This window comes from Quercus lobata, chromosome 4 (genome assembly GCF_001633185.2).
Source record: "Quercus lobata isolate SW786 chromosome 4, ValleyOak3.0 Primary Assembly, whole genome shotgun sequence".
In the NCBI taxonomy this organism is placed as follows: domain Eukaryota; kingdom Viridiplantae; phylum Streptophyta; class Magnoliopsida; order Fagales; family Fagaceae; genus Quercus; species Quercus lobata.
This window is the reverse complement of record NC_044907.1, coordinates 40924074-40996162: the sequence shown is the minus strand read 5'-3', so window position 1 is coordinate 40996162 and position 72089 is coordinate 40924074. Positions and strand designations below refer to the sequence as shown.

General features: G+C 33.8%; 4 protein-coding genes, 1 long non-coding RNA gene and 1 other non-coding gene across 7 annotated transcripts in view; 1 reads left to right on the top strand and 5 right to left on the bottom strand.

Moving 5' to 3' along the window:
- LOC115984000 (cytochrome P450 714C2-like) overlaps positions 1–2705 on the bottom strand; it is a 4061-nt gene extending 1356 nt beyond the window's left edge. The window contains exons 1-4 of the mRNA XM_031106876.1: positions 2356–2705; positions 2029–2255; positions 1559–1806; positions 952–1306 (exon numbers count right to left, since the gene is read on the bottom strand). Of these exons, the coding sequence (XP_030962736.1) occupies positions 952–1306; positions 1559–1806; positions 2029–2255; positions 2356–2647 (1122 nt within the window). The 5' untranslated portion in view covers positions 2648–2705. The remainder of the gene's footprint in view (positions 1–951; positions 1307–1558; positions 1807–2028; positions 2256–2355) is intronic.
- A 9698-nt stretch (positions 2706–12403) lies between these two features.
- On the bottom strand, positions 12404–18720 carry LOC115988167 (cytochrome P450 714C2-like). The gene is made up of 5 exons (XM_031111813.1): positions 17140–18720; positions 16805–17031; positions 16335–16582; positions 15768–16122; positions 12404–12968 (listed from the first exon to the last, which is right to left on the bottom strand). The coding sequence occupies exons 1-5, from the start codon at positions 17429–17431 to the stop codon at positions 12543–12545; spliced, it is 1548 nt and encodes a 515-aa protein (XP_030967673.1). The 5' UTR covers positions 17432–18720; the 3' UTR covers positions 12404–12542.
- Positions 18721–23803: 5083 nt separating this feature from the next.
- LOC115987582 lies at positions 23804–26984 on the bottom strand. 2 transcript variants are annotated; one of them, XR_004091148.1, is made up of 4 exons: positions 26693–26984; positions 26444–26570; positions 24391–24526; positions 23804–24014 (listed from the first exon to the last, which is right to left on the bottom strand). It is a non-coding gene; the product is annotated as an uncharacterized LOC115987582 (long non-coding RNA). The 2 variants fall into 2 exon arrangements; XR_004091147.1 differs by having other exon boundaries at positions 23805–24014; positions 26444–26574.
- A 10974-nt stretch (positions 26985–37958) lies between these two features.
- On the bottom strand, positions 37959–38606 carry LOC115985197. Its single transcript, XM_031108164.1, has one exon. It carries the CDS (start codon positions 38604–38606, stop codon positions 37959–37961), a length of 648 nt encoding a protein of 215 aa, XP_030964024.1.
- Positions 38607–44597: 5991 nt separating this feature from the next.
- On the top strand, positions 44598–44680 carry TRNAL-UAA. Its single transcript has one exon. It is a non-coding gene; the product is annotated as a tRNA-Leu (tRNA).
- Positions 44681–46445: 1765 nt separating this feature from the next.
- On the bottom strand, positions 46446–54545 carry LOC115983652 (glucomannan 4-beta-mannosyltransferase 9-like). The gene is made up of 9 exons (XM_031106390.1): positions 53635–54545; positions 52513–52611; positions 51697–51949; positions 50239–50349; positions 50026–50162; positions 48557–48670; positions 48181–48380; positions 47674–47868; positions 46446–46962 (listed from the first exon to the last, which is right to left on the bottom strand). The coding sequence occupies exons 1-9, from the start codon at positions 53962–53964 to the stop codon at positions 46800–46802; spliced, it is 1602 nt and encodes a 533-aa protein (XP_030962250.1). The 5' UTR covers positions 53965–54545; the 3' UTR covers positions 46446–46799.
- Between the last annotated feature and the right edge of the window lie 17544 nt (positions 54546–72089).

Here is a 72089-nt window from a genome sequence, read left to right as displayed (position 1 = left end):
TACAAAATTGAGTCTAATTAATATTCCATTTTCATCAAATTTAAGTCTAGGAAAACCTAAACTAACAAATTTAAACTAAATCCCAAACTATAAAATAAGCCAAACTAAAACTTTAAAATACATATATTTTTTAAGCTATTAATAGCTTGGGTTTGATTGGGTTACTTAAGTTGAAAATTTTGTCAACCCAAATCCTACCCAAACCAAGTTTCAAAATTAATTTAGAACCCAACATAATCCACATTGATCCTCGAAAAACCGATTTGAGACATTGGATTGGATTGTGTGGGGTTGATAGTTTGAATGCACAAGTGCTGGATAGAATTTAGAATTCTCCATTTTAGGTATGTATCAAATGATTATGGTAATGAACATGGCAATCTAGGCAATAAATCTTATTGGCATCCTATGTCACCAATTGCACTTATATGCTAGATACCAATTTAACACACAAGTTTAAATTGTTAGCTTTGATAATATCTTTTGCTATCAAATAAGGGACCTAAGTTTGAATTTTGTCTATATAAAAAATCAATTAATGTTTTGAAGTAATGATAAATGATGAATTATCATGGAGCATGCATGACAAAAAATTATATAATACTTTTTTTTTTTTGGTTACCTTTTAAATCTTAGAGTTTTTGGTATCTCTCAATTAAGCCATTTAATTTTAAAACGTTTTGTTTAAACCTTAAAGTTTTAAAAATATATCATTTAAACCTTGTAGTTTCATATGGTTTTATATAAACCTTTTTGGATAAATTTATTTTAAATCTCGGTGTTTGAAATAAATTTCATTTAAACCAATTAGCAGTCATGTTTTAATGGTAAAAAAAAAAACAAAGAGCGGCATAATATTTAAATGAAACATTTTAAAATTTTAAGGTTAAAATGAAATATATGAAAAACTTACTCATTATTTTTTTTCTTTCTGAAATATATAATACTCACCGTCTTCATCTTGCGAACCATGTCAGCATTAGGCATTTGATCAGCACAAATTTCGAGAACCTCAGAACGAACTCTTTGTTGCCACTCTGGATTTGAGGCCAACAACATCAAGGTCCATGTTGCAGACACTGCAGTTGTCTCATACCCTGCTAAGTATATGTTCTTGCAATTGTCAACAATGAATCTGTCAGTCTCATCTTGACCAAAATCACTATTGGTTGCACCTTCAATTATCATTTGCAGCAAATTATTCTGTGATGCTCCCTCCTTTCTTTCCTTCACTACCTTCATAATCAAAGAGCGGACCTCTTTTTGTAGCCTCCATGTTTCCCTATTGTTCTTAGTTGGAAGATATCTGAAAATTGTGACATGCAATCACTCTTTGTTTGATAATTTGTTTTTTTAGATACGATAGAATTTCAATATGTTAAGATACCAATCGATTTATTATATAAGTGTGGTTTAAAACCTATATTTGAGATTTTTTATTCAAAGACAAGAAATTTTACTGAAACCCACATTTGTCTAATTATTGGTAAGGTAATAATAATGACAATAAAAATTCTTATGTAGTACCCAAAAAAAAAAAAAAAAAAAAAAATCAAACCTTATTACTGGAATGCCACTTAAAAAAACTTTTTTTGACATTTGCTCTTGAAGTTCTCTAAGCTTTAAAAATATCTCTTCCCCTTCGGAGTAATTGCTGCCAAAACAAGCTCTTGAGATCACATCTCCAGAAAAGCTTCTCATGTATTCATCAACGTGAACATCTGCAACTCCACTCTCACTCTCAATCAGATTAGTCCATGAGTTCACTAGTGTAATTGAGGACTCCACCATTAAGTTCATCATATCCTACAAATTGCACCAGTATCCAATCACTAAAGGCATTTTTACTAATCAGAAAGCTGGGATTAGAAGGACTATTATTAAGACAACATGTATGAGCAAAACTTATATCTTGACTGAACAAATGTCATAATTGCTGTCATAATTGATAGACAGTCTTATCCCCTTGTTATGTTTGGAAAGGTTGATTCTCATACTAAAAAGATGTATAATTGATTTGAAGCATACCTTGACCTTTTCCATGTATAGTTCTGGAGCAAGGATTTTCCTTTGGTGAGCCCATGTTGCTCCATTTGAAGTCAGAATCCCATGGCCAAGTAGAGGACCTCGATCTTTGTGTTGATAGGAAGGCTTTCCCAAGTCTAAGGAAGTGCATATGCTTATTTCCTTTACCACATCAGGATGGTTCATGTGCAATATTTGTATGTTGCCAAGTGAGAACATGAACGTAGAACCTGTCAGAATTAGAATAACAAAAGCAGTTAAAAAATAAATTAATAACTTCAACCATGTGAGAATTTGAAGCTGAAGGACTAATAAGATTGATGTTCTTACCATATTCTTTGCTCCATAGCTCAAAGAATGGAAATAGCGCAGAAGAGCAATTGTGGGTTATTGCTTGCTTTCCTGGTGGAGTCTTTGAGGAATTGGCCTTCATCTTCTTCATGTCATTAATGTTTCCGAGCAAAAACGAGGGTGGAGGGCCTCTGATCCCTTGCCTTCGCAGTTTTGATCGAAGCCTTTCTGGCTTCAATATTAGAGTATCACATATCAGTATTAACTTGCTAACAAAGCCTACCAACGCAATTGTGAATGTAACCTTGAGAAGAAGCAATGGCAAATCCATGGCCTTTACTCTTTGTGTCTATGTTTGTGTTAAAACCTAAAAGTAGTGGCTTGCCTTGCCCTTCTTTATATACAGAAAGGATTAGGATTAGAGTTCTTTATATCAGTATTAACTTGCTAACAAAGCCTACCAACGCAATTGTGAACGTAACCTTGAGAAGAGCAATGACGTTGGGCTCGTATGTAAAGGGTCATAACAATATGATTTGTAGAGAGTGGGCTTGAAAGGTAGGACCTTGGGCACAGGTGAGTGGTGTAATCGAGGTTTCTAAGGAAGCTCTTATATGGGTAGACTTGGCTTGACTAGCTGAGTCTTCCATTAATGTGGGTTGTAGGATCTAAGTCCACGAACAGCGTCCGAGGAGCATTGTACCCTTCATTTCTCTATTTGTAGGATTTTTCCTCTTCTTGGGGAGCCCTTTCTCCTTCGCTTTCTTTCCCTTTTATACTAGTGTTCATTTTTCCCTTTTAGTGTCCACGTGTAAGTTTTACTTTCTGAGGTGCAGATTTGTCCTATTAATCCATACCTAGAGTGGTTGGGGGTCGTTGGAAAAGTTAAATGGCATGGTTTGGAGCATGGGCTTGTCAAATGCAGGATCCTGTATTACGATGTTGGCAGTTTTCTCCCTTGTCCTGCCCCTGTACTGAGTTTGCCCTTTTCTTCAAGCGTTTTGTGAGGTGCTGAGCATAAGATCGTCCTCGGCCATGTCCTCGTGCCCTTCTTGGGCTTTCATTATGCGTCCTCGGCAATAGCTCTCCTTGGCTTAGGCCTTGGGCCCAAACGTAGAATGGGCTTGGGCCACGAATTATCAGGCCCCACAATAGCCCCTCAAAATCCTGCTGCCCAACTTTTAGTTGGGGAGGAGGGTTTTGATGATGTTGAGCCCACATCATGACTCGCTCAGATTCAGTACTTTATTGATGTTTGTGCTTTTCCATTTGCATAGGAGATGCACCGAATTAAGAGGCATCCCTTTAGCTTTTAGTCACGCGGTGTCCTTTGGTGTTTTAGTGCTCGAGGTGCGCCTTCACGAGGATCTTTTAATCTTATGGTTGCAGATGGCGTTGGAAATCGAGCCGAAACCATCTTGTCCGTAGCGTTCCTTGGAACTCTGCGCAAATTAAATACCACCTCCTTGCGCTTTAAATAAGTAGGATAAGAGGTTATTCCCCTTACACATAAACCTTTCGGCTCCCTTCAAAATCATAATCCTTCAGCCATAATTACAGTCTCCATATCCAGTGCTATCCACCCTTAGTGCAATATGTTTGAGGCACAGGTAGGGGTGAAGGGACTACACCCGCCACAGAGGCACTGGACCCCTCCGAGACTCAAGGTGGTGCGGTCTGGACAGGGGAGACACAGACTCAAGATGATCTTCCATCTTGATAAGGTGGAGATGGTATCTCTACCTCTTTCAGTCAAAATTCGAAGCAGGTACTGGTCGTATCAGATTCTTGATGTGTCAGAAGTAAGGTTTTCCGCCATCAACGCTGTCTGCTCTATGGCAGGCGTGGTTAACATGGAGGCTCATCAACTTCCGGCTCCTTGCACTTTTTCTTCAACAGTGCTAGCCCCAAGTTGGGCTCTTTTGCTGCCTGAGTTATAGGCATGTAAAAGTATTGAGGAATGGTCTCCTTGGATAACATTTTGGAACGGTAGCATCCCTCTTCTCTGCACCTCTTCTTCGGCTTTTTCTTCACTCCCTTGTATCTTTTCTTTTCGCTTATGTAGTTAGTTTTTAGTATAAGCTTATTCAAGCTCTTTCATTGTACATTGTACTATTTCTTTATCCTAATAAAAGATGAATTTGTTTCCTTCTAAATACTTTTCTTTTCTGCGGCAATTACTTTGTGAATGGGTATGCTACATGTGTATTTTCCTTTAATGATACTTAGAGCAGGAAACCTTGAAACAGAATCCTACTAATTTGAATTTATCGACATTATCAAGTATAATAATGCTAACTCCCAGCAGATTAAACTCATGAAACTAACCGAGATAACAGCTGAGTGCTCCGTAGTGCATGCGAGGCGACCGTCCGAGAACGATAAACTCTAAATAAACCATCTGAGAGGGTTGCCGAGTAGTGAGGGATTTTGACCGTGTTTTTGATAACACCTGACCCTATAACAGTTGCATCAGTTCCCTTGATATTGAGGATTCGAGGGTAAATTGGGGATTCCATTCAGTCTAGGGATTAACCCAATTATCAATGGGTAACTCCTCTCCGGGGTAGATTTTAAAGGCCAAATAACGTCCAGGTTGTGTCCAAACCCTGTATTTTTCCTCTTAAGTAGACGGTTTCCCCATAGGTTTGAGTCCGAGGACCATACAAGGCCTTGTTTCTGTCCAAAACTTGTAGTTTTTCTTCTAAGTAGTTGGTTTCCCCAGAGGCTTGAGTTCGAGGACCATACAAGGCCTTGGTTCTGTCCAAAACTCGTAGTTTTTCTTCTAAGTAGTTGGTTTCCCCAGGGGCTTGAGTCCGAGGACCATACAAGGCCTTGGTTCTGTCCAAAACTCGTATTTTTTCTTCTAAGTAGTTGGTTTCCCCAGGGGCTTGAGTCTGAGGACCATACAAGGTCTTGGTTCTGTCCAAAACTTGTATTTTTTTTTCTAAGTAGTTGGTTTCCCTAGAGGCTTGAGTCCGAGGACCATACAAGGCCTTGGTTCTGTCCAAAACTTATATTCATTTATTTATTTATTTATTTTTCGAAGGTTAGCCCTTCAACCAAGGTGGGGGGAGTTAGCATGATGTTAGAAGCCCCTAGAATTGCCTGTGCCATTGGCACTACGAGGCATAGCCCCTAGCGGAAATTTATGTCGGAACAACGACAGCATGTCGCTGGAAATGGAGGAACCTTCGCAGACCTTTGCTTGATAGAGGCTCAATTCCACCGCCACCTGTGCCAACGCGCAAGCCTTTCCCATAGACGGTTCCAATTGTAGGGACACGATTTTTAACGACCCAAGAATGACGTTGGGCTCGTAGTAAAGGGCCTTAACAATATGATTTGTAGAGAGTGGGCTTGAAAGGCAGGACTTTGGGCACAGGTGAACGGTGTAATCGGGATTTCTAAGGAAGCTCTTATATGGGCAGACTTGGCTTGACTAGCTGAGTCTTCCATTAATGTGGGTCATAGGATCTAAGTCCACTGACAGCATCCGAGGAGCATTGTACCCTTCCTTTTCTCCCTTTGTAGGATTTTTCCTCCTCTTGGGGATCCCTTTCTCCTTCACTTTCTTTCCCTTTTATACTAGTGTTCATTTTCCCCATTTAGTGTCCACGTGTAAGTTTTACTTTCTGGGGTGCAGACTTGTCCTGTCAATCCATACCTAGAGTGGTTGGGGGTCGTTGGAAAAGTTAAATGGCATGGTTTGGAGCATGAGCTTGTCAGATGCAGGATCCTGTATTACGATGTTGGCAGCTTTCTCCCTTGTCCTACCCCTGTACTGAGTTTGCCCTTTTCTTCAGGCGTTTTGTGAGGTGTTGAGTATAAGATCGTCCTCGGCCATGTCCTCGTGCCCTTCTTGGGCTTTCATTATGCGTCCTCAACAATAGCTCTCCTCGGCTTAGGCCTTGGGCCCAAACGTAGAATGGGCCTGGGTCACAAATTATCAGGCCCCACAAGTAGTATACTAGTATTGTTATTTGCTTGTATTCAATTGATTTTTATGTTTAATGAGAAAGAAGCTTAATAAGAAGCAAGCAGAAAATTAATCAAAAACATTTATTCCCTCTCTCAAGTTCATGACATTAGTCATCTTGAATTGAACAGATGGTGTGGGGTACATTTTCTGAACTTGTTGCCTTGGAAATGAAAAAAAAAAAAAAAGCTGTGCAAATTTTGTTTTGTGTAGTGAACAAACGGCTTGTAATGGCGCTTGTCTTCTAGGACTAAAATTATTGCTTTTTAATTACCTTGAATGTGTTTGGTATTACCCCAAACTTCAGGCAGTTATCTAGAATTTACCTTATTATTTATTATTTATTTTTAGTTTTTTATTTTTATTTTTAAATTTCTGAATAAACTATTTAACTATTGGCTGGGTACATTCTTGTTTGCGAGGTATCTATTGGCTTAATTCCTATCCATATATAGACAAGGTTTTAAAAGTTAAAATTCTTTGCCGTGTATGGGTAAAGGATTTAAATATCTAATTTTCTGTCAAATAAAAATCGTTTTTTGGGTGTATCATAGGAAGGCATTCAAAATTTCATTAGAAAATTTTAGCTAGAAAGTGAGGAGTAAAATTTATTGGTTCAAATTCCACTTTCACGCGTGTAAATGTCATTTTCAAACTAATAAAAGTTTATTTATAAATCGATTTGGAGGAAAATTCCACCAATTCAATGTGGGGAATTGATAAAATTATCTGAGTGTACTTTTAGTCACACGACCTATTTAATGAGTTATGTAATTTTTTAAAATAATACATGTTGATATTTTTATGAGTTATCATGTTGGTTCCTCCAACTTGGTTTGGAATTTAGAGAAAAACTATATTCGGTATGTATTATATAAAATTTTATACAAGTCACATGATTTATTAAATTGATTATGTAACTAAAAATATATGAATAGTCTTATTAATCGGTACATTATCCTCTATCATCCATATGTATTATATAAAATTTTATACAGATCACACATTCCATTAAATTGGTCACGTAACTAAAAATATACTTGAATAGTCTTATTAATCACAAGGTTGTAGGTTGGAAGAATTTTCTTCTAAATGATATGGAGGTAGTACTTTTTCTTTGTACATTTTAGGGGGTTAACACAAATTGGCTAGCACGCCACGCCAGAACAACCTGTGAGACACGTTGGAGATGTCTACTTCCTCAGTCGTCCATGCCTAGCTAATGCCTAAAGACTTTAGAATTCGAAGTAATTAAGGTCTACTGCCGTACAAAACAATATGTGGTGTGACGTGAAGTCCTTTCAATTTCTTTAGAAGGATCATCTAATTCAAGGACTATTAAGATGCCAACTCAATCATAGCACAGGAATAATAATTGTAGCGTGGTAAGTGAACCAAGATACGACATAGACATTATTGGTCAAGATTCAAAAAGTATCCTATTGTTCAGCAGAAAATAAAGAAAAAGAAAAAGAAAAAGAAAAAATGTCGGCAGGGGAAAAAAAAAAGAATAGAGGTTTGGGTCAGTTCCTATAACATCCCATAAAGTTTCAATTATTTGTTATAAAATCGTGAGGTTTTCAAATACATCAAATTCACCATTGCGAATAGCTTCAATTAGTTGCTTTGGAAAAAAAAAAAATCACATTAACTTTGCATGATTAGCGGCTATAATCAATTAGTGAGTTTTCTTAATGTGGTTATGTGAGTTTTTTGTTCATAAGAGCTAATTTAGTCTTAGGGGTCAAATTGGCAGATCCAGAAACCCCAGGGAGTTATAAGGTAGAATTGAAATCTTAGGGGATGTTTTGCAATTGACCCAAAACTTGAGGGGTGATTTTGCATTTTGATCTTATACTCCATCCCAATTTTGTTAGGCTTGTTTAGAAAATTCAACTTTTTAAAGGAACATCATCATTATATAAAAAATGTATAAGTTTCCAAAACTAACATTCTTAATTCAAACTTTAAAGAAGGAGGGGTATTCAATTTTTAAATCAAGTAATGGGTAATGGAAGAAATTTATCTGTTGTTGAATTTTCAAAAAGGACTTCATTTTGAAATATGGGCCTATCAATTCGGGATGGAGGGATTAGTTGAATATAATAATTTTACAAGGCTCTCGGTTAGGCACAAGAAAAATATAATTAGCTTTATCTTTTATCAAACAATTTTGTACCAATTTATTTACAAAAAAAAAAAAATTCAATAATTTGTATAATTTTCCATAAATTTCTTATAGTACCTATATCTATGCACAAACAATGTTCTATACATCACAAAATTCAAGAAATTGAACAAACTGCACAAACTCATTCCAATGACAGAGTTCTATACTATTGGATACGTTGATTGTCAAACCTAGCCCGACCTGACCTATTTGTGGAGGGATGACGACTTCGAGGTTTAGAGTTATCGAGTTGATGGTCCCTCTCAATGTGTGAGAATTTATCACTTGCACTACTTGTACTCATGGCGTTATAACGGTGTGCTGGAGCTATGTAGAGCGTATGGAGTTGTCATTAATAATCATAAAGATTTCTTAAGGTATAATTGGTCACTCCATTTTCAAGTTCTAGTTGGAGGGTAAGGTTATGGGTAGAGAACTATTAGGTATGCGTATGACTTACCAAAAAAAAAAAAAAAGATGATTAGTCACTTGAATTTGAATCTAGTTTTTCCAATGTCTAGTTCCTGCAATCTACACTAGGTCAAGTAGTGTCTCGAACCAAAAACATAGATTTGAGTGTTCGGTTGCAAGTGAAAAAAGTGTTAGGCACCCCACATTATTTGTCCGCAGTGGTGACGCCACGTTATGCTCAGGATGTTTTCAGGAATAACTTGACCTGAAAAAAAAAAAATTATACTCCCTCCGTCCCACTTTATTTATCATCTATTCCATTTTGGGATGTCTCAAAATATTGTCCTATTTCTAAAAATAAAAGTCATTAATTTACTAATGTTCCTATTATACCCCTATTAATTTACTAATTCAATTTTTTGATAAATTTATTTAAGGGTAGTTTTGGAAACTTATACATTTTTAAAAGGTAGACAAGACAATAAATGATGTTCTCTTAAAAAATTTGACTTTTCAAATAGGACAAACAAAGTGGGACAGAGGGAGTATATAATAATTACAATTTTTTATTTGTTTACCCTTAAAAAAAAAAAAGGAACACCCTAAAAAAAAAATTATTTGTTCTACTTTCAAGCAAAAAAAAAAAAAAAAAAAATTGTAACAGAGCAAAACAATGGATGGCAAGCCCAAATCAAGCCCACGACAAGCCCAAGATTACAAGGAAGCAAACCCACGGATTCTCAAAAAAAAAAAAAAAAAAAAAAAAAACCAATACAAAGCAAATCATTAAATCAGAAACCTCAAATCACTAAATCAGAAATCACGTTAAAGCAAACCTCAAAACAGAGCAACACAACAGAGCAATGCCTCCCCTCATCAGAGATCGATCCAGAGCACATCGTCGCCCCTCATCGGAGATTGGTCATCAGTGACGATCACTGCCTCAGCTTCAGCCTTCAGCTTCCCTACTTCGGTGCTCCCTCAAAGTATTTCTCTCTCTCTCTCTCTCTCTCTCTCTCTCTCTCTCTCTATTAATATTTCCCTTGTTTTTGGCTTTATCCGATGTTGGCGTTGGTGTAGGTGAGATTATTAATTGTCTTTTAGTGTTGGTGTTGGTGTCTTTTGGTGAGATACAATCAATTGGCCTTATCTGATTTACTATGTGTTAGTGCTAGTGCAAGTGTGCAAATAATAATTAATAAATATGGTTGTGTGCTGTGTACTAGTTTTTTGTTTTTGCTAGGTAATTATGGGGGATAAAACCCCGAGCTCATAGATACACATGGTACTAGGTACCACCAGGCTACAAGGCTCGGTGGTGTGCTGTGTGCTAGTTGATTAGTTCAACTAATGATCATAAAATATGTAATAAATCACTCTTTTTTAGACTTGGACTTAAGCTATACGACCTATATATTTTTTGTGCTGCACAATTTATTGACTTTTTTTTTTTTTTTTTTTTGTTTTGTTAAGTAATAGTGTGATATTCCAAGTATCAAACAACCATAGTAATTAGTTGAACTAATTAATTTTGTTTGTTTGGGATATTAATTAACCAATAATTAATTGGGGAAAACAACTAATAAACAATAATTAATAATTTAATTAACCGATCTATATATAAAATAATAGGTGAAGCAGAGAGAGTGTGAAATTGAATTCCAAATTAGAACTTTAATTTTGTGCCACGTATCTAGAATCTGAAATTGAAGTTGAATTTTGCATCATGTGGCTAAATGTATGTGGGCTCATTCTCATTAAAACCACTTCTATGTATCGGGTCAAGTGGGTTACTGTGCTAATTAAGTTTTTTCTTGATTTTGTAGTCAAACGTGAAAACCAAAGAGATGAATATCGGTAATAAGAACTTGGTTTGGGTACATTGCATAATTTCCAAAAAGATAGCAAAGACAGAGTTTACATCTTTGTTATAAATTGCTTACAAAGTTTGTATTTTTACATTTGCACCGAGTTTCGGATTAAAGTGTTTTCTTCTTGGTTTTGACACTGAGTTTTGTTTACTATTCACTTACAAAGTTTGCATATTTACATTTGTTATAAATTGCTAATATGTGATTAGATGCACATTATGCCTAAAATTCACTATCCTTATATTTGGCTTTTTGTTCAGGTTGGACACCTATAACAATGAAGAAAGCACTGTTGTGGACCGATGGATGATACTTTTTGTAGGCTACAAAGGAACTTAGTGATCAATGGAATCTCATGCGAATTGGAGAGGACATAACTGTAGATGTCTGGATGGCAGATGTGAGTCACTATATTTTTAAAATGTTCAGTAAAGATAAAGGTTGTGAACAATGTAAATTTTCCGGAGAGAGATTTATTATTCTATATTTACGCAAGTTTGGTCGCCTTCTTGGAGTGGATCACTCCACCCTGGCTTTCTACTAGAATTTTTTATTTAGATTGTTACAATTTAATTCAAAATTTTATTTGAATTTTCCTATTGTTGTTACTATCATATATTATCATTCCAATTGTTCATTCCAATTTTACTATACACGTGTACAATTTAATTATTTTTAATTTTGCTATCATGTGCAGAAGCCAATAAGATGAAATTAATAACACATTAAACACTCATGCTTTGGGAATCGGTAGTACCAATCTAAATCCATTGGAGCTGCTTCGTGATAATACAACTATGAAGGATGTATAAAAACATGCACAAACTCATCTCTCTATAAAAAGAGATTGGAGAAAATTTCTTTTATCAGCCATAGAACTTCAGAGGTCTTTTTTTCACACAAATGCCCATCATGTTACAAAATGATCCATCGTAAAACTACAAAATGTGTACAACTCTGAGGATTTTTTTTTTTTTTTAATTTTAAATTTTTTAAGCTGCGAAAATTTCAATCACCAATAGAGATTGAAGATTCAAAAGCGTGAATGGATCTCTTGGATAAATATTGTCACCAAGGTTCATCTTTCTATGTAAAATATATATATTGCTAAGTTTTGTTAATGAAATTTTATAATTAATAATATGAATTTAGATTTAACTGAGCCTTTTAAATATGAATAAACTCATGATTAATAATATATCTATTCCTGTGCGATAGTACGGGACTATATACTAGTACATTATAAAAGACAAACAAATTAAATTATGTTAGGCTAAACAACAATTAATAATTTTATAATTAATGAAACAACAATATAACAAATTATAGTTTATAAAAGACAAACAAATTAATGAAACAACTAAACAATAATACATTTGGAAAAAATTCCTGAAGCCGTCACTAGAAAAAATTATGTTTCTTAAGGAGTATCATGAAAAAAATTCCTAGAGTCGTCACCGTTTGTCCGTATACCTAATTTTGGTTATAGCTAATAATGTGCAATGCAGTCTAAACAAAACACATGCCTAGTTATAGGGGCATATGTCTGTCATACGTGCATCAGGATTAGTAAATGGCATAAGATATCAATATAATTCAACCGGTGAAAAACGGAACCAAAACAAAAACTGCTGTTGCAATAAGAAATAGGTCTTGTCACAAGATACCATGTAGGGCCTAGTGCTTCTATATGTTCATTGATCTTGTAATAATCCAAGTTTAAGCACCAATTAACAAAACTTTCTGCAATACCAACTATAGTAGTAGTACTATATAATAGTAATTGGCTCATAGTTCACAGCTTCTTAATAAGGAGATTGACACCATCTTCAGGCTCTATAATCAACTTCAATGCCGGGGAGTGCCTGTATTTGGGTGACAAGGAAAAGGAGAAGTTGGACACAATCAAAGCAAGAAGAATTTTGAGCTCTGCCATGGCAAAGTTTTGCCCTAAACAGGTACGAGGACCGACCCCAAATGGCATGTACACGTAAGGGAGCTTGCATGCACCATTGACTCCATTGGCAAACCTTTCGGGTTTGAAGATGTTGGCATCAGGTCCCCAAAGATCAGGGTCTTGGTGTAAGGATACCATCAAGGTCCACACATTTACACCTTTAGGTACGTTTATGTCTCCAAATTTCATGTCTCGAAATGCCTCCCTGGACACTATTGGCACTGGAGGATAAAGGCGCAATGATTCGTGAATTATCATGGTCAACTGTCAAATCCATTAAACCAAGCAAAGATTGGTCAGTAGGTGACACAATGGTGGGTGGCTGATCATAACCCAAATCATTATATAGGTCTGGTCGGTAATGTTGTTTATAATAAAATTGTTTGTATTTTTTGAAAATACGTGTAATATTGTTTAAATACTAAAAACTGTTGTTTAAATAATGGTAACAAACGAGCTCTATAATTTTCTCTTACCTCAAAACCAATTGGTGATGAGAAAGACACGCTAAAATCTTTTATGATATTGAACATCATGTCACGTAGACCTGTTTTTAGAGTAGTTGTTGGGAGTTAAATTGTGATCTCCCAACATAACAAAATTAAAAAATTCAGTGAACATCTTTTTTCTTCAATGAATATTAAAAAAGTTGAGGCCTTTAATAAATTACCCATGATTTTCATTAGCTTCACCTAAACTTTATAAAAAGGAGGGGAAAATTTTATAATGACTTGGGTACCAACGGAAGTTTGCATGGGTGTCTAGTTAGGTTTTGGAGTAATTTTTTAATCCAATCGGACCATTATAAGTTAGAGAAATCTCCAACTCAACTTAACCCTGGTAACTTTAAAAATTCCCCAAGATAACCTCATTTCTTGGATTGGGTTGTGTTGGGCGGTGTTAGGTTTGGGTTATTTTGTCAAGCCCAGTAAAAAAATGGATTTGTTTTAGAAGGAAAAAAAAGAAAAAAAGAAAAAGGATTCATTCAACCATTTAAGTTCATTATTTAATAAGTACTTATAATTTACAAAATTGAGTCTAATTAATATTCCATTTTCATCAAATTTAAGTCTAAGAAAACCTAAACTACAAATTTAAACTAAATCCCAAACTATAAAATAAGCCAAACTAAAACTTTAAAATACATATATTTTTTAAGCTATTAATAGCTTGGGTTGGATTGGGTTACTTAACTTTAAAATTTTGTCAACCCAAATCCTACCCAAACCAAGTTTCAAAATTAATTTAGAACCCAACATAATCCACATTGATCCTCGAAAAACCAATCTGAGACATTGGATTGGATTGTGTGGGGTTGATAGTTTGAATGCACAAGTGCTGGATAGAATTTAGAATTCTCCATTTTAGTTATGTATCAAATGATTATGGTAATGAACATGGCAATCTAGGCAATAAATCTTATTGGCATCCTATGTCACCAATTGCACTTACATGCTAGATACCAATTTAACACACAAGTTTAAGTTGTTAGATTTGATAATATCTTTTGCTCTCAAATAAGGGACCCGAGTTTGAATTTTGTCTATATAAAAAATCAATTAATGTTTTGAAGTAATGATAAATGATGAATTATCATGGAGCATGCATGACAAAATATTATATAATACTTTTTTTTTTTGGTTACCTTTTAAATCTTAGAGTTTTTTGTATCTCTTATTTAGGCTGCGTTTGATTCGACTTCAAACGAATTCCGGAAATCAATTTCCGGAAAATGGAGCGTTTGGCTGTGACGGAAAACGTTATTTTCCGGAAATCGAATTCCTGTTGACCAAAATTTGAAGCCTTGACCACGGAAATGAATTTCAGTCTTGATTTTCACTTCAATTCATTTCCGTGGCTTGCAAAACGCAGAGAGAGGGAGAGAAAAAACAGGAAACACAACACGCGAGCGAGAGAGAAAGAACAGAAAAAAACAATCGAAGAACACAACAGCCCACGAGCGAAATCAAGTGCGGAATAGATCAAGCCAACGAACGAGATCGAAGCCAACGAGCGAGATCAAGTGCGAGAGCTCCGATCGATCCAGCCACCCAGAGCTCCGATCGCGATCTCCGCTTCGATCTTCGCGCGATCGCGATGCGTCGATCGTGATCGACGCATCGCGCTGCCAAACGCAATGCGTCGATCGCGATCGGCAGCGCCATGCGTCGATCGGAGAGATCGCGATCGCGCGAACGCGTCGATCGCGATCGCGATCGACGCATCGCGCCGCCGATCGCAATGCGTCGATCGGAGAGATCGCGATCGCGCGAACGCGTTGATCGCGATCGCGATCGACGCATCACGCCGTCGGCGCGATCGCGATCGCGATCGACGCATCACGCCGTCGGCGCGATCGCGATCGCGATCGACGCATCGCGCCGCCGATCGCGATGCACCGACCGCTCCGATCACGATCGCGCCGATCGCGATCTCTCCGATCGCGATCTCGCCTTCGTTTGTCCGGATTTGATGATTTTTTTCTGGGTTTTGTTTATGTTTTGATGAATAAATGATATTATATAATTGTTTGGTAACCAAGAAAATGTGAGAAAATGTGAAAATGTGTTTTCTATGCTATTTTCAAGAACACAACCAAACATCAGAAAATATTTTCCGAAACATTTTTTGAAATGCAACCAAACACATGAAAACATTTTCCTTTCCGGAAAATAGCATTTCCGGAAAATAGAATATTTTCCGGAAATACTTTTACACGAACCAAACACAGCCTTAAGCCATACAATTTTAAAACGTTTTGTTTAAACCTTAAAGTTTTAAAAATATATCATTTAAACCTTGTAGTTTCATATGGTTTTATATAAACCTTTTTGGATAAATTTATTTTAAATCTCGGTGTTTGAAATAAATTTCATTTAAACCAATTAGCAGTCATGTTTTAATGGTAAAAAAAAACAAAAAAACAAAAAACAAAGAGTGACATAATATTTAAATGAAACATTTTAAAATTTTAAGGTTAAAATGAAATATATGAAAAACTCTAAGATTTGAAAAGTAATTTACTCATTATTTTTTTTTCTTTCTGAAATATATAATACTCACCGTCTTCATCTTGCGAACCATGTCAGCATTAGGCATTTGATCAGCACAAATTTCGAGAACCTCAGAACGAACTCGTTGTTGCCACTCTGGATTTGAGGCCAACAACATCAAGGTCCATGTTGCAGATACTGCAGTTGTCTCATACCCTGCTAAGTATATGTTCTTGCAATTGTCAACAATGAATCTGTCAGTCTCATCTTGACCAAAATCACTATTGGTTGCACCTTCAATTATCATTTGCAGCAAATCATTCTGTGATGCTCCCTCCTTTCTTTCCTTCACTACCTTCATAATCAAAGCGCGGACCTCTTTTTGTAGCCTCCATGTTTCCCTATTGCTCTTAGTCGGAAGATATCTGAAAATTGTGACACGCAATCACTTTTTGTTCGATAATTTGTTTTTTTAGATACGATAGATAAGTGTAGTTTGAAACCTAAATTTGAAATTTTTTGTTCAAAGACAAGAAATTTTACTGGGATCCACTTTTGTCTAATTATTTGTAAGGTAATAATATAACAACAATAAAAATTCTTATGTTGGACCCAAAATAAAAAATAAAAATCAAACCTTAGTACAGGAATGCCACTTAATAAAACTTTTTTTGACATTTGCTCTTGAAGTTCTCTAAGCTTTAAAAATATCTCTTCCCCTTTGGAGTAATTGCTGCCAAAACAAGCTCTTGAGATCACATCTCCAGAAAAGCTTCTCATGTATTCATCAACGTGAACATCTGCAACTCCACCCTCACTCTCAATCAGATTAGTCCATGAGTTCACTAGTGTAATTGAGGACTCCACCATTAAGTTCATCATATCCTACAAATTGCGCCAGTATCCAATCACTAAAGGCATTTTTACTAATCAGAAAGCTGGGATTAGAAGGACTATTATTAAGACAACATGTATGAACAAAACTTATATCTTGACTGAACAAATGTCATAATTGCTGTCATAATTGATAGACAGTCTTATCCCCTTGTTATGTTTGGAAAGGTTGATTCTCATACTAAAAAGATGTGTAATTGATTTGAAGCATACCTTGACCTTTTCCATGTATAGTTCTGGAGCAAGGATTTTCCTTTGGTGAGCCCATGTTGCTCCATTTGAAGTCAGAATCCCATGGCCAAGTAGAGGACCTCGCTCTTTGTGTTGATAGGAAGGCTTTCCCAAGTCTAAGGAAGTGCATATGCTTATTTCCTTTACCACATCAGGATGGTTCATGTGCAATATTTGTATATTGCCAAGTGAGAACATGAACGTAGAACCTGTCAGAATTAGAATAACAAAAGCAGTTAAAAAATAAATAAATAACTTCAACCATGTGAGAATTTGAAGCTGAAAAATCGAAGTACTAAAAAGATTGATGTTCTTACCATATTCTTTGCTCCATAGCTCAAATAATGGAAATAGCGCAGAAGAGCAATTGTGGGTTATTGCTTGCTCTCCTGGTGGAGTCTTTGAGGAATTGGCCCTCATCTTTTTCATGTCATTAATGTTTCCGAGCAAAAACGAGGGTGGAGGGCCTCTGATCCCTTGCCTTCGCAGTTTTGATCGAAGCCTTTCTGGCTTCAATATTAGAGTATCACATATCTGTATTAACTTGCTAACAAAGCCCACCAACGCAATTGTGAACGAAACCTTGAGAAGAAGCAATGGCAAATCCATGGCCTTTACTCTTTGTGTCTATGTTTGTGTTAAAACCTAAAAGTAGTGGCTTGCCTTGCCCTTTTATTTATACAGAAAGGATTAGGATGGAACAAGCTTGTTAAAATATCTTAGATGGTGTTATGACCGTAGATGATGTGTTGGATAAATTGTTATTTGAATTAGTAGTATACTAGTATTGTTATTTGCTTGTATTCAATTGATTTTTATGTTTAATGAGAAACAAGCTTAATAAGAAGCAAGCAGAAAATTAATCAAAAACATTTATTTCCTCTCTCAAGTTCATGACATTAGTCATCTTGAATTGACTACCTTTTACCTTCAATAATGACTATGATGCATCAACATAGTTGAGTCAAAATATATGTGATTATGAACAATTGATCCTAATTGGTCTAATGACAATTTAACTTGAAATCAATGAAGTATCATGATCCAATTAATTTGGACTAAAATTAATAATAAGATTGCACATATTTAATTAATTAGATGGTCAAACAATAATTATCCATGAATAATTGGTGTAATTATCTTTTTAATTAGATTTATTAGATCATTATTTGGGGTTTATTAATTCTAAGGAGTTAATTGGGGGCTTATTAATGATAATTGTGCTGAAAAATACTTTCAAGAAATAACATTTGTTCACTATTTTATAAAGAGGACAAAGATTTGCTGCAAACATGTTCATAGGAGTTGCAACTTGCTACAAACAGTATTAGGTGTCAACTTATGAAGCCAACATGTGTCCTGGGTCATGTGCTTGTCACATGACCAGCCAAAGTCCCCAATTCCCTTAACCACATATAGCACTTAACTTAAACCCAAGTAAAACAAAACCTGTCCATTAATTTCTTCACCGGTCTCGTCTCTCACACCACCACTGTTCGAAGCCACTGTTGCCGCTCCTGTTGGAGACACCTCGATCACCTTAGCTTAATTGAGCCAAAACACTTCATTCTCTCTCATTTAGTCTTACTCTCTTTCAAAAATGAAAAAAAAAAGAAGAAGAAATATTTTCAATCTGATGAGGACGTGAGGTAAATGAGTAGATCTATTACAACTTCGACTCAATATGTATGCACAAGGCTTAGATCCAATCATTCAACAAAAAAAGAAAGAAGGAAAGACTAAGATCCGATTACTTAGTGGACCACATAAAAAATTACAAGGATCTCCCTACCAAAAGACGGCGGTGAATGGTGGTGGAGTGAGAGAGAGGGATCGGTAAAGAGAGAGAGAGATAGTTGGGTTATTACTTGGGTTGGCTGAGAGAGAGAGAGAGAGAGAGAGAGAGAGAGAGGAGTTGATGCCTGATAGTTAAGGTACCTATGGTTAAGGAAATTTAGGGACTTTGGCTAGTCATGTGACATGCATGTGACCCAGGACACATGTTATCTTTATAAGTTGACACCTAATACTATTTGTAGCAACTCCTACAAACATGTTTGCATCAAATCCCTGTCCTTTCATATATATCTTTCTTAGACCACTATGAATTTTTTAGTGAGGTTATTTTAGTTGGAAATGAGACATATGGAGCTTCACTTGAGCTCAAGAATGAGGTAATTCCAATTAGAAATAAGTGAGATATGATTTTTGAAGTTGGTTATATATACTAGCTGTTATGGGAAGCTTTGGAAAGAATCGGGATTTTCAACTTTTTGCTTGCTCTCTGCTCCTACCAATCACAAAATTAATGCACCAATGTCAACTATCAATTAAATGTCACTCCCCTCCAAAATCTTCTCTCCCCCACTATAATAAGCCCCCTCCTAACCTATTCCAAAAAACACCCAAAAAAAAAAAAAAACTCTTCTCCATCTTTTAGAGATCTAGTGAAGTAGCTCTAGTGTTTGTCATTTTCTTGTCTTACTGAGATTCAAGTTATGAGTGATCACAGTTATATCCCTCTTAGGACCTCTAGCTATTCATTCCCTCCTTAATCCTAAGGAGCTAAGGCAAGTGTTTGTCATCTAGATCTTACTGAGATTCGTGATTTGAGTAAACATGGTTCTACCCACCCTTAGGAACCACAAAAAGCCTTCTCCTCCTCCATGTAGATCTTGCATGCATGTTTACTTTCTTTCTCCTAATTTGTTTTTATTTATTTATTTTTAAAATTTTAATGTTAGTCTAGGATCAAAGTATGCTAGTTGGTTGTTAATTTACTTAAATATGCTTGAATGTTTTTGAGTGTTCTTCATACGTTCTTGGATGTTCTTCACATGTTCATGCACACACTAGTATTTTATCTTAAATTTATGTCTACCATATGAAAAACATATTACTTTCCTAATTTTCTCAAATGATAGATCTAGATATCACTAGTCACACACAAGCACAATGTTATTCAAATTGTGTGAACTTGACTAGATTAGATTGGATTGTTTGAGTGTGTGTAGTGTGGGCATGTGTTGCGTACCACATTAAGTGTTTATTAGGTGGATTTTAGGTTTATATTTGTTTTCGAGAAGCCTCGATTGCAAGTTGACTAATCCTTTAATGGTGTAAGTATGGATGTGATTAGCACTTTTCTCAAATCAATACAATGTCCCTCCCCCTTATATTGCAATGTCGTGTTGTAGCACCTCAAAACACTATCAAAAGCCATAAATGTTCCAAATCTTTTGAAAATTTCGAGAAAGGGTTCTTAAATTTCGAGAGAAAAGGTTCTTAAATTTTGGGATTAGTGTATTAGCTAATGAAAGTCTTTTGAAAATTAAGGTTTCTTTTAAGTCATTTATTCTTCCATTAAACCTTAATTCCAAATGAAAATTCCATTTCGATTTTAAATTTGGCTAAAATAATTAATTTTCAAAACTCCCTTTCCCCCTTTTTTTGAAATTAATTTCTAATTCATGGGATAAGTTGTCATCTGTTTCCTTATTTTCTCTCTCTCTCCTTTTAACACAATCTCCCAGTCTTGCACTCTAATATTAAATGCTCATAATTATTGCTTTTTAATGCATTTTTTGCATATGTCAAATGACTGAAACATCATTAAAAAAAATATAAAATAAAAACTTTCTATTTTTTCAATGTTTCTTAAAGTTCAAAAAATATAAAAGAAAAAGGATAAATAAAATAAAAATAAAGAAGAAAATGTTTGACAAAAATATACTTTTGGTCCTTGAAGTTTACCTATTGAGCGCTTTTGGTCCCTCAAATTTGAAATTAGCACTAATGGTCTTTTAAGTTTAAAAAATAAGTATAATTGGTCCCTTAAGTTTCGAATGATATTTTCCATTATTAAATGAGGTAATTAGTGGTATGATAGCTTGATTTTTATATTAGTAACGTCATAAATATATATATATATATATATACACATTTTCTTTATATGTATTATTTATTCCATATTTGTATTTAGTGTCAAATGGCATAACTTTAAGACATTAACTTTACAACTATACCATTGTGTATCCTTAACGTGATGGTCATTCTATAAGTATAAGTGATTGTGGGGTGTAGAGGGCAAATGCTGAGTTTCAAGTCTCAGGAAACTTTATACACATATACACTTAGATTAATGCATTTTTTGCATATGTCAAACAACTCAAACATCATTAAAAAAAAATTTAAAATAAAAACTTTCTATTTTATCAATGTTTCTTAAAGTTCAAAAAATATAAAAGAAAAAGGATAAATAAAATAAAAATAAAGAAGAAAATGTTTGACAAAAATATACTTTTGGTCCCTGAAGTTTACTTATTGAACACTATTGGTCCCTCAAATTTGAAATGAGCGCTAATGGTCTTTTAAGTTTCGAAAATAAGCACAATTGGTCCCTTAAATTTCAAATGATATTTTCTATTATTACACATTGACTAGGTTCTAAGAATTTGCACATAAAAGAAAATTTTCTTAACTAGAGTGTTAGTAAATGATGTAATTAGTGGTACAGTAGCTTGATTTCTATATTAGTAACGTAATTATATATATATATATATATATATATATATTTATACATTTTCTTTATATGTATTATTTATTCCATATTTGTATTTTGTGTCAAATGGCATAACTTTAAGACATTAACTTTACAACTGCACGTCCTTGACGTGATGGTCATTCTTTGAGTATAAATGCTTGTAGAGTGTGTTTTATATATATATATAACTCAACAACTTTCGAATTCGAAATTTAAACTATACTTTGGAAGGACAAAAAAAAAATCAATAGGGGAATAAATTCAAATTGCTATAATGAGTTGGGTCATTAATGCCAAATGATTTTCTCTTGAATAAATTTAAACTTATCCATTTCTTTTAGAAGGAATTTAAACTTATCTTAATAGGGGTGTAATTGTTGTACCAACCAAATTACTATTTCAGTCACTCAGTGCTTTAATTACTTGAATTTTGTTTTTGTTGGATTGGCATTGAATTAATTAATTTTGTTTTCTTTTACAATCCAAAGAAATAATGCTTACAATAATTCCCAAGTATTGTGGGTCAAATATTCTTGTAATTTTGTATTTGATATTTGAATAAAATTTCTTTCATAATTTCAGGTCTATTTTTATAAGGAAATAATCCAAAGTCCAAAATAGCCCCCTAAAAAAGAAAAAGGAAAAAAAGAGAAAGATCGACCCAAAGCTTGACTTGAGAGTTAGTCCGAGACCCAATAGACCCGCCCACTAAACCAAAATTTTGGGTAGATTAAAAATAGGCGGATTTGGGTTTTATCAGGTTGAGTTGCAGGTCATACTTGAAACTGACCTAACCCATGAACAGTCCTACTTTTTATATGGATTTTATGCTTAGAATGGTCATAAAGTTTTTTTTATCCAATTTTTGCATGTGAGTTTAACTGTAGACTCTACTTTTAGACTCTCCTTAAATGTAAATAAATGACTATTCTTTGAGGTTTTTATAAATGCACATATGAAAAAGAGAAGTCTAGGTATTTTCTAACAGAATATAGACATTTTAAAATATTTATATCCAAATTATGGACAAAATAGCATTCTCCTTATTTGAGATTTGTATAAATGATATTGTCCCCTTGAAATTTGTTCAAATGAGTAAGAATCTGTCTTTCTTAAAAAAAATTATGTTAGGGAAGTAACATCCTGAGATAGCATAAACTTATCTATTGCATTTATAGAAATCTTAAAAGGGTAGAATATTATTTTCATAAATCATAAGAGATGTTATTGTATGTTATTGTAATTGACAAAAAAAAAAAAAAAAAGGAAAAAAAGAAAGAAAGAAAAGAAAGAGTAAGGTTTAAGAAGGGAAAAAGTAAAACTTAGGGTACGTTTGGTATACTGAATCGAGATTACGACAGGAATTGTAATCTTTATTACTAGTAATAAAGTGTATTATAATGTAATAACTAAACATATTCATTAGTTTGGTTGTGAGTTATAATATTAGAATGAAACTTAACATTTATTTTAGGAAATATCTTACTCATACAATTATATTTCCTTAAAAAATTTTATTTTTAAATTTAAGAGTGATGTGTGTTATTTTTTATGATTTTTTACTTTTATAATTGTTAGATGTATATGGAAAGTTTGTTTATTTGGAAATATATTAAGTTTTGAAATTATTGCACTTACTAAGGAATAGCTAATACAATCTTTTAAAGAGGAATAGTTATTCCTCATTTTGAAGAATAGCTATTCATAAGGAATGACTATTCCTTGTAATAAAAACATTACCAAACTAAAGAATAACTAAATCATAAAAACAACTATTACATTATAGCGCCTATTACAGTCTACCAAACATGCTCTTAGTACAATTTCTTACATGTCTTTCCTTAAATCTCTTATTAAATTCAAATATATGGTTCCCGTTGAATTTTATTGTCTTTTGAAAAAAAAAATATTATTTGTGTTGCATAACCTTTATTCATCTTTTAGTCATGCATTTAAATTTAACAAGAGAAATTTTTTTAAGCCGAATTTAATAAGAGAAATTATAAGTAGCTTTGTCTTTAAAAAAAAAAAAAAAAGTAGCAATGTCTAGATTTTATCCTTAAGAAAAAAAATAATTATAGAACTAGTACAAGAGTCTTTTAACAAACTTCCCACTTATAGCTAGTCTATTATACTATGTACCGGCTACATGTAGCATCCCTCTTACAACACGTAGGTTCCGGTGTAAGCTTTCTCCATGATTTGATCTAGAGAATATAGATAACTAGTCGCTAACCCGTGCGATGCACGGGAAAGCTAGTGTATAAAGATGTAAGCTATTCTTTTTCTCTTCATCTTTGCTTGTACATTAGGATTCCACTTTTATAGATTCCTATCCTTGATATGAAATATTAATCTTGATATGAAACATTAATTTACATAATAAAAAATAGAAATCAAACATAAGTTTAAAATAAAATGAAGAATTAAATCTTTAACATCCTCAATTATCCATATTATCCATAAAATGTATGAAACACAAATTTAAAGAACTACTTAATCAATATTTAAAATAAATTGAAAGACAACTTTAAAGCGTTTTTTGTATTTTCTTCCTTTGTTGCTTTGTAGTAGTCACTGAATATGTCCTTTAGTTTTCCTTGAGTACAAATGTTAGTGTGAGTTGCACATTGCTCTTGAATTCTATACCTGATAAGAGAAATGACATATATAATGTTAATATCATATTAGTTATTGTGTATTTTAATATAAAAAGTAAACATTTTCATTTTGTATACCTTGGGATTGGGAAGCATGCCTTTTTGTTGCAATTGTCGCACCATAAAAATTCATCTCTTGATTTTACCTTTTTACGACATACTTCGCAACAGATAAAATACCAACCAGAATTATCTATCTTAATGTTTATAATCTTTTCCTAACAGGTAAAGATAGTTTCCTAGAAATTGAATTTGATATCAATCAATTCATAATTTTATAGTTAATTTTTGTAAAAGCAGGTCTATATTACATAAAGCAATGTTAAGGACACAATGTTATTGTTCAAGGTTTTCTTTTTTCTTACCTCATTACCAGAGTCCCACATAACTTTTGTTATTTCACTTATGGTTCTTCTGTTGATGTTCATCTCTTCTTGAATTGTCACTTGTGGTTTGAATTGCTTTGGCATTTGTACTATTGGTTGGTTATTTTCCACTAGCCTGTTATATTACATAAAGATATTAGACATAGTATTGTTGACAATAAGTTATACTCTCCTGCAATGCACAAGATTCATTAAAAAAAAAACAATTATCTATATATAAACTTATATCTATGGTACAATAATGAATACTATGATGTATATATGACATTGTACAATTTAGCATTCAGCTTGAAATGCAGTGGCCCTTTCTTTCTTCCAATGTAAACGCACTGCATCTCAGGGCTGGCAAAGCCAATTAAACTGACCTTATTAAACACTTTCATACCATCACAAAAAGGCCATTCATGCATAAAATGTAATGGTCAACGTTGAAATTGAAAAGATGAACTGGAGAATTGAGATTGTTAATTTCAGGCCCATCAATGGACCCTCCTATCACATGTAATTGTTGGACACTTCTTAAGCAAGGAGGGTATGGACAATGCACAGAACACATGACATTACAGCTTCAATATTTATAGATTCAATTTATTTACAGAGGATCCATTGTCTCTTGAAGAATTGAAGTGCTAGCTAGAAGTTAGGTTAGCTACCTCTCATTTTAATCTAAGATTTTCGTAGGTCATTTATGGCATGCAACAAAGGGCTCATGCAACTACAGTAGGATTTGAAACACATTGAATTTAGATCAAATATTCATACTTATAACAGTAGAATAATAACGATCTGTCAGCCATCAATATCACAAAGTTTGTGCTGGATATTTAGTTAGATTTCCCAGCAAATAGAAATGAAAGACAATATGTTTAAAACAGGGCATTCCCATCACAATTAGAAACCTAAAATAAACTTAAAATCTCAAGTAACCAACACCCAATTGTGCAAAACTTACAATAAGAATTCAGACATTGGCAGCCATACATGAACCCAGATAAGAATTCACAAAATTAAATCCAATAACCCAATTATCGGAAGCACCTGTCCAGAGCTACACGCTGTATTTATAATGATATCACAAATGTGCAAAGACTAAATTACCAGAGCCAGCCGGGTATATTATATGTAAAACAGTACTTGTGTTCTGATATTTTCATACCCTAACACTATTTACTACTAATATTTTATATGGCAAATACTTCTGATATAAAATAAACTTCAAAATCCAAATAGAGCCACAATATTGCATATACAGTTTAGATTAAACTTAATAAACCGATAATGATATGAAAAAGACTCCCACAGATACACATAGTCTACTCCAACCCTGCCCTAAACAAAAAATCTACAGGGAATTCAATAATTAAATAGAAAATAACAAACTGAATCTGAGTTTCCAGTCAGTTATACAACTTCTTAATTGGAGGCTTACATAATAATTCAGCCAAAATACTTTGTATTTCAAACAATATCTTATAGGAATTAAGAAACTCCAACCAAGGCTACTAATAATAACAAAAAATATAAAGAAAAATACAAATCTCCAACCAAATAGAAAAAGGAATTAAAATACAAAATAAGAAAATGTGAGAACTTGAGAGGACCATCATGGGGCAGCATTGAAGTTTTATAAGTCAAACCACATACTGAGTAACCCCTTCCTGAAATTTGATATATATTAGAACCACACGCAAAGCCAAACTACAGGTTTACAAATATGCTCATACTCAACTACTTTAAATTTCAAATTCACAAATAATAATAAAAATATCCAACCAAATTCAAAATTATAAACTACAAAATACAATCAACTCTAGAATACAAACCAAATTAAGAATTAATTATAAAGCAAGAAATAAAAATTTCATTAACACATTTTTAATTCCCTATTTCTCTATAATGAAGAGGCAGAAAGCTGGCATTTTAGGTAGCCAAATAATTATTCCACCAAACAGACAATTAAGCTAAGGTAAATCGGATATGCTAAAAAAAACCTAAATAGCAAATAAAGCAAAACTTGAAGATAAAGCAAAACCTGTAGGATTGTTGATAGATTTTGAGGGTTGGGAGGCTCTTCAATACTATCTCCACTACGAAACCCATTCATATCCACAATATGTTCTTACAAAACTTGTAGAATTTGATTTTCTATTAGTGTTTCCCTGACTTCAACAAAAAAGAATAGAGAGGAAAAAAGGGTTAGGAATTGAAATCCCTAAATTGACAGAAAACCTAATTGAAGACAGTAGGAAAAGAGATTAGTCATAGATTAATTGAGAAATACCCAGAGAGAATGATCTGATATGGCGGCCGGGTCGAAGATTGAAAACGTTGGCACTCATGGTTGAGCTTGGGTCTGCGTTTGAGAGAGGAACACCCATGGTCGTGCTTGGGTCAGCGTTTGAGAGAGGATAGATAACAATCTTTTGCTTGATTTGTTGTTTCTTCGTTGATTCTTTAGTCTGCTAGCAAAATAGGTTTGTTTAAGGAGTTTTAATGGGTTTGCTTTTGGGGAAGAAAGAGAGGTTTTTTAGTTAGGTTTGTTTCAAGAATTCTATCGGGTTTGCCTTTGGGGAAGAAAGATAGGTTTTTTAATTAGTTTATTAATTTTAAAATCAAGTCTCATATTGTGTCCTGATCAACATGAAGCTACGGTATTGTGTCCTGATCAACTTGAAGCTACGGCCTACTATTAGATAATTAATTAATAGTTTATTAATTATTTTTTTAATAAAAAAATATAAATAAAAAATGCTGATGTGGAAAATTGTGGAGAGAGCAGAGGCTTCGGTTTTATATATATATATATATATATATAGATTTGGGGAAGAATTGTTTGCCAAAATTTTCCCTATTAGATATATTGAGAAACTTATATTATACTTTTTTTTTTTTGGAAGAAGAATCGATAGTAGACTTTATTGATTAAATATCACTATGTATAATTGGGAAGAAAAAAGAGAGGAATTATTCAAATTAAGAATAGGCTTCCTCTTTCTTTTTGGCAACACTAGCAAGAGTTAGAACAACTCTATTACATTTCAAAGGCACACTAACAAAAGAAAAAGAATGAACACTTTCACAAATTAAATTAATATTTTCAAATATTCACAGCAACCTCAAGAAGGCAAACTCTACTTAATTATCCATATTAGATTTTTTTTTTTTTTTTGGGGGAAAAAATATCCAGATTAGTTAGGCAACCTTTGATAAGTTTTTTTGTTTTTTGAGTAGAAGGCACCCTTGATAAGTTGATATGTCAATATGGAGCAAATTGTTACCCTTTTTCAGATGCTGCCAAACGATAATTAAAGAATTTGGATAATCTTCTCCTTAATTAATCTTCTCCATTTACTAAAAAAGAATTAATATTATCCATAATTGTATAAAATATCTCTCATCCCCAATTTTCTATATTGAACTAGCATTATGCCCGTGCGATGCATGGTTTAATCAAAATTTATATGTAAATAATTTTTTTATTAATTTACTTAAAATAAATAATAAAAATAAATGAATATTTTACTTTTAAGTTACATAATGAATGCATGTTGTGTGAAACTAAGGTATTATAATATGCACACATATATATATAATTGAATGGAAGATGGTAGAGGTACCTAAAATATATATAAAAAATGATTTTCAATAATACATTGAACTTTAAGGCTCGTGGGTTCCAATTAACTCAACTGGTAAAATCTTTGATGGTTGTATAAGAGATCTGGAGTTCAATTCTCGCTTACACCAAAAACTGATTGGTGTCTTGATTTGATGATAAAAAGCTATTATTAGAAGTAGACGCCATAAGTTGAAATTCTCTCAAAAAATAAAAAAAATAAAAAACTTTAAGGCTCAATTAATCACATATATTTAAATGGAAAACTCTTGAATTTAATAATTAAAAGCTATTTGAAACAATAATTGAAATAATGTTTAAGTGAAACCTCAATTCAATAATTAAAAACAATCTAAATTATTAAACATTTAAGTATTTGAAGTAGAGAGAGACTCACATGAGAATTTAATTTTTGTCCTTGAAAGCATGGAAGAAGGCAGTGAAACTCGAGTGAGTTCCACCCTTCCAAGTTTAAGTTTAAACTAAAAGTTTAAGTCTTGTGCGTTGCATGCTACATGTGTGTGTATATGCATGAAAAATGATCTAAATTTAATATTTATTGTAGACAAGAGGTGAAGTAGTCTTACCCCTGTCTAGGTAAATCTTATTATAATTCCTTTGTGTAGCGTGTGAATATGCATGAAAAATGATTTGAATTTAACATATATTGTAGAAAAGAGGTGGTGTAGTCTTACCTCTATCTAGCTAATTCTTATTATACTTCCTTCGTGTAGCGTGTGAATATGCATGAAAAATTATCCGAATTTAACATATATTGTAGAAAAAAGGTGGTGCAGTCTTATCCCTGTCTAGAAAAATAATTTTTATATTAATTTACTTTTAAATTACATAATGAATGCATGCTGTGTGAAACTAAGGTATCATAATATGCATATATATAATTGAATGGAAGATGGTAGAGGTACCTAAAATATATATATATATATATATATAATGATTTTCAATAATACATTGAACTTTAAGGCTCAATTAATCACATATATTTAAATGGAAAACCATTGAATTTAATAATTAAAAACTATTCGAAATAATAATTGAAATAATGTTTAAGTGAAACCTCAATTTAATAATTAAGAACAATCTAAATTATTAAACATTTAAAAATTTGAAGTAGAGAGAGACTCACATGAGAATTTAATTTTTGTCATTGAAAGCATGGAAGAAGGCACTGAAACTCGAGTGAGTTTCACCCTACCAAGTTTAAGTCTTGTGCGTTGCATGCTACATGTGTGTATATGCATGAAAAATGATCTAAATTTAATATTTATTGTAGAAAAGAGGTGGAGTAGTCTTACCCCTGTCTAGGTAATTCTTATTATAATTCTTTTGTGTGGTGTGTGAATATGCATGAAAAATGATTTGAATTTAACATATATTATAGAAAAGAGGTGGTGTAGTCTTACCTCTATCTAACTAATTCTTATTATAATTCCTTCGTTTGGTGTGTGAATATGCCTGAAAAATGATATGAATTTAACATATATTGTAGAAAAGAGGTGGTGTAGTCTTATCCCTGTCTAGAAAAACAATTTTTTTTTATTAATTTACTTAAAATAAATAATAAAAATAAATGAATATTTTACTTTTAAGTTACATAATGAATGCATGATGTGTGAAACTAAGGTATGATAATATGCATATATATAATTGAATGGAAGATGGTTGAGGTACCTAAAATATATATATATATATATAAAATGATTTTCAATAATACACTGAACTTTAAGGTTTAATTCATCACATATATTTAAATGGAAAACCCTTGAATTTAATAATTAAAAACTATTCGAAACAATAATTGAAATTGTTAGGTTCTAAAGACTTAGGATCTTATGTATTTAGAACTCTAATGTGTATTGTTGGCAAACCATGATCAAAACTAGATATATAGTCGTGTTTAGACTTGCTCAAAGTTGGTTCATTTATGTAAAGTTGGAACAAGTTGATGCAGAAATTAATATTGCTTCATGGCCTAGTTTGATCATTCGAAGCTTAGGCTAGATCAATCGAAAATCGGGTTAAATGCGTTTTTCTACAAAATTCCAATTCAGCCCTAGTTTATTTAAAACGTTTAGAGTTTTGTGTTTTTGTTAGGTATATAAGGCAAACCCTAGCCACGTTTTGTTGTTGCTCATATTGCTGTTTGTGTAAATCTCTTGTGAAATCTGTGAGGAGTTTTCCTTTACACAAGTTTAGGATTATCAAAAAGGAGATTTCTTCAAGAGTTTGATGATCATTCAGTTGCTGCCATAAGAACTTAAAGAAACACAAACAGGTGTGCTTGTACTTGCTGGAGAATCCAAGAAAGAAGGAGTCCGTGGTTTCGGAGCTTGCACGTGGTCGTGTCAGGAAGTTTCTACTGGTGGGTAGCAATAGGATGTTAGTGGTCTAAGTCCTGTTGAACAACTTCGATTCTTTCATAGTGGATTTAGGTTTACCTTGAGGATAGCTAGGTTAAATCTTCCCAGGTTTTTACCGGTTTGGTTTCCTAGATGATCATATCATTGTGTTATTTATCTTTCCGCTGTTTTGCATGATATGATTGTTTGATTATGATAACCAAGATTTGAAATTTGAACTAAGTAACAACTTGGCTAATTACCTAGGTTAATCCAATTGTGTTTTTAAGGGGTCTAAAAACTATCAAGTGGTATCAGAGTGGGTAGCTCTTTTGTTTTAGATCTTTTAATTTAAGAGCTGATCCTTGACCCCTATTATCATGGATAATTTGAAGTGTCTTTCTGATCATGTTTCTGCTTATGCTTCTGTTGATTTTATTGATGCCTGTGAAACTCTTCGTAAGGAATTATTGAAATCTATGAAAATTGCTAAGAAATTCAAGGAAGAGTTAAAATTGGCTAATCTTGAAAAAGAGGAATTGATTGTTAAATTAGATGAATCTAATAAAAATAATGAATTTTTGAGAAATCAAATTTCCTCTTAAGATGAGAAGATGAAAAGCTTGGAACAAGAGTTAGTTGAATCTAAAGCTAAAATTGAAAATTTGACTAGTACCAAGCTTGCTGTTGATAACAGAAGTATTTCTGTTTCTCTTAAGCCTAAAACTGAGAAAGTTTATATCCCTCATTTTAAGAGGAATAATAAAGAAAAAGCTTATTTTGTTAGGTTAGACAAAGGTAAAAGTTCTGATGTAGACGCTGAAATTTCTAAACCTATGTCTAAACATACTATTAGAGAGCATAATAAATCTGTTTTTGTGCCTACCTGTCACCTTTGTGGTGTTGTTGGTCATATTAGACCAAATTGTTCTTTATTGAGGCAAAAACCGAAATCTGAGACTAGATTTGTTGTTAGGAATACTGATATTTCTAAATTTGTTCCTGTTTGTCACTTTTGTGGTGTCTCCAGTCACATTCGTCCTAATTGTCATAAATTGAAATTTAAGCATTCTGTATATCAATCTAGGATATGTGATGATATTTCTCCTGCCATAAGTCCATATAAATTGTTTCATATTCTTTTGAAAAATTTGAGCTTGTTGGCTTGTGAAAGGAATTTGCAAGATTTCAGTCTCTCTCAGAAGATTGGTGTAATCCCTCAAATACACTCTGCTTCTCATGGATTTTCACCTACAAAACTGAAGACTTGTGCTATATGGGTAAGAAAAGATTCTCCAAGGTGAGTGTTGCTGACTTGTCCCTGATTTAATTCTTTCAATTGTTTGTGGACATGTTTTGTTTTTTGTTTTTTAGGTTGTTTTTTTATTAAAAAAAAAATCCAAAAACATTGAAAATTTTCAAAAAGACAAAAATATTTTATTTTGGACTACGAGCCTCTATCTCGTATATTCCAGGACGCAGGTCAAGCAATAAAGGCTGGCGATTCTCGGTTGAACCGGATAGACGTATCTAAGCCAGGATTCCTTGCTTGGAGAGATCTTCCGCCCATCCAGTTGCCCATCCAGCGTGTTCCCCAGGAAGTAGCTGCTCCAATAGAGGGGACAGATTCTGCACACTTGTCCCTCTTGGTCGAGATAGACCAATTTCGTCTTGAGGACGAAGGTGAAGCTTCAGGCAGGTCGATAATACTTTCAGAGTCCGAGGCTGATATCGACAAGCTTTCTGCAGCCAACACTCCGGGCCTAGTGGTTGCTTAGATTGACTCTGAATCCGAGGAAGAAGAGATGGCTCTAAACTAGAGGAGAAGCCTGTGAGACCTCATGGCCTCCAGGTTCAAGGCGGTAACTTCACAAGAAGTACCTAAATCCCAAGTTCCTGCAACTCTTCCTCCCCATCCCGCTCCTCTCCTTACCGATCTAGGCCTGCACGCGATGAGGGACTTAAAGAAGAAGAGGCCACTGCAAGAGATTGAGGAGGGAGAATTGCCCCCTCAGAAGGGCACGAAATAGCAAAAGACTGCTAAAGATCCAAAGGGTAAGAGGTCCTCATTCGTGGATAGTCGAGAAGAGCAGAACCAGGTCGAGATGCGACTTCCAAAGCGTGTGTGGTCGCCTTGGTTAGAGGTTGATGGGGTTGCGATTCCGTAGAATGCCTCTGTTAGGGAGTATCAGAGGGGTCATTCCGCACATGTGGCTGAGTCCTTGGAGTAGCCACTTCTCCTACCCAAGGATATGGAGGCCTTGAGGAAGCTGAAGTAGCATGACCTTTTCCTGTCCCTAAAAAGGGACCTTGCTCTGGTAAGTCCAAATTCTCGTCCTTTTATTTACTTTAGCACTAGTATGCAAATATTGTTCTCGTCTGTTTGCAAGGGATGACATTATTATTCTTATGCAGATTACCCAGGAGGTTTATGTGGCTGAGGAGTGGGTCAACAGAGCTAGGAACGATGCCAGGCATGAGGCTAACCTCCGTCTTGATGCCGAGAAAGCTTTAGGGGCCGCAAAGGAGGAGAATAAAGATCTAGCCACCAAGTTGACCGCCTCAGAGAGGGATCGGAATAGCACCGTGGCCGGCTTGAAGAATGCTAAGACTCAAGCCAAGGATTAGCGCAAGTTGCTTTATCAAACAAAGATAGAGCTAGCCACTTCTAAGCAACTTGTGTTGGATCTGAAGGTGGAGCTGCAGAAGGCCAAAGTGGCAGCTTAGCTAGCAAATGAGGCATTGGAGGCCGAGAAGCAAGTATCCTATACCCTTGGCGTAGAGGAGACACAAGCCAGGCTGACTGAGGAGCTGGCTGAGGCATGTAGGGACTACTATGATGCCACATGGGCTGAAACCCTTAACATTGCAAGAGTTCATGCAGACTCAGAATGGAGGCAGTAGGGAAAGACCTTTTACCACCTTGATATCCGCGCAATCCCGAGCGGCCTTCCACTTCCCTCTACCCTTGCCCTTGAGTCCTTGGAGCAGCCTCTGACTACTCAAGCTGCAATCCTTCTTTCCGAGGTTCCATAGGGATCCAGCCTGGCTGGTGACCAATTACAAGGGGTCGAGGGGTCCAAAGATCAGGGCAAGGGTAAGGAGAAGAAGTCCCCCTCAAAAGTCAAAAATGCCGCCAAGGGCAAGGATGCTGCAACCAAGGCAAAAGAAGCAGAGGCCGGGACTAAGGAAGCTAACAACAAGGCTAAGGATGCTCCCTCCTCTCAGCTAGGCTAGCAAGATCCTCCTACTCCCAAGGCATAGGCTTAGAACTTAGGAACTTTCTGTAGTTCTTAGGGATTTTTTGGTAATACTTTTGTCCGAATGTAATGTACTTATCTTATTTAAAAGAAACGCCTTTCCCCTTTTTCTTATCTCGGAAATCTCTTGCACTTATTTTATATGCTTTAAGGATTATCAACATCATGAATGGCGTTGTGTCGTTGCTTTCTTATACTTAAAAATAGTCAACAATACGTTGGTAAGTATTGGGTCAATCTAATTATGTTGATCGCATCTTTTGATATAATAGTGTTCTATTTAAACACTTATAAAATATGTAACAGTGTATTAATTTTCCCTAAAGTATCTGGTCCAAGGACTTCAGGCATGACTGAGGTTTTGTTTAAACACTTATAAAATATGTAACAGTGTATTAATTTTCCCTAAAGTATCTGGTCCAAGGACTTCAGGCATGACTGAGGTTTTGTTTAAACACTTATAAAATATGTAACAGTGTATTAATTTCCCCAAAGGCTTTGGTTCGAGGACATCAAGCATGACTAAGGTTCTTTTTATACACTTATAAAATATGTAACAGTGTATTAATTTCCCCATAGCATCTAGTCCGAGGACTTCAGGCATGACTAAGGTTCTGTTTAAACACTTATAAAATATGTAATAGTGTATTAATTTCCCCAAAACATCTGGTTCGAGGACTTCAGGCATGACTAAGGTTCTGTTTATACACTTATAAAATATGTAATAGTGTATTAATTTCCCTAAAGCATCTGGTCTGAGGACTTCAGGCATGACTAAGGTTCTGTTTAAACACTTATAAAATATGTAACAGTGTATTAATTTCCCCAAAGCATCTGGTCCAAGGACTTTAGGCATGACTAATGTTCTGTTTAAATACTTATAAAGGAAGAACAACGCACTTATACAATGAATGGACGTATTGACAAAGAAAGCTTTCATTAATAATAGCACCTTTTCAAGTTGTTTATATTCCAAGGGCGTGATATTACATGCTCATTTAAGTCTTCTAAGAAATACGCTCCTATACCAGCCATTGAGGTGATGTGGTACGGTCCTTCCCAATTGGGCCCTAGCTTTCCCCATGCTGGGTTCTTTGCAGTACCTAGGACATTTCTTAATACAAAGTCACATGGCGCTAATGGCTTTAGCTTCACATTGGCATCGTAACCCTGTTTGCGCTTGTGTTGGTAGTATGCCAATTGAACCATTGCGTTCTCTCTTCTTTCTTCAATAAAGTCTAAACTCTTTTCTAGTAATTCACTATTATTGCTCATATTGAAAGAGCTAGTCCTCAGTGTGGGGAAGTCGTTCTCCAGAGGAATAACTGCCTCGACGCCGTATGTCATCGAAAAGGGGGTCTCCCCGGTGGATTTGCGAGGCGTGGTTCGATATGTCTAAAGGACATGTGGCAGTTCTTCTACCCATTTCCCCTTAGCAATGTCCAATCTCTTCTTGAGTCCACTCACTATGACCTTGTTAATGGCCTCAGCTTAACCATTCCCTTGGGGATAGGTTAGGGCAGAGTATTTGTTCTTGATTCCCAAGTCACAGCAGTATTTCCTGAAAGATTTGCTATCGAATTGAAGGCCGTTGTTTGAGATGATGGTATGAGGGACTCCGAATTGGGTGACAATATTCTTCCACACAAACCTCTTGGCGTCCACATCCCTAATGTTTGCTAAGGGCTCAGCTTCAACCCATTTGGTGAAGTAGTCTGTGCTGACTAGCAGGTATCTCTTGTTACCTGCTACTTTGGGGAAAGGGCCTATGATGTCTAAGCCCCACTACGCGAACGGCCAAGGGTTGGACAGAGGATTAAGGACTCCTCCCGGTTGATGCATGTTTGGCACGAACCTTTGACATTGATCGCATTTCTTTACATATTCTTGTGCTTCCTTTTGCATTTTTGGCCACCAATAACCTTGAGTGATGGCCCTGTGTGCCAAAGATCTACCTCCGATGTGGCTCCCATAGATCCCCCTGTGTAACTCTTCCAGCAGTAATTTTGTTGCTTTAGGGTGTATGCACAGCAAGTAGGGCCTAGAAAACGAGCGTTTGTATAGCTTTTGGTCCTCGAACAACCAAAACCGAGGAGCCTTCCTACGTACCTTTATTGCTTCTAATTTTTCCTCAAGCAGGATGTCGTCCTTCAAGAATGATATTATAGGGTCCATCCAGCTAAGCCCCACCCTGACTTGGTGAACATGGATCATTCCTTTCTCCACCCCTGTTGGTTTGTACAAATCTTCCACAAAGATGACCCAAGGAAGACCTTGTACCGAGGAGGTAGCAAGCATGGCCAGGGAATCAGCATGGGTGTTTCCACTTCTGGGGAAGTGCAACAAGTTGAAAGATTCGAATCCTGACCGTAGGTGCCTCACCTGACTTAAGTACCTCTGCATTCTTTCGTCCATTGCCTTAAATTCACCTTTTACTTGGCCAACGACTAATCTTGAGTCCAAGAACATCTCTATCGCCTTCCTGCCCATTTTCTGAACCCTGGTCATTCCCATTAACAGGGCCTCATATTCAGCCTTGTTATTTGTGGTCGAGAATCCTAGTCTTAGCGATTTCTCAATAGTGATCTTCTTGGGGGATATTAATACTATTCCCACCCTAGACCCCTTTTGGTTTGCTGCGCCATCAAAATATACTTTCTAGGATAGCGGGCCCTGTTAGGAGATCATGCCAACCGACTTTCCATCCATGTGTTGTGCTTCTGTCACTTCTTCCAATGGGGGTTCGGCGAACTCGTCCACCAGGTCCGCGAGGACCTGGCCCTTGACAAAGGTACGAGGCATGTATTTGATATAAAAAACCCTTAGGGGCAGACTTGGCCCTTGACAAAGGTACGAGGTATGTATTTGATATCAAAAACCCCTAGGATCATGCCCCATTTAGCAATCCTCCCTGTGTAATCAGTACTCCGAAGTATAGCTTTGAGTGGGAGCTAAGTTAGGACGACAACTGTATGCACTTGGAAGTAATGGGGGAGCTTTCGTGTGCCAAGCACCACCGCCAAGACGGCTTTTTCTAGTGGTAGATACCGAACCTCGGCCTCATGTAGTGATTTGCTTACATAGTAAATTGGTTGTTGTACGCCATTGTCAACTCGTAGCAAAACCAAACTTACAGCGTGAGGGGCCATGACGATGTATGCGAACAGGATCTCATCTACCTCAAGACTAGACATGATAGGTGGCCATGATAGATATTCTTTAAGTTGTTGGAAAGCCAACGCATACTCTTCAGTCCATTCAAATCCTTTCCACCTTTTCATCAAGAGGAAGAAAGGTCTGCACCTATCCGCCGACCGAGAAATAAATCGATTCAGGGCGGCAGCCATTCCGGTAAGCTTCTGGACCTCTTTGGGATTTAAGGGTGGTCGTAAACTATTAATGGCTTTGATTTGATTGGGGTTGACCTCAATGCCTCGGTGAGTCACCATGTATCCTAGGAACTTGCCTGATCCGACACCAAATGAAGACTTGGAAGCGTTTAAGCGTAACCTATGTTTCCTTAGGATTTCAAAGATGCTTTTGAGGTCTGTAACGTGCTCGGACACCACCTTACTCTTCACCATCATGTCGTTTATGTAGACCTCAATGCTTTTGCCCAACTGGGATTCAAACATTCTTGTCATCATCCTTTGATAGGTTGAACCTATGTTCTTTAAGCCGAATGGCATCACCTTATAGTGGTAGTTTCCAGTGGGAGTAACAAATGCTGTTTTTTCTTATCGTCCAAGGCGAGTGGTATCTGATGGTACCTTTGAAAGGCATCTAAGAAGCTCATCTGAGGATGGCCGACCGTTGCATCTACCAATTGGTCTATTTGAGGCATAGGGAAGGGATCTTTTGGGCAGGCCTTATTCAAATTTGTGAAGTCCACACATACTTGCCACTTCCCGCTCTTCTTCTTCACTACTATGGTATTGGCCAACCATTCGGAGTAAAAGACCTCCTTGATAGCCTCTGTCTTTTTAAGCTTCATCACCTCTTCCCTAACAGCGTTTGCATGTTCTTTGGATGGGCGTTGAGGCGATTGCTTTTTAGCAATGATGGATGGGTTAACGTTCAAATGATGGCAGATAAAATTTGGATTCACCCCCAGAGCCTCATAATCGTCCCATGCGAACACATCGATGTTTCTATTGAGGAATACCAATAGCTCTTCCTTTCTTGAGGGGGTAGTTTAGCCCCTACCTGAAAGAACTTTTCCGGATCACCACCTATGATAAATTTTTCCAAATCCTCGCATTTGGGCTTTTCGGCTGGTTCATGGGATGGCGGCTCCTGGGTTTTTGATTGCTATAAGTCCCTTTTGGCAGTGGCAGAGGAGCTAGTTTCATGTTGCTGTGAGATGGCAGCCACAAGGCATTGCTGAGCCACAGGTTGATTCCCCACAATTTCTTTGACGCGGCCCCCCGAGGGGTATTTTACTTTCTGGTGCAGGGTGGATGAAATGGATTTTAGAGCATGGAGCCAGGGCCTGACCATAATAGCTGTGTAGGGAGAATAGGCATCCACCACGATGAAGTTTACCTCCACCACTTCCGAACCATTCTGTATGGGTAGTCTGATTTGACCCTTTGGAATAACAGTCTTCCCCTCAAAACTAATTAGAGGGGAATTGTAGGTTGTCAGGTCCTCGAGTTTTAATCTCAGCCCCTTGTACAGGTCAAGGTACATGACCTCGATAGCGCTACCTTGGTCTACCAACATTCTCTTTACATCATACCCTCCTATCCTGAGTGTGACCACTAGAGCATCGGTGTGGGGTTGAATGGTTCCGATTTTGTCCTCATCCGAGAAGCCCAGGACTGGTCGAATTTCCACTCTGGCTTTTTTGGGCTTCAGATCATTGCTCTCGGAGGGAAGCCGAGCTACAGACATCACTCGGAAGGGGCAAGAACCGATCTTGTCGGGGGCAATGAAGATGACATTGATCGTTCCCATGGGCGGTCTTGAAGAATCATCCCTCCTAGGTTCCGAATTTGTTTGGCCCCCTCGGTTATTGGTGTGATGCAATAGATGTTTTAGCTTCCCTTCTCGGACCAGCTGGTCCAAATGGTCCTACAAATTCCTGCAATCCTCTGTAGTGTGCCCCTGGTCTTGATGGTATTGGCAATAAAGGTTTTGGTTTCGTCTCAAGGGGTTCCCAACCATCTTGTTTGGCCATTTGAAGAACGACTCATTCTTAACCTTCTCCAGAACCTAGTGCATAGGTTCTCGAAACACTGCATTGACCGCCTAAGTGTTGGTAGGTCCTGACTGACCACCAAAATCTCTCCATGGCTGGCTATTATTGTATCGGTTCGACCTGAAATCCCTCATTTCCTGATGGATAACCTTATCCTTTCCTTTACCATTTGCTGGTCTTCCTCGACCCTCTTATACTTGTCAATACGGTCCACAAGTTGGCGTAGATTAGTGACAAGTTTTCCTGTTAGGGACTTCCTTAAGCCATGCTCGATTGGGAGGCCGCTCTTGAAGGTATTGATGGTGACATCTTTAAAGTTACCGTTCATCTCATTGTACATCTCCCAATATCAGTCGGAGTATGTTTTTAGGGTCTCTCCCTCTCTCATACTCATGGATTGTAGGGAAGATAGGGGTCGAGGGACTTTACTGCAAGTGGTGAAGCTAGAACCAAATGCCTGGGTGAGCTTCTTAAAGGAGTTTATGGAACCGGCTTTCAAGCTATCAAACCATCTCATTGCTACGGGTCCTAGGCTGGATGGGAAGACCTTGCACATCAGGGCTTCATCTTTGGAATGGACGACCATTCTCTGATTGAAGTGGTTCACATGCTCTACGGGGTCTGTCTTGCCACTATACATGGTAAACGCGAGTTAAGTGAACTGCCGGGGGAGTTTTGCTCGCTCAATTCTTCGCGCGAAAGGCAACTTGAAGATTTGATCCAACGCCTTGCCCATATCGTTGTTTCCCACACCTTTTCGAAGGGGGTACTTATGCCTATGCTTGTGGTGGTGCTCCTCTTCGTAGGAGAAAGACTCGCTGGGCGGGGTCTTTGACCTTCGTCTATAGCTACCATCCTCTTCCCCGTCAGGGGAGGCGTCTAGGCTGGAGGAGGCTTGCCTTCGCTGTGCATGGCGTAACTTTCTCTTCAGCTGGTCGACTTCCAGCTGCAGCGCTTTGGTATTCTCTTCTTGAGAAAGATGACCCTTTCCTCGTGACTGGCTTCTTCCGGTCCAGGCACTATGCACACTCCCCTCTCGATCCCTTCTCCACTCGAGGTTGTCGAAAGGATTTTGATGTTGGGATCCTTTGGATTTTGCCTATCGTAGGTCTGAACCTGCCATGGTTGAATGTTGAGCTCGCTAACACCCAAGTATTCCTTCCCACAGACGACATCAATTGTAAGGACCAGCTTTAGACTTCTAGCCCAACGGATATATGGACTTAAGCCCAAAACAACCCAAAACAATAAATTTGTAGAGAATGGGTTGGGAAACTAGGCTTACGTGAACCAAATAATAGAAAAACAGGTTTTAATCCTAAAAAGAGAAAGATGACAGAAGTTTGTTAAGGAATAATGCTCTCGGATTGGTCCAAGGACGCTGATTCTTAAATATTTTCTACTTAAAGCTCTATTACAGATTTGTTTACAGTTTTTCTCTCCCTCATCCATGGAGGGTCTTTCACATTATATAGCCCTCTTTGGACATTTTGATCCTACACTTGTTGATCATTTGAGCCCTTACTTGAGTACCTGTCTCATCAGACACTCTCTTTGGCTTTCTGTGAGTTGCGTTCGCCGAGGTAGCACTGTTCAGAGGTCTTCTCCACATAAATGCGGCCAAAAAAGTAGCTGTAGTGCATTTAATGCGGTGGTAGCAGCTTTCCCTTAAATATTTTTGAGTTTCCTTCCTTCTTACATGTTCATGAGACATGTTCCTATTGCTGGAGCTTTTTGGAGGGTTACTTAAGTTGCTGGAATATGTGCTTAAGCTGTCATTATCATATTCGAGGAGGAGCCTCTCTTCGGATCACATTCCGTTCGTCCCTCATTTATAAGTCTCTCAGTGGGAAATCCTGGTAACTACTTGCTTCTCCTCGGACAATTCAACTGTCCCGGACAAAGGTTCAAGGCCCAATATGTCATTCTGGGCCTTTATCCCTACACCCACTGTTTTAGTATTTTTTTTTAAATAATAAAAATAATTATCAATATATATATAAAAACAGATACCTCATGCAGGAGTGCATGAGGTTCTACCATGTAGCGCTCTAATTTTGTATTAAGCATTTTTTTTACCTCTTTCATTAAGTTTTTTTTTATTGTTACTCAAAAGTTCATATTAACTTATTTTGCTTTTATCTCATTAATATCTCATTAATTGCCTAAACTTACACCACAACCTTCTCTATTCTTCATGTCTATTAGCATACCCACTGTTTTAGTGTTTTTTTAAAAAATAAAAAAAATAAAGGACTAATAGTAATAACTAACCAAAGAATGCCCTAGAGAGAGATAAAGAGACACAAAAATGTTATGGATTGTTAAATAAAACGCACTATTTCACTATATATTACCAAAATAAAATACTTGAAATTGACAAAACATTTGAAAGAGAGAGAAAAAAGAATCTGAGGGGTCATCGCCTTTGTTTTATTGGCCTCCCATCACCATCAAGATGCCGAAACACCTATGAGTAATTTTTTTTTCTTGTTTCTTTTTAAATTAGGGGCTTAAATATGATTTAAGTTTGGGTAGTTTGATTGGATAATTTTTGTTTTGGGATATAAGTAGAGAGAATATTTGGTGCGTAATGTAAAACTATATTCTACCATGGTTTAATTTTAAATCATCTATAAGACACATGCATGCATACACACTTGCCTACACCATTTCTATGTGAACACAATACAAATTAGTTGATTTTTATGGTCTCGTTACTCTTTTGCATTAATTTTTGGTTTCATGATTTAAAAAAAAAAAAATTTTACCTTGAGAAGGCTACAAGTTACTAAACTAATTTTTAATATCTCAAAATGTATATTTTTCTTTACTTTAATTTAGTTTACTTTTCTTTATAATATATGTACAATATTATCCAAAACCGTTTTATATAAAGTGTGTTTGGTGCAAATTAAAAAGCCAGTTTTTTTTTTTTTTTTTAGCTTAATTTTGCTATTATTTATAGGTCTCATTGCACTTTTTGGTACTATTCATGGATCCCATTGTATTATTTCAACTACCTTCTAGCTTTATTTATAGTACTTTTAGCAAAAAAATTTCAGTTTCAGTTAAATAAGCTATTCCTAAACAGACACAAAATATCACAAAATTATCCGTAAATCGTACGGGCAACTTACTAGTTCAAGATAATAGTGTGTTCATTTCTTGATATTTAATTGAGTATTAAACAAGGACGAAACTATGTTTAGATCAGTGGGAACACAGAGAAATTCATATGGTAATGACCTAGGAAAAATGTTAGCCTTATTTTCGCTATACCAGTAAATGCTCGAGTCACACAACACACACAATCATTTAAATTGAGGAATCACAATTTTCTCCACTTAAATCCCTAAAGTACTTGTTTGGGCCCATTCATCTACACTGTACCTCGTAAAAATTAATTACAATTGAGGCTCATTGTGGTTGTTAATAAAACCCAATTTTTCCTAATAAATACCCGATGTGAGACTTATCATACACCCATACAACACACACTATCAATCAAAATGGGGCATCACACACACACACACACACACACACACACATACACACACACACACACACATATTCATCCTCTCATATGAGAGTGGGTCTTATAGTGCCTCTCACATAGGATTGGGTTCCCACAAGCTGTGTGGGATCTACTTCTATGTGAGAGGATAGATACTTGTAATACCATCTCTAAACTTGACCCCCTTACAAATTTTAAAATTAAAACAACTATGTGTTTGGCTTTCTTCTTCTTCTTCTTAATTTTTTTTTTAAATAAAATAAAATTCAAATGACTATTTGTTTGACATTTTGGTTGTTTGCTTACCAAAAATTAAAAGTTGGAACTTTTTGAGAGGTGGGTTTTTGCTACTATCTAGCTCTACCTAAACTTTGTGGGTATGATTTTGTTTTAATTTTTTTTTTTTTGTTAGCTTTGCAGCACATAAGAAGAATATTGGAAATTTTTATAGAACATAATGTTGATCAACTTAAGCCTAGTAATTTCAAACTTTTGTTTGTGTGTGTGGAGAGAGAAAGAGAGAGAGAGAGAGAGAGATTTTAGTTCGGAAAATAGTGGACAAACAATAGAGATAATATATACTTTTTTTTTCTTTTTTTTTGGATTTATAGATAATGAGGAAGTCGAAGTATAAAATTTGACATTTTTGCTTATAAATCTTGTCATAGTTAGGGTTCACAACTAAATGAAAAATGATATTTAACAAAATTTAATGTAGAATCAGTCATATGATTTTCAAGTTTATTTATTTTTATTTTAACACAAGTTCTTCTTTGGCATGTGATTGAATGAAGATGTATAAAGAAAACAATTATTTTTTAGATTTTATTTTATTTACATTTTGTTCATATTAAAGATATGCTCATTTGGATTTTTATATATTAACATAATTTTGAATTATTGGTATTTTTTTTTTAAATTACTAAGGGTCTGTTTGGGATCCGTTTATTTTGCTGAAATTAAAAACTTTTTACTGAAAGTATTGTAGATAAATGTAAAAGTTAGTTGAAATAGTATAGTAGGACCTATGAATAGTACCAAAAAGTATAGTGGACCAATGAATAGTAGCAAAAAAAGCTAAATAGTAAAATAAGTTAGCAAAAAAATAAGGGACTATTTGGATTTGCTATTTCTATAACTCATAACTCTGTTTTCATCACTCATAACTCAAAAATGGTGGGACTTATGGCTGAGAAGTCCGTTTGGTTTTTGCTTCTATCACTCAATTCTCTGATTTTTGAATGATGAGTTATAGAAACTGAAAACACATTTTAGGTGTTTTAAGTTTCCATAACTCAGTTTTCAATGACATTTCTGTAATTAAACCTACACTGAGGGTCCTACGGTCAGAGTTCAGCTGCAACTTTTGACCTTTTTTTTTTTTTTTTTTTTTTTTTTTCACTGGGTTCGGTGAGTTTGGTTTCTTCTTCTTATTTTTTTTTCTTTTCCCTTTCATGCTGGGTCTGGTCTGGTCTTCTTCATTAAATTTGTTTGTTTGTTGTTGTTGTTGTTTTTTTTTTTCACTGGGTTCGGTGAGTTTGGGTATTGGGGGTTGAAGGAAAAAAGAAAAAAAGAAAAAAAAAAGAAAAAAGTAAAAGCTGCACTAAGTTACAAGTATGGGGCCCACAAACAGTTGAAAAATTTGAGTGATGGTGCCAAACGGGTGGGGTGTAGGGAGTTGGGGTATTTTAAGTGATGAGTGAGGAGTGACGAAAATTGAGTGAGGAGTGATGAAAAAAAAAAAAAACAAACAAACAAACATGCCCTAAGCTATCCAAACACAACCTAAATATTGAAATTTTTTGTTCATGCTTTGACCCCCAACAATGAAATTAATGTTCCATCCGTTCAAATCTTAGTTCTTTTAATAAAGAACAGCAAACTATGCCAATTTTGATAAAATATTTACAAAAAAAAAAGAATTAAAAAAAAAACCGTGCGCTATCTTAGGAGAAATTATAAAATCCACATGGTAGACAAATGATGTGGTCTACCATTCTACTAAAAAACTTCCACATGTTTAAAATTGTTAGTTAGAAATTTCTTTTAAACAGAAATTAATTACTGACTCAGCAATTTTAAATAAGTAGAAGTTTTTTAGTAGAATGGTGGACAAGTGACGTGGTTCATCAGAGGACTCTATAATTTCTCCTATTCTAGAGGTAAATGGAAGTAGAAACGCATTAGACTGATATTAAAGATTTAAACTGTACAGCTAGAGTTCAGAGAAGCTGGTTTGCCCGAGAGGTTAAGGGGGAAGACTTAAGATCTTCTGCACATAAGTGCGCATGGGTTCGAACCCCATAGCCAGCATTTTGTTCTTCTTTTTCTCTTTTCATTAAATTTAGTGGTTTTTTTTGGACATCAATGGATAATTATTAATTAATATATTTCTATCAGCTTACATATTTTACCTCAACAAAATGATACCACATGATCCAGTATAATGTTATTGGATATTTTTGGATGAGCTTATGATACCACTTAATCCATAAGTGTTCCTAAAAAAAAAAAAAAAATGATCCATAAGTGTATATTTACCGCTAGGCACTAGTTGATAAATTTTTTTTAGACAAGCTTATTTTTTAACTTGTCTGTTTGGATATCGCTTATTATTGAAAAAAAAAATACTGTAGTAAAATAATTTTAAATATGTAAATAGTACCGTGGAACCCAATTTTAAAGAAAAATTTGCTGAAATTTATACTTGTGGGTCCTGTAAACAGTACACGGGACCCACACAAAAGATGCAGTCCATTCACAATCGCAAATGTGTTTTGTATCCATATTAAGAGTCTGTTTGGATAAAACTTATTTTGCTGAAACTGAAAACTGAAAACTGAAAACACTGTAGCAAAATAATTTTTAAATGTGTGAATAGTATTGTGGGACCCAATTTTAATGAAAAAGTTACTCAAAAGTGAGATTTGTGGGTCCTGTAAATAGTACACGGGACCTACACAAAAGACGCAGTCCATTCACAAACGCAAATGTGTTTTGTATCCATATTAAGGGTCTGTTTGGATAGAACTTATTTTGCTGAAACTGAAAACTGAAAACTGAAGACACTATAGCAAAATAATTTTTAAATGTGTGAATAGTATTGTGGGACCCAATTTTAATGAAAAAGTTACTCAAAAGTGAGATTTGTGGGTCCCATATACTGTTCATGGGACCCACAGAACTAATAAAAAGACTGAAAAGTCAACAATTGCCGGCTACTGTTCACATGAACAGTAGCCATTGTTCCCTAAACGAGTGCGCAGCAGCAGGAAAAAAAAAAAAAAAGGGTGAAGAAACGTAAACACAAACGCAAAAGCTGGATCCAAACCCAGCCTAACACTTGGCTAGGGGTAAGTTCACCAAGCCCAAGAGCGGCTCAAGAGCTTAAGAAACCCAAGCATAAGCCATTCTAAAAGAACCCATAATGCAAGCCACCTTCACCTAATTACAAGATATTTGGGCCAGCATTGCAACAACTAAGTACTAACCCAATTTTGAACCATATAGCAAGCTGAATTATTCAAGATACTCAAACAAAAAAGGTGCTTGGTACTTACAGTGGAAAAAAATTAATCTTTTTTTGCATAATATTATTCTTAAAATTTTTGATTCTGTAAAGTTGTAATTTACAATTATGTTTTATGTTGGCTATATTTTATGACAAAAAGTGTTGTAATTGCATTAATTTTGTTCCTTGTATTTTGTGGGATTTTATTGTATTGGGTTTATTATTAAGTTGATGAAGAATCGAGCATGAATTGAAGAATCAGTGTAGTTTTGCGATTAGTTTGCAAGAAGTTCGCGAGAAGAGTAACCCATAAAAAGGCCACGTGAGAAGCACATGCTGGAAGCCGAATAGTCATGCTAGGCTGTCAATTTCACGATTGTCTCACGAGTAGGGTCAACCTGCGAGGTACCCGTGAAACTCTCTGCCTGGAGGATTAGTGATATCGGTTATTTGCACTCTTTTATTCTTGTTCCGCACTTAGTATAAATAAGAGTAAAAGATATATAGCCGTAATTTTTAATTGGGGATCTGAACAAGCTCTTGTGTTTTAACACAAATCCAAGCTTTCAGATTCCAACTTCAGCATCCTCTTATTGTTTATTCCCAAAAAAAATCTCAAAGTCACTATTACAAAATGTAAGCAACCCTATCTAAACAATGCTTGCCTGTTGCAACATATTGCGCTTTTGATTTAATCTCTATATTTTCCTTGCCTGTATCCACAAGAAAATAATTTATATTGAATCATTTCACACAAGAAAAGAATGAACAGTGTTTGTTTTGAAAAATCTAAAGAACAGAAAAGAGAACTATCTGAATGAATGAATCTCCAAAAAGAACCATATTTTCATCTTCTGTTGGTGACAATAAAAGAGATGTTGAATGCTATTCTTGAGATCATTTTTTGCCAATCACGTTCCATTAAGAGTTGGGGACAAAGGTACCAACATAACCAATCCCTGCAATGAAGAAGGCAAAGGACTGGAGAAAGAGGTATATGAAGTAACGGTTCTTTCCAAAGTTGAGATCATAGCACCCGCAGAAGAAGAGATAGGCCCCAACACCGAGCTCTAGTAGATGGAGCCTGTTTAAGAAACAAAAAATGTAAACTACAGATTCTCAATTTTCATACTAGATACAGTTCATTGAATTCTTTTATAACATTGTCTAGGTAAACATTAAAAATGAAGGTGACACATTTTTCTGGAATGTCAACTCAATTATTGAAAGTTTGAAACTTAATGCTCTATTTATTGCAGAGCATATTGAGGAAATGAAGAAGGTATTGGAGCTTTAGAACAACTGTTCCAGTTCCAAGTATAAGAAACATATCAACTACATTTTGCTTTCCACTGTTTTCTGCATAAACAAAACATGGTTTGACCTTCAAAGTATACTCGCGCTCTAGTTTCACCTGCACATGTTTACTTTCCTCTAAATAGATTTTCTTCTAGGGCTCAGCTTATTATTTGGATACATAAATAAGACATAGCATTAACTTTTACTTGTGGATTGGATTATGTATAATCAAAGGGGATCCATAAAGCTGACCCCAATTTAAATGTGATCAAAGGGCTTAGTTAGGCATTTACTTTTACCCTATATTTATTTATTTTTTCATATATTTGAAAAGCAACATGTCATTTCACAGTATTAAGATTACTTCTATTTTTATTAAGTGTTGCAATGCCATTGTTACGTTGAAGACTCCTTTTGACACAGTTCAAATGCTATGACAATCGTAACTGCATAATGTACACATTGTAACAGTGATTGCCAATACAAGTAATAATACCTTTCTCCAACCCTGAATCTAGGTTTCCTGGGAGCTTTTGCACCTGATTTCATCTTGAGAGCATCTCCCAATTTCTCAGTGACAACCCATTCATTTACTCTCCCTGCCTCAAGCAGACCTATAAGTGTTGCCTTAGTTCGATGCAAAGACATGACATTCTCAAAAAGGATCCAGAACATCAATAGGTGGAACGATCTGTGAGATAACATATAGTTGAAGGTATTAGAAATGAGTATAACAAGTCAAACTAAGACAAAAGCATTATTGAATTATCCTTTTTATAAAGCTAGCAGTTTCTCCAGGATTGATAGAAAATTAATATTTCAATCAGGTTTGGACATAGCACAATCCTGCAAAGTAATGACAGCCAATCCATACCCTATAAGACCCACACTATTGGTGAATTTGGACAGGTCACAAAGCCTGGCCAGTACCAATGCAATCTATAACAGGACATCATGAAAACTTGCTTGCCAAAAGAGAGAATATTGAAGGGGAGAGAAAGACCTTGGAGTTCCAACTGCATTGAGGAGAGTAATTATAGATGGGATGTACACAGAACCCCACTTGGGAACTTCCACCTCAGGAACCAAGACTGTTGCTGGCAAAACAACACAGTAAAAGAAAAATGTGACAGTATGGGCAATGACCTTCCGAACAAAGAAAAAGCTGTAGATCACGTATAACTTCTTCCACAGTGAGACTCTCTGCAATGCATTATAAAATAAATAGTGAGTAGAGACATAGACAAAGAAAAATATAATAAAAAAAAAATTTTGGATTATGAGGGGGAAAAAGTACAAATTGGCCTTATGTTTCTACATTCTTGATTATCACTCTAGACAGAACAGAAACATCTAAGAGAAGCTAAGAAGAAGCATACCTTGTTTCTCACAATCTCCATGGCCATTTTTCGGAAGAGATTAGCAGGGCCACAAGACCATCGGTGCTGCTGATAACGGAAGGCTTTGAAAGTACTAGGTAATTCATTTTTCACCTGAAATATATAAATAAATCAGAATTATATCAACTTTGAAAAGGGAACATAGTAAAAACTTATTACAGGACAATTCCAGAATCATACCACTTTTATGGAAATGGTGCTTGCTTCCTAAATTATATAGACTTTCGAATTTAAGGAAGGCTTACATGGACCAATGGGTTTGCTTAGTAGAATGAGTTCAAATGATTAGAATCAAATATGCATATTAATATATTTTGAGACATTTTAATTTGCATGGACATCTCTTCTCACGAGACACTTTACCCATGAGGGTGGGGAAAATGGCATCACTAGGTAATTACAGTGGTACATTATACAAGTTCTGAGAAAAGTGTTGTGTACAGGTTCATTAGAAATCATTCTGTTGTCTAGTAAGAGTTATTCTTCATAAGCTGGTTCAACATCACATCTCTTTGTGAGAATTTAAACAAAAATATCAGGAATATGTGAAAGAATCTCATCCAAGGGGTTATCCTGAAAGTTTAAAAGGGCTAATTAGGATGTCAGGAAGTTTGCATTGCATCCCAAATACTGCGTTTAACTGTTTATCCACCACATATTCCCCTTTTTCCTTGGGAGACAAACAAAGGACTGGGTGGAAGGTGTAATTTTAATAATTAAAGCTAGAGGTCAATAACAGAATTTATTACTGATCAGAATTACTATTAAATTTAATCCAAAGCTGATATTAGCCTCTTTATACATAATGAATATTCTATTCTAGAGATTTAGTTCTGTAATTTACCTTTCAATATTTGGGAAGTTATATGTATTCTAAGCAATTACACAAATGGATATTGATCCTTTTATTAAATAATAACAGATATAGCCAAAATAGGCTGCATACAATTAGCAGAAGTTGAAACTAAGTGCAAAGGTTTCAATTACAAAAATTTATGACATTGTGAGACAACTGTGATATTAAGCAAGATGCTTTTGTCTATCTAGCTCAAGTATTTTTTCCACTTATCTTTTTCAGCCATAAGCTATTGACACTAGACAGTGTGCTAGTAGGTGGGTGCAAGAAATGGTCTAAGAGAAGGGCAATAAGCTCTAAGCTCAAATGGCACCTCCGCCCCTTGTAGAAGCAAGGGGAGGTGAAGTCACGGGTTCAAGCCTACTAGGTGTGTGTGTTTGTAAGATCAATAAAAAGGGGGAAAAAAAGGTCTAAGGGAGGCCAATTGTAAGAGGATAGACAGCCAACAAGGGTAGTAGTATAATAATCCATTTAAATAAAGATCTCCCTGAAATGTTTAATGAAAATCCCACTGGAGAATAATGAATACTTCACTAATCAACAATTTACTTTATCAAATTATAACTAGTTCTACTGGTTTTGTTGTTAATACCTTGATGTCACCAACATATACAAATTTCCAGCCTTTGAGACTTGCTCTGACTGCCAAATCCATATCCTCCACTGTGGTGCGGTCCTTCCATCCTCCAGCCTCATTGATTGCTGAAATTCTCCATACACCGGCTGTCCCTGCATTAAATTCTCTACTGTCATATGATTGGACTTTGTACTAAAACTATTGGCACTTTTTGAGAATATGGCTTACCATTGAAACCAAAGAAGTTGTAAGTTGCAGATCCCACTTCTTGCTCCACTGTGAAATGGTAATCCAGTGACATCTCTTGCATCCTTGTCATTAAGCATTCGTTAGCATTAACTGCAATAACATCCAATAAAGTACCATCACTCCTCTTCTTTGGTAAGTACCTTTCCAGTCATTCTATAGAGTATAATAACTCTATACTTTTCAGACTTTTTACTACATAGCAAGTGCTTTTCTCTTGTACTAAAAAAAAAGATATTTTTCTCTTGTATTTTAATTATAGAAATTGTTCTGCACAAAGTATAAAGTTGAAATGGAAGCCCTGCCAATTAACTTGAGTTCGACTTAATGAGCTTGCCTAATACCTTCTAATGACAATCAATATACAAAGGTCATACTCAGGCTTGCATCAAATTGATATATGCAGATTTCATGACAAGATCTTGACTAAGTATTGTCCAAGCTAATATGCTCAAGATTCATACATTTTTTTGTTGTCATGAGTAAGAGTCATCCATTCTGTTGATGCTAGGTTGCATGCTCAGAGAGCAAAACTACCATCCATGAAAACCAAATGAAAGGAGCTCTTTTCTAGTCAAATTAGTATTAAAAAAGAAGCACGAAATAGCTTTTATTTGACAAAAGAGATACATGTAGGAACTTATTCTATGCACCCTGTGAAATGTGCCCTGGAGGGATTTTCAATAGAAGACTAGGAAGAGGAGCATTTTCCATTCAATGACTAATTAAATCCATTAACACTACTTTTACAGACCAAGACAAAAACTTGAAAACTTCACAGAAGTCAGAACTTCTGCAAAAGACAGACCTGCTATAAAATGTAGCACCTTTACACATACATATACATGATAAACATGTGTATGCATATGTGACTATATTTCTTTTTTTCCCTGAAAATGTAGGTTCTGTTTTTTTTTTTTTTTTAAATGATAATTTGATAGACAACAACTGGGGGAGGGGTGATTCGAATCCTGGTTTTCCTTATATAGTAGAACAAGCAATGCTACTAAGTCGCAAGACTCTTGGCAAAAATGTAGCTCTTTCATGTTCACTATATGTGACAATTCTTCAGAACCAGAGCAAGACATGTTGTTTTACATGATTTAATAGAGATTGATGCTAAGGATGCTATAAAATTTCATACATAATCTTTAAAAACCAATGTGTTACCAATCACAATAATTAATTTAAAGACTTATGTATTATATTTTGAAGTGATACTAATCAAGTCATGACATGTCAGTTTAAGTTTTTTATTTTTATTTTTATATTAAGCTTTAACATTTTCCTTATATATATATATATATATATATATATATATATGTCATTATCTATCTTGGTTGGCACTTTATTCTAGATTATAAACTCAGTCATTAAAAAAAGGAGCTTGAACCAAGTTTAGTAGCAAAGGTGTTACGTTCAGTAAAGACTGCCACATACCAAATTTCCAGCGAGCTTGAACAAGAGCAATTTCAGGGTTGTGAACAAGAAAAGGTATGGTGCGCCATAGAAAATCAGGCTCAGGTTGGAAATCAGCATCAAAGATTGCCACATAGTCACACAGTTTGACGTAGCTGTGTTTCATGCCTTCTTTGAGAGCACCTGCTTTGTACCCATTCCTATTGTCTCTGATCTCGTACTTTATGTTTATGCCTTTGCTTGCCCATCTTTGGCATTCTAGTTCCACCAGTTCCTGTTGTTGTACTTTTATTTATTAGACCATGAATCACACAGACCCACATAAATAAAAAAATGTAGATTTTGTTTATGAAATTATGAACTGAACTATTTCATGTTGGAGAATGGTAATGGTGCTCATGGTCATATACGATAATATCTCAATTTGACTGTAACAAATATGGAAACTATCCAAAAATAAACTTTTGGAACTCTATCATCCAACGATCAATTCAAAGTAGGTAGGGTGTTATTTTCTTACAAAGATTTTTTTTTTCTTGGGTGTGACTTATGGTTGTTGGTTGGGTTAATTTTAATATTTTTTACAAAAAGACTTGGACAAAGTTGTTAAATCCTAGGAACTGCTTCGAAACCCAAATTATATATGGGACAAAAAGAACAACTGCTTCAAAATATTTTATTATTTGCTTATAAAAAAAATAGTATATTATTTTAAGTAAATGAAAGCTCAAATAAATAAATGTATATATAATTCAATAGACCATGATGTCGGCACATAACCAATTTCAAACATGTATCTAATTCGTGTTTGAAATGAGATAGGATTGAAACAAGAACCTTGATAGCTGGGTCAGTTGAATCATCAAGAACTTGAATTATTATCCGATCAGACGGCCATGAAAGCCCACATGCAGCTCCAATGGATAGCTGATACACCTGCGTAGCATAGAGCAGTCACATGAAAGATTAAGTGTCCATGTTATATTGCAGTAGAAAACAAAGCTTGTAACCATAGAGTTTTGTGATATTGAATTTTAAGTGGAAAACTCTTTAATATTTTGAATATTTTGGTAAATCACAATGAACGATACTTTAAAGTTTTAAATTTGTAAAGTATGAATAATAATTGAACCACTTTTTCCTAAAAGCTTCAACTTTTGATAATTTTAAGGGTCCCTTAAAATACTTTTTTCCCATTATTTAAAAAAAGAGTCTTTGAAGCTCTTAAATTCTTTTATGATTGATAACGCATAGCTAGACGTGTTCTAAGTAAATTTCATTGTACTATAAAGTAAGGAGTTTGAATTTAGTAAAGATATAGTGTAAAACTCATGTTTTATATTATCTAATAAGAGGTTATCATTTTATCTTTTTACTTAGAACTCAATACATCCTACTGTACCTAATAAAATCACAATAAACTTTTAATTTGTTTAGATTTTCAAATATATATTAGAATTTATTGAGGATGATTGTGCTTATTTTTTTAATGAGTGATAAGATGAAGTGACATGTTAGGATTAAAGGAAGTAAAACTTATGTTTTACATCACATTTTTAAAGAATTTAATTTTTAAAAGAAGATATAATTTCTGTTTGGATACCGCTTATTTTGCTAAAAACTGCAAACATTGTAGCAAAATATTTTTTAAAAATAAAAATACTGTTCACATGTTTTTTAGGTGTTGGCTGGTTCATGAACAGTGACATGAGATCAGCCAAAAAAAAACACAAACACATAAACATCTCTACGCAAGCAAACACACACGTAGAGAGAAAAACTTATAAATTAATAAATCAATCATAAGAGCTAATGATTAAAAGCTTTGTGTGTATGTATATTATATTTGTGAGTGGTTTAAACTTTGTCACATAATCAATCTAATAACTCTATCATAGAGTCATGTTAATAAATATTGATTAAATGTTGGTGATAGGAGTGAAATCTAAATTGTCTTACCTCTTTCTCGTTGAACATGGGGATTTGCACTAGAACCATGGGGTAAGCTGAATGACCAAGCTCCAAATCGTCCCTCATAGACTCGCATTTGTAACTCTTCTCTGGCTTTCGACCAAACAACTTGATAAAAACTATGACAATGCCCATGTACACTCGCTCCATGAAAAGCATTAATGACATGACCAAGCACACAACCACCAGCAATTTCAACAGTGGCACAATCAATGGTGCTTTGGTTTGTTGCCAAATCAATCCAATTTGTCCTGCAATGTCATCACGAGTACCTTGGAACGTGTCGGGGAGCATGGTCGTGGTTGAGAGCCTCTCCATATTTGCCTACTTCTTTGTGAGTGATGAGGTTCTGGGCAATGAAAGCTTGCAATATATGTGAATATATATGTGTGTATATCAGTGTATGCTTGGGTTATAAAGGGCTGTGTGTGTGTGTCAGTGTGTTTAGCTTTGCGAAAAGAACACGAATGTTTTACTACTATTTTATATGAGCTAGCAAGCTTTTACTTTCTTTTGGGTGAATTGCTGTGATTTTTGCTTCTGAGTTACGCCAAGGCAATGTGGGAAAGAGATTGATTCTGAGTGGACTCGATCATATCATTTCTACTCAAAAAGCAGACCCACTGGCTCTATGATCACAGCAGAGCAGAGAGAGAAGCTAGCTATATCCAACTTAAAAATACACTCAAAGCAAGCTATTACGTACCACAAAGAAAAAGGTGACACCAAAGAAGACTCTTCTCTTCTATCTTCTGTGTGTTTCTGCAGAGAGAAAAGAGAGAAAGGCAGGCTTTGGTTAAACCTGTAGCTAGCTTCTGGTATCTGGATGCCTCTCTTTTATGCCTGCTATTCAATTTCTAGAGAGAGATAGAGTCAGTGGTGAAGCTCAAAGTTTGTGTTTGTATAATATATATAGAAGAAACTACAAAGCAAAGTGCTTGGTCAAAAAAGATAGAGACTTTGGATCCGAAACCAAGCAATGACTGTCAAATTCACGCAGAGTTTTTAAAACTTGGATGTTTATAATTGAATAGTTGGGAGGTTTACACAATTATACAAAACTATGTTCAAACTAGTTTAGCTATCATTTTCAGTCCTGATGAGATGCAAAGCTGGCATTAGCTTAATTTAAGCACATTAGGTTGTTGAATTTTTGTGCACCTCCAAAACAAACTAATCTTTCAGGTTGGTGTTTAACCTAAATTTTGATGTACGAAAAATAAAAAATAAAAAAATAAAAATGATGCAATACATTTCTAAAAATCATTTTCTATTGTTCCATGTACATAATAACAAGTTTTAGATAATTTCATAATTAAGACTGATAAAAGAGAGGAAGGTTATGGGTCATTGTAGAGAAACATTTTTATTTTTATTTTTATTTTTATATTTTTGAAAATAATCTTCTTGGAAGAGAAATGATTACTGGTGCAACCATTGTTTTATGACTAATCTTCTTAAGTTACCATGGTCTTAGAATGCCTTTGAAGTGGGTTTTGAAAATCGGCTTTCTTACATCAATTGATCGTTTTTCTCTCTCTTCCTAAAAAAGAAATCTTTAGTCTTTCTCACTTGTTAGTATTAATAAGTATGAACAAATTGAAAGTGAGACTAGTAGGTATACTTCAGAAAAAAAAAAAAAAAAAAAAAGAGTGATATTTAACCTTTAAATATCACACTTTTTTTTTTTTTTTTTTTGAAGATGTATAATGTTTAAAGTTCAATGGTTGACTTTGTACATTGTACATCTCCATTTTTTAAATCATTTCCAATGGAGACATACAATGTCGTGTATTATGGAAAAAAATGGTATAATGTGTACAAACCTTTAAAACTTTTTAAAAGAAAAAAGTTAATAAAATGTAATGTGTCATGAATTTTAATGTATATTCATAATTATGGTTAAAGGCGAAATGGTTGACTTTTTGTTATCACTTCCTAATCAATCAATCAATAATAATAACAATAAAAGCAAAGATCTTATGTGAGAGAGTATGAGATTTGCCATGTGACACTTTATTATAGTAGTTTTACATTTAGCCTTCTACATTAAGGGCACATTTGGTATACTGAATAAAGATTACGATAAGAATTGTAATCTTTATTACTGGAAATAAAATGTGTTGTAATGGAATAACTAAACATATTCATAAGTTGGATTGTGAGTTGTAACATTAAAATATAACTTAAGATTTATTTTAGGAAATTTCTTACTCATACAATTATATTTCCTTAAAAATAATGAACTAATATATATATATATATATATATATCCTTAAAAGTAATGTTTATTTTTTTATTTTTTATTTGGGAGAGAGATGAGTTAATTTTAATGATTTTTTTTATATTTTTATACTTGTTACTTGTTTATGGAAAATTTGTTTATTTTGAAGTATAATAATTTTAAAAATTATTACACCTACTAATGAATAACTATTACATCCATTTATAGAGGAATACTTATTTCTCATTTTGAATAATAGATATTCATAATAATGACTATTTCTTGTAATAAAAACATAACCAAACTAAGGGTATATCTGGTATATTTGGGATGCAATAATTACTTCTGTAATAAAATAGTTATTCATGTGTAATAGCATATTTATTACATAGATTAGTTATTAAATGGGAATAACTATTCTTTTAATTGAAGAATAGATGGATGTTATAACTGGGTTAGGCTTAGGTCTAGTGTCCAGTAGTACTGAACTTGTTGAGATGATGACATGTGTCCACTTTTGGACACGTGTAACTGGACCTAAACCAAGTCCGTTATAACTATTCCTTAGTGTACATATAATTGATTTTAAATTAATATATTTCCAAAAATATAAATTTTTCTTGTACATTATCTTTTATAAGCTTTCTATATGTAACAAACAAACTTATAAATAACAATAGTTATTCCATTACAATGTCTTCTATTCCTAATAATAGAGATTACTATTCCTAATGTAATTTATATTTACTGTGCCAAATGTGACCTAAAGAATAACTATTATATTATAGTACCTATTACAGTTTACCAAACATGCCCTAACTTCTTCCCACTATATTCCAAACAATGGGCTGATGTTTTAAGTTAGCCAAACAACTATAATGCCTTTATTACTTTAAATGCTTTAGATAGATTTAATGGATAACTTTTCAATTTTCTCTACATTGCATAAGAGCTAAGTTTAATGCAGAATTGCAAGAGTCGGATTCAATGGATTGGGAAATATAATTATTTGTTTTTACGTATTTGTCCAATCAAGCATAAATAGCAACCTTCTTAAGAGTTGTCTTTTAAGATAAACTTGGATAGAGCAATTTTTAAAGAACAAAGCAAGATCAGGAATTTTAATTTGAGATGATAATGGGTTGCTCATTGCAGCATTAAGTTGCTAAGGAGAGCAATTTGGATTCAGAGGAGGCAAAACTAGTAGCGGCCATCTATGCTATTAATTTTGCGTGCAATAAAGATAGGTGTAAGAGATATTATCTTAGAGGGAAACTTAATTAGCATATGTTATGGGCAGGCTTCGATCCAAAGATGAAGATAATTCATGGCTGGGAGCTATAGTAGAGACAACAACAATAAGAATAAGTATTAGCCATGACATAAAGATAATTGGAAAAAATATAGTCTCTTATAAAATATTTTAAAATAAATTTATATTGTACATCGTATTGGACATGGGCTAGTAGCTTATTAATTAGATGGCTACTTGAGTTAATTAGTGGCCACGTGGCTGAGAAACAATTAATATTGGTTGTGATATCTATAAATATGTGAGTTAAGAATCAAACTAGAAATGCTAGAACTTTACGTATTAAATTGTCGATAAAATTGTATAAGGGACTGCCTTTATATAGCCTAACATATATGTGAATGATGTAGAAGTAAATAGGAGTATAGTACAAGAAAATTACAATGGGCTTGCATTTCAAGAGCCCTCTCTAACTTATGTAGTGTGGTGAGAGACCAACTTGAGTTTGGAGACGATATCATAGAAGTGGCCTTGTGGAGAAGGTTTGGTGAAAATGTTGGCTAGCTAATCCTATGAGGAGACAAAACATAGCTGTAATGTACCCTAAAATAGATGATGATGAAAAAAGTGACAATTAATCCCAATATTTTTAGTATACTCATGGAACAGATCATTGTGAACAATTTGAATGACACTTCGATTATCATATTATACCTGTAGTAAAGTTGAGTAATCAACTTCTTCATCTTGTAGGAGCCAACGTAGCCAAAGAAATTCAGATGTAGTGTTTGTAAGTGAATGATATTATTCTTTTGTACTAAAATGAGCAACTACAATCTGCTTTTAACTGAGCTAAGAAATAAGGGAGTCACTATATAGGAAACCAAATCCTATAGTGGAATGGCAGAATGTTAGATCTCCTAGCAAGTCGACATAGTGTAATTCTGGAATGTCAACGATGATTGGAAGGAGATCGATGTGCCTTTTAAATATGATCAAAGCTAGGATTCTAAGGATAATGGCATAATGAAATGACTCTGGTGTTTCCATGAATTGACTGACAATGCGGGCTGCTTGAGAGACGTATGGTTGAGTAACTGTGAGGTAGACTAGACTTTCAACTAGCTATCTATAGATCGTAGGATCATGATAAATCTTTAAAATGTATATTTATTTGGAAGTTATCTCCTTATTACTATATTTAATTTGTATAATTAAGTTATGATTTCCATTAGTCTCAATTATTTATCTTTACATAATTTTTTAAATAAGATGTTATTCATTGTGTGTAATTTTATACTTTCAGGAAATTATGAGAAAAAAATGAGATTACAAGAGTTTGTGGGAGAAGTAAGGGAGAATGGAGATCAAACTACAATTAAAGAAGAGCTAAAGGATCATGCTTAAATATCTAAGGAGGTGTAGCTAGAGTACTTGGGTCGTTTACCATATTTGGAAGCTTCACATTAAGGAAAGAAATCAAAGAGACATAACTCTAGATGAAAATTAAATAGTCAAAAGTTTTATTTTTTTTGTACACTTTGACATTAGGGTTTTGAATGGGGGCTGGAGAGAATGAATTTAGAGAGACAAAAACTTGTATTTTCTATTACCTAATGGCAGCCTAAACTCTTAACTAGGGCTAGGGATTATGTTTCTTCCATACGATTATATGAATATTCATTTTGATTCTTCCTAAATTTTGAGTTGACAACATATTTGATTGTTCAATTAGATTTTTTTTTTTTTTAATTTTTTTTATATATTAGTTCTTCCATACTTTCAATAAGTTCAATAATGTTTTTCTTATTGTTTAAATGAATTTCTAATAGTTTCAAATAGGAATCAGGTTTTAAAATGAATGAGTTTTTCTGAAAACTATTCTAACCGTATTATTAATTTAGGTTATCATGCGTTTTTGAATTGTCTTAGTTCAATCGAATCATGAGTATTTCATTATTTAAGAACAATCAATTATGAAATATATATATTTTTAGATCACAAAGAATTTCATATTGATATAGGAAAACATCTCGATACCTTGGTATTTAAAATCTAGATTTAAACCAATCATTATTTAATTGTTAACAATCACCAAGCAAAAATTATTTTTCATCTTCACCAAAAGTGTTATTTAATTACATTGGTTTTGAATTTACCTCACTTTTTGTGATTCAATCTCAATACTCTGAGAATTATATTGTTACAATCTCTGGCACTTAGGAGTGAGCAAGCAAATCACAAAAAGGTTCTCCATCATGCATGTAGGTGAGGTGAGCGTTATATTCAATGAGTGCGCGAACAATTTTGCTATTTGTGATACATTAGAAACCCTAGTGCACGAATTTCCATGCCAACAAGTAATTATGGGTTGAAACAGGAAAACAGAATCATCAGCAGGCCCGAACCTCGATCGATTGTGAGGAGTCAAACCTTAATGAAACTTGATCAATCACATGGTATCAAGGCTGGTGTCAGGCCAACAGTTCTTCTATGCTCTTGAGTAGTTTCTTAAGTTGTTTTCGTGTCTTCAAAGTAATCTTTCAACACTATTCGAGACATAAGAACTATGTACTCAATTACATTAAAAATGCATTTTAACTCAGATTTGCCAACAAATACAAAGATTGATCCTAACAAAGAGTCAAGAGAGGAAGAGGGTGGAGGTGAAAGAGAGCTTGAGAACGGAGGGGAAGGTAGTCTGTTTTCTTTTCTTTTCTTTTTTAAACCACGTGATCTCTATTTGCAATTGGAGGATACACTAATAGAATGGTCCATTTAGTGCATCATCAAAGTTCAAATACCAAATTGGGGAAAAAAGTTAAGGGGATTTTAGTGCAATAACATAAAAAATCAGGGGGGGTCTTAGAGCAATTTATTAGAAATTTAATTGCTAATTATAATTCTTAAAACAACTTCTTCTTTTTAAATTTTTTTTTTGTTTGGTTGGTACACCCTCCTTTTCAAGAAGAAATTCATTCAAGGATGTGAGAGGGTGCAATTCCCATTTTGTTTGTGTGATAGCTTTGGTTTCGTTAATGCTGTTAATTTAGTTGATTATTTTGTAACTTCAACTGCTCAACATGTTATCTTCACATGAAAGACCAATCCCAAAAATGACAGCCCAACTGCAGCTATTAAAAGTGTAAGGAGGACAAGACAAGTATTCGCTGTTCCTGCAAAATTAGGAACCTATCCCATGACGAAATGATTCACATTCAGTACTCTCATTGGAAGCGTACAGAATCAGAATGGCATACAATCATAGCCCATATGATTCGCATGTTCTTCCACCATTAATAATAGGAGCAAGAGAACTTACACATTGGCGAATGGCGACACATAAATTAATCAAGTTTCAGATTATAGTCTTCGATTTGTGACAAAAATAGACAAAAAGAATAACCATAAGAACTTGGGGTCCAAAGGTTGGTAGGACATCGATTAACCAAATCATCAATACGAGAGAAAAAAAAGGGTTAATAATTGTTTATGATGACCATTGAAGTGGGAAATTACCGAATGCCTACTTTTGTTGTACCAATACCATTTTATTATTATTATTATTATTTTTAATAACAATTTAAAAGTTAACCATTTAAGAATAAAACTTCAAAGCCATGATTGGCTTTAGCTAACACATACATGCACACAGAAAATTTTAGGCAAGACTTTGTGAACATCTATGCAGACGTATGAAAAGCTAGCAAAGCCTATTGGCAAGGCTATAAAGTTTGAGGCGTAAGGCAAATTTAAACGAGGTATAACAATTAAAGGTCCGTTTGGATACCATTTATTTTGTTGAAAACTAAAAATACTGTAGTAAAATAATTTTTAAATATGTGAATAGTGTCGTGTGACCCATTTTTAATGATATTTTGTTGAAAAAAGAGATTTGTGGATCCCATGAATAGTGCATGGGACCCATTGGAAAAGCCACTAGCCACAGAAATGCACTTCCAAAAAAAAAAAAGAAAAAAAAAAAGGCAAATGCAGATGTAACAAGCTCAATCCAAACGGGTACTAAATAAAGTTATTAAATAAATAAAAAAAGTTATTTAATATTAATCAAATTAAAGTTAATTTGATAAATTACAAACATAATTTAATGACTTAATACTAACCAAATTAAGATTAATTTATGTAAAGAGTCAAATAGAGTCTAAATTTGGTAAGGATGAACCAAATATATCGCTAGAAAGTTATAAACAGGAGGAACCACGTTTATCTGGCACTAATGGCACTGTCAAAACTGGTTAACCTAAATTTTAGACCATATTGCCTGTTTAGGATGGTGTCATTATCCTTATTTTGAGAGAGAGAGAGAGAGATTCATAGCATTATGATTGTGGGGTCTATGCAGAAGCTTATATGTAAGGGAATTCCTATTTGGTCAAAACGTGGGAGTAAAGATAAGAAAGGGTGTTAGATGGGGAATATAGTGAGGTGCAATGTCTAGCTCAAACCCAGGAAGGGGAGTAACAGAATGTTGGAAAGAGAAGAAATAGAGGCATCAACAAAGTGACAGATAGAAGCCTCACAAGCCTCACAAGCATCACATTCAACTCATCTTCCATTTTTCAATATTATATATAGTTTAAGACTAGTTATGGCTGATGGCACATCATTTTAATTAATAATGTCATTAGGATCCTAGACACCACCATTGCTCACCAACCATGTCCCCGGAAAATAACAAAAAATTTGATGAGAACAATTACTTGTAATTTATAAGTCACTTGCACCATTATATTTTTTTTTTTTCTTTTTCTAATTCACATAAGGTTATTTCATTTGGTTGAAAGATAAAGATAAAGAAAAATGAAAATTATTTTTATCTTAATCATTATGTTAAATGTAAATTCTTTTTATTTTTGACATCAAAATTCAAGCAACATCATATTGCAGGATGTTGAGGGCTTAATAGGTGATCTCAGAATTAGATTATGAAATTTTGTTGCTCTTCAAAGTAAATTGGTTAGGTTAGGAGGTATTTGAAACCATAGATTAACTCCTTCTCTTTTTCTTTTCTTTAAATCTTCATTTTTGGGCATAGTTGAGGTTCTAGATGTCAGAGTGAATTTGAAGTGCATTAAATATTCACTTCTGAAATTGAAGGCAACTTGTTTTTGAATGATGATGATGATGATGATGATGTTAACTTCAGGTTTATTTGCCTTTTAGGTATGAACCAATAGCATCATGCTCTCAACTGATAAAATATGTTTTCTAAAGTCAATAAGACAAAGATATGAACGGCCTCAAATAATCCTTTTCTTCAATTTTTTATTTATTATAAATATCTATACTTCTATTTAAGGGACTTTCCTTATTTAGGATCCTCAATTTTGATATTCAAAATATTATCAAATTTACCACTTTGTAAAATTTAAATAATAGGGTCATATATGTAAAATTACTAATTTAAAAACTCCTAAATTTTAGCTCCCACCTAAAACATAAACTGCAAAATAGAACAATTCCCCGTTGGTTTTCAAACTTAATATTCAGAAAGAGATGCTCCAACTCTCTTATATTCCTTCCATCACTCACGTTTTCAAAAAAAAAAAAAAATTGACACTTTATCAAGACTTAACTTTTTCTTTTTAATTTTTGGTTTCCCTTGCTCTCTATTCTCACTATGTTATGTTATGTTTTTTTTTTTTTGACCTCAAATGCATAATATGATTAATCATACACTTAAATTTTAAATAGTGATGAATAGAAAGTTAAAAGACTACACCCAAAAAAAAGAGTCTCATGCATGTGCGGAGAGTATGCAATGAGGCTAGTGTATGTGTGTATATATATATTTTTTTTCTTTTTTTTACAACTTGTCTACTTTCAATCATATCGTTTTTATAACATTTTTCAATTGGTTTTTATTTCATGAAAGAAAAAGAGCTAAGCATATGAGTGGGTGCCTTCTAAAATATTACTTAATGCAGGCAAGGTTCATTTTTCATTATTATTTTAATCACCCAAGATTTCATAGCGTAATAATTACGTTGTGAACGTGGGACTTTCAAAATTTTAATAAAATAAGTCTCGCTCCCAGGACCCTCGTGGGCCCGTACATCTTTATATTTCAGCGTAGGAAGAAAATATACTAATGAATTTTTATATTTTAAAACTATATATAAAATATAAGTTTATTATTGGAAAGTATATAATATCTGAATCTAATAAAAAAAAATTAAGAAGAATAATCTAATTAACTTAAATGTATCTTAAATTTTTTTAAAAAAAAACCTTAAATGTGTTGCATACTTGCATATTTTCTTAGACCACGTTGTGCTTACCTATTAAGAATAAAGGGTATGTGTCATCAAAATGTGAGATTTTTAAAGTATTTGATGAATCCTGTGATATCAGTGGATTGAAAGTCTCAGGCCTTGACGAATTTGTGACTGAATCCTAAAAAAACAAACAGAAAATTTAGAGGAGATCAGTAGAAGCCAACCAAGAACCCTCCGATGGTGAAGTTAGCATTTTTTGTGATTCTCAATAAATTGGAAGTCTCAGAAAATCAGAATCCCTTACTCTTTCATTGGCGAGCGTTTATATAACATGCGGGGAGCGGTTACTTGTTTGGTAACCATTCCTATTATTGGGGAATCCAAAATGCTCAGAGGTAATTTTCATAACTGATGTGGAAGTTAGATTATTTAAGAAGTCTGAATTTCACAATGGTTGGACTTGACTAGCAACGGTACGTTCTCTCACCCAATGGAGACATGTAGTGTAGTAACCTTGTCCGTCCTTTAAGGATGGACGGACGGTAGTAACCTTAGGACGGACGAACGAGGTTAAGCTTGGCGAGGATTTCCCTTCTTCCTGTCTTTACTTTGGACGACGCATATGGATGAGAAAAGACTAGAGAATTTCCGTTGCACATCAGTATTAATTCAATAAAAGTTATTAAGTAACGTAATGTAGGGACTGGGTTCGAGCACTTATCCTGTTGGATGAATGGTCTCAAGTCCAACTATCCCAATACAATAAATTTGTAGATAATGAGTTTAAGAACTAGGTCCTAGTTTGGATTATAACAACTAGACACAGTTACAAATGAGTTGAGTAACAAGGATATGGATTAAAGCATGAAATTTGGTCCTCAGTCATTTCGTCTGAGGAACTTATTATCCTTCTTCTTCCTTCAGTACTAGGTTATAGTGGTTTCCAAGACCATGCAAGCTACTACCGTCTCCTCCTTTTTCTCTCTTCCTCTCTTTTTTTTGCGATCTCCCATCCTTGGAGGGTCTCTTACATTTTATATTTATTTCCAGTCAATCTGGACCCTCCACTTGTTGATCATGCAGGTCATTACTCGAGTGCTCATCCCATCAGCCACCTTCCCAAACCTTCTGTGAGTTGCAGCAACCAAGGCCGTACTGTTCAGGGGTCATTTTCTCATTAATGCGGTCGGAATGTTAGTTTGGTACATTCAATGAAGAGGTGACAGTTTCTCCTTAGATTGCTCCTGCACCATACGCCCATGAGTATCCTACTGTACTTTTCCTTCTCCTGGGGGTGCTATGGGAGGCTGCCTTTGCCGGCTTGCTGTTCTTTCCTCCTAGGATTTGGGATGCCAAGAGCAGGATCGTCCTCAATAACGCTTCTAGGCTATTTGGGCTTTCTTTGTTCGTCCTCGGTCATTTCTCCCTCCTTGGCGTGGGTTTTGGGCTTAGTGTAAAGTGGGTTGGGGTTGTCAAATTCTTTGGCCCCACACGTAATATTAACAAATATATATATATATTTATATATATATATATATATATAATGTTTATTTTTGGGGAGATTTGATATCAAACTTGCCCCACCACTTACATGCATTTGTCTGTATGTACATGTGCATGCAAATTACATGCTAGAATAATTTTTTTTTTTAGAAGATATAAGCTAGAGTATAAATGTGATTGAATGACTTTTTGATGCCTTTATTTGATTAAATTGTGTTTACCTTCATCAAAATAGGAATAGTATTCTTCCCATTTTAAATGGTTGAATTTTGTAGTTTATATTAAATATTAAAAATTTTAAGTTGTATTTTTGTTATAATTTTATAGGAATTTCAAGTTGTATTTAATATTATATCAACAAAAATTAAAAGATGTAACACTAACACTATATAAACTAATGTATAATCCATATATATGCACAATACTATTAAAAAAAAAATAATAATCACAATTAAACACATATATAAGTTCAAATTATACTTAGTGTAAAAGTTATACTTTTTTTTATAAGTCATAAATTAGTTTTACTCTTTTTTTAAATAGTTATTTTTGGGATATATACATGAGTTTACTTTTTTTTTTATTGGGTTTTTGATGGTTTATTTATATTAAATTCTTCGTCTTTTGCACAACATTAACTCACTTAGAACAAAAATTAAAAAAAAAAAAAAAACTTAAATAGGTTACGTGGCTCAAAATTAGACATCAACTAGAATCCAATTTAGAATTTAATTGGATTTTCTCTCAATTTTGACTTTAATTATATGTTAACTTATAACCCGTACTTACACATAAGAACATTAGACAACGGTGATAAAAATGAATGAAAGTCAATAAAAATTAAATTGTTGAAGTTGGAAAATTCCTAAATTGATACAAATCCATCTGTATTCCACATAAGAGAATCAAAACTAAATGGAAAATTTCCACACACAGAGAAAGAGAGAAAGAGAGAGAGAGAGATGAACCTTAATGAGAAAAAAAAAATCCAAAGACACTAATTGAACAAAAAGAACTATTTACTTAGAGAGAGAGAGAGAGAGAGTGAAGAGACTTAAGGTAGAGAATGATGGTGCAGTGAAGACAACATGCTTCTCTAAAACCTTCGAGTAATAAAAAAGTTACTTTCTTTGAATTTTTGCTCTAGAGATTCATAAAAAAATTCACAATTTCCATTAAAGAGGGAGAATTCAAAGAGTTTAGCTTTTGTAACAATCCAGTTTCACCGTTCCAAAATCTATATAGTTTATTACTCTTCAGATTTTGCATAATATTTTTATAGGTTTATTTATTTATTTATTTTTATATAAACTCTTAGGGTTTTGTACTAACAACTTGGCACAAAAATTAAATCGGACATGTGGTGCAAAATTAAGAATTCAACTAAAATCTAATTAGTTTTTCTCTGAGTTTTGGTGGTTAAAAAGAAAATAATATATATATATATATATATATATATATACACATGTGTGCGCGCATACACATACATATTAGTGTATAGCCCATGCATATCATGGTAAAATTAAAACCAATCACAATTACACACATGCATTCAAATTACATACTAGTGTATAACTTGTATATATCATGGTAAAATTAAAAACAATTATAATTACACATATATATGGGTTCAATTTATATATAGTATAAGAGTTACACATTTTTCAAGTCATATATGAGTTTTACTCTCTCTCTCTCTTTAATTTTTTATTTTTTTTTATTTTTTTGATATACACATGAGTTTAATTTTTTTATGATTTATTTATATTAGATTTTTCATCTTTTGAACATTATTAACTCACTTAGAACAAAAATTAAAAAAACTTAGATAGGACACGTAGCACAAAATTAGACAACAATTGAAATTTAATTTAGAATCTAATTGAATTTTCTCTTAGTTTTTGCTTTAATTATATATATAAATATAAATTTTTTTTTTTTTTAGAAAGATAAACTGTTAACGTAGAAAATACAACTCAATGGTGAAATGTATTATCTCCGATTCTCCATTTCACTTAAAATGAGTAATGGATAAGTTTGCCATGATTACCACTATATTAGGAAACATAAACTAAATATTTTTGGCTCTATTTTACTTCAAGACTCTAGGCAATGATAAATTTTACTGTAAGATGATTTGTGCTTGAGGATAAAATTATGAGGCACGCTACGATCAAAGTGACTTTAATTTGTCATTCTTATCATGAGTTCTCATTTTTTATACCAACTCGATATTTACAAAATGTCTTCACTATTGGTAAACTTTTGGTACCCTCTTGTACTTTGCACTATGATGATCCTCTTGGCAAAGTTTGAGCAAAAAGAATATCAAGATGATCTCATATGCGTCGATCAAATTTGATTGAAAAATTTTGGTCAATATTATATGAAGCAGGACAATATCGAAGTTTGGTGAAACATGTGATTAATCCTAAAAGCATTTTAAACAAAAATATTGTGTGGAACCTAAATTAAATTCCCTATTGAGCGTTAGGAGGCGTGTGTTTTAAATTATGAACCATAATAATTGCTTATATTGAGAAGAGCTCATTACACACAGCTACCAACTGGGAGCCTTATTTATGCCAGATTCTTAATTTTGATATTGAAGTCAAGGAAAAGGACCTATCTATAATTGCGCATGCCCCATTGTGAAAACATAGTAAGTAGAACCTGGATATTCTTGCTAGGCTAGCTAGCAAGCCAAGGAGACAATTTTAGACAAGGAAAAAAGTCTAATTGTTTACCCATTTTAATAAGTAGGCCCAAGATAGTTACACATTACCTGTGGACTGAAACATTTGTTGTAATTTTGCATATAATGTGTCAAATGGAAATCATTTGTCAAGGGTATTCTAGTTTAACTGATAATTTTAGATGTTTTCAATATAAATATCCGCGATTTAGATGCCCCTCCCCGAGTTATCGTATTATCAAAAAAAAAAAAAAAAAAAAAAAAAAAAGAAAAGAAGAGAGAGAGAGAGAGAGAGAGAGAATCATTTGCATTCCTATGTTTACTTTAAGAGATTAGCAATTTCTCTTGTCCACTGGAGTGTCTTCTCTGGTACAAAGTCCAACTCCCTACCATAAAGATTAATTTAAAATTTTCCTGATGTTAATTTTTCTAAAGCAGGGCAATTCAACCATCTGATATCATTTTTATTCAAAGCAATCATGTAAAATTGTAAATAATGATCTTCGGTTGTTATGTGCATAATATAAAAAGGTTTCTGAGCTACCCCCTCCAAAGAAAAGGAAAAAAATTAAAGGAAAGTTAGTTAAACAGTGAGATTATTAAAAATAAAATAACAACGAAGATAATTGTTTTTTATTTTTCTTTGAATACATAGCTATTTTAATTTCATGTAAGAAATGAAATTAGAGTTGCCACCGACAATAAATGGTTGAGTCTAAGAGTAAACGACAATGATATCATTGACAACTGACCGTATAACCTCTAGGTATATAGGATACAGTACACTCCTTAAAGTCATTATTCCATTATTCTTAATAATAGACTCATTAAAGTCATTATTCCATTATTTTTCTGTGATTAGATCTTCAATATTTTGTGTACCTAATAATGTCGGCGGCTAATTGACCCCCAAAAGAAAATGGGCTAGTGCAAATTATATATATATATATATATATATATATATATATATATATATGATGTATAAGAAGACAACAAACCTTTGATTTAATGGCTCAACGGCACGAGGTGGTATTATTAAGCTGGCCACAGGTTTAGAAGTCCTCCACGTGTGGACTGATGGTCCTATTGATTTTATTAAAACATTGTGCCAAACGATTCTTTCACCGTGAACAATACTGCTGATATAATCATCACCATACCTAATTTCACAAATTATTTGTTTGTGCGATTATAAGTAGGTGACGAAAAAAGATAAGTCTATATGGGCAAAAAGGTGTTTACCATTTATAATTGTATAAGTTAACAAGTTGTTAAATTAAGTGTGTTTCTAAAATTATTCTTCTTCCAGATAATGGGAGAATAAGAGTCCAGTTTTATATTTTGATAATAATGATGATTATACTGATTGAGACGTTAAGATGTCCCAGAAGTAGAAATTTGAAAATGGAGCAACTCCATTTGATCAAGCTTAAGGAAATAATTTTAGCAACAAATATAAATTAAAGTTACCGGAGGATTATTGTGAAACTACATGCATGCAATAATACAGTAGTACGTTCTTGCTGCTAGTCCATTTCAGACTTCAGAGGGAGAAGGAAAGAGTATCTTTACATTTATGATGTGTTTGGATACTGCTTATTTTGCTAAAATTGAAAACTTATTGCTACAAGTATTGTAAATAAAGGTAAAAGTTAGTTAAAATAGTACAGTGAAGCTCATAAATAGTACCAAAAAGTGTAGTAGGGTCCATAAATAGTAGCAAAAATAAGCTGAATAGTAAAATAATTTTAATTTTTAATCGGTTCCCAAACGCACATTTAGAAGAGAGCCCGGATTTTCAATTTCATTTAACGTGTGGGACACTGCCAAAAGATTTCACAAAACCCGCCTAAACAATTATGAAAAAGATTGTAAAATACAAATTACACCCCTAAAATTTGAGAGTGATTAGATTTTACATCTTGAAATTTTAGAATTTAGATTTTACTCCCTGAAATTTGGAGTGTTTGGATTTTATATCCTGATATTTCAAAACTTGGATTTTACCCCCTAAAATTTAGGATTTTTTGGATTTTATATCCCCAAATTCTAAAACTTTAGGGTGTAAGTCGAAACTCCCCAAAACTTTAGGGAGTAAAATCTAAACACTTCTAAAATATAGGGGGCAAGATCCAATTTTTGAAATGTTAAAGTATAAAATTCAAACATCACCAAACTTTAAAGGGTAAAATCCAAATTCTGAAACCTCAGGGTGTAAAATATAATCACCCCCAAACTTTAGGAGTGTAGTTTGCAATTTACTCTATATATTATATCTAAAATCTAAAACATAACATTTATTGTTGCTACTTAAGTTACTTCATTGGTCACATGACTCACATCATTATTATTTTACATATTTATTTTTGGACAAAATTTAGTTACAAAATTGATTGTAGCCTAAGGCTATAACTACCTTTAAAAATATTAGCATTACTACATATTTTAAAAATCTAACTGTCGAATATTATTGTACCAATCGAATATTATTTACTATATGTCAAATTTTGTCAAATTTTTCCAATTGAACATTACTATATTCTTTACGTTTTTAATACAAATGTCAAATTTTGTGTTAATTGGATATTATTTATTATATGATCTATAAATTTATATTTTATACATAGTTTTAAATTACAAAAACTTGTCATTTAAATAATTTATTGATGACATGCTATTGATTTTTAATTTTCTAGAAATTTTGTAAGCATGAAAGATGTCAAAAAAAATTTAATTCAATGGTGGATTTGTCAAAATTCACATCTAATGAAAAAATATTTAGTAAAGTTATAGCCTTAGGCTCTACAACCAATTTTATAACTAAACTTTGTCCTTTATCTTTTACCTTTAATTTTTTTTTGACAATATTGAATATATAAATATATTGAATTTACAAATTCATCTTAGGTAATTTTAACTTTACATATTCATCTACTTTAATTTTAATGTTATAACTAAATAATAAATTAATGAAAAAAAAAAGTATTGTCTAATGTCCACACATATTTATTTTGGGCAATTTTAACTTTACATGTAATTTTTCTCCTTTATCTTCCTATTTTGACTTTTTTTATTCTCACCATCTTATTATAAATTTGTCACTGATCTCATTCTATGCTTATTTTTCCCACACAAAAAATGTTATTTCTCTCTCCCAATTTTTTTTATCTTACATCTCTACCTTAGACTGGTGAATATTTATGTTCTTTAGAACCCTACTTTTGGTTGTTTATAACTAAAAAATAAAATCACCGAAGAATCAAAAATATTTATAAAAAAATTGTCTATAAAAAAGTATTCATAGGTGTTGCTTAATCATTGATGGTAGAAAAGATGTAATCTAACAACTGCCCCATAGGGGGATCTCTTACTAGAGTTTTGTACCCACATTGCCCTATCAGTGACTAATTCAAATGTGCTCCTTAATGCAATTACTTTTTTTTTTTTTTTCATTTTATTTAAAATACTAAATACTTTTAATGAATGGTGTTTGCTGTTTACATGATTTGGGGAAAAAACATATTATAAGATGTCCATATCTTGTTGTTGTTAGGTTTTAGTTCATTTGGAAAACAACAAGATAATCTTGACAATATAATGAAGAACAATTAGTACAGTTGAAGAAGATGGCTTTTGTGCAGTTTTCTTTCACTATTTGTGAATATTTTGTTTAATAAATTTGCAGCAAATTGTTATGCCTTTGTCATAAGACATTCTTAGATATGCTTGAGTAATTGTTTTAAGCGTTTACGAATATTTTATATTGCTCTTCATCTTCGTTATCTCATTAGCTTATTCTTTGAGATTTTTAGGAAAACAAATTCAATTTTGTATTTAAAATTATTTATTTATCTATTCATTTTTCATATGTTGGATTAGATGTTAGATTAAATTATGACTGTATTAACACAATACTTTTTTTTTTTTTAAATTTTATCTACTTTTTTCCCCTTTGGAATTGTACTCTTAGTTTTTTTTTTTTAATATATATATTTTTATTATTTAGGAAAAAGATGTACAATCATTATGTATAAATCTATAACCAACACTTTGAATCAGGAACAATGACATATTTCTATTGTGTTATTTCAAAACTTTATTAAAAATTTTGAATTTGATTATGTATTGAATATTTGACTTGATGACATCACGTTTGATATTTTTACATATTCGGGAGAAGGAGCTTGACTTTGATGTGAGTTTTATTTTGAATTATAGTTTTGTTAAATTTTATTAATTTTTTAGATTCGTTTCTGGGTTTTGTTTTTATTTTTTATTTTATGGTAGGAAAAAATTGGATTTGAGAAAGTTTGTTTAAAATTAAAAGAATAATTTTCTTATTTTATATACTTTTTAATGATACACAAAATGTTAGAAGTAAATTTTATTAAAAAATAATATTTTTGCTACTGTAGGGGTAAGGGTCCAAGATTATATATTGGGTCTTAGGCTTTGTCCGAGGACATTGATAGGTCTGAGGATGAGCAAATAATTATTAGATGTTCCCCGTTAAAGTCTCACAAGTAGGGA

Excerpts from the sequence above, each read along its gene's own strand:
- LOC115983652 (XM_031106390.1), bottom strand. The coding sequence starts at position 53,964 with ATGGAGAGGCTCTCAACCACGACCATGCTCCCCGACACGTTCCAAGGT. Across the intron at positions 50,350-51,696 it reads TCAAGCTCGCTGGAAATTTG|TTAATGCTAACGAATGCTTA; the intron begins GTATGTGGCAGT and ends ATGTTATTGCAG. Across the intron at positions 48,381-48,556 it reads TGGAGATTGTGAGAAACAAG|AGAGTCTCACTGTGGAAGAA; the intron begins GTATGCTTCTTC and ends AATGCATTGCAG.
- LOC115988167 (XM_031111813.1), bottom strand. The coding sequence starts at position 17,431 with ATGGATTTGCCATTGCTTCTTCTCAAGGTTTCGTTCACAATTGCGTTG. Across the intron at positions 16,123-16,334 it reads AGTGGCATTCCTGTACTAAG|ATATCTTCCGACTAAGAGCA; the intron begins GTTTGATTTTTA and ends CACAATTTTCAG. Across the intron at positions 12,969-15,767 it reads TGGTTCGCAAGATGAAGACG|TTGACCATGATAATTCACGA; the intron begins GTGAGTATTATA and ends TGGATTTGACAG.
- LOC115985197 (XM_031108164.1), bottom strand. The coding sequence starts at position 38,606 with ATGGGAACGATCAATGTCATCTTCATTGCCCCCGACAAGATCGGTTCT.